The sequence below is a fragment of the Scyliorhinus torazame genome, chromosome 5, assembly GCF_047496885.1.
Source record: "Scyliorhinus torazame isolate Kashiwa2021f chromosome 5, sScyTor2.1, whole genome shotgun sequence".
Taxonomy (NCBI): domain Eukaryota; kingdom Metazoa; phylum Chordata; class Chondrichthyes; order Carcharhiniformes; family Scyliorhinidae; genus Scyliorhinus; species Scyliorhinus torazame.
The window spans coordinates 137,589,647-137,657,438 of record NC_092711.1 but is presented as its reverse complement, the minus strand read 5'-3'; the positions used below and the strand labels follow the sequence as shown (position 1 = coordinate 137,657,438).

General features: G+C 54.3%; 2 long non-coding RNA genes across 2 annotated transcripts; both read right to left on the bottom strand.

The window, feature by feature from the left end:
- Positions 1-8,415: 8,415 nt before the first annotated feature.
- On the bottom strand, positions 8,416-25,564 carry LOC140422698 (uncharacterized). Its single transcript, XR_011947557.1, has 3 exons — positions 25,451-25,564; positions 9,937-9,994; positions 8,416-8,455 (listed from the first exon to the last, which is right to left on the bottom strand). It is a non-coding gene; the product is annotated as an uncharacterized lncRNA (long non-coding RNA).
- Positions 25,565-27,067: 1,503 nt separating this feature from the next.
- LOC140422697 (uncharacterized) lies at positions 27,068-52,717 on the bottom strand. The gene is made up of 3 exons (XR_011947556.1): positions 52,566-52,717; positions 29,082-29,128; positions 27,068-27,128 (listed from the first exon to the last, which is right to left on the bottom strand). It is a non-coding gene; the product is annotated as an uncharacterized lncRNA (long non-coding RNA).
- Between the last annotated feature and the right edge of the window lie 15,075 nt (positions 52,718-67,792).

Here is a 67,792-nt window from a genome sequence, read left to right as displayed (position 1 = left end):
CATTTATTCTCACCGCACTCCGCGCCGTATTCCCCCCCTCTATCCTTAATTCCACCTATCTCCCTCGCTGCCTCCCTCTTACGAAGCTGGTGTGCCAGCATCCGACTCGCCTTCTCCCCATTACTCATACATCGCCCCCTGCGCTTTCCTCCACTGTGCCTCTGCTTTGCCTGTGGTCAACAGGTCGAACTCCGTCTGGAGATTCCGTCGCTCCCTGAGTAGCCCCTCCTTGGGGGGCCTTTGCATAGCTCCTGTCCACCCTTAAAATCTCCCCATCAACCTCTCCCTCTCCCTCCCCTCTCTTCTCCCTATGGGCCCTAATGGAGATTAGCTCTCCCCTAACCACCGCCTTCAACGCCTCCCAGACTACCCCCACCCGCACCTCCCCGTTGTCGTTGGCCTCCAAATATCTTTCAATGCACCCCCGCACCCGCCCACACACCTCCTCATCCGCCAACAGTCCCACATCCAGGCGCCACAACGGGTGCTGGTCCCTCTCCTCCCCCAACTCCAGTTCCACCCAGTGCGGGGCGTGGTCTGAGATGGCTATGGCCGAATACTCCGTTCCCTCCACTTTCGGGATTCGCGCCCTGCTCAGAACAAAAAAATCTATCCGGGAATAGGCTCTATGGACGTGGGAAAAGAATGAAAATTCCCTGGCCTGGGGCCCTGACAAACCTCCATGGGTCCACTCCTCCCATCTGGTCCATAAATCCCCTCAGCACCTTGGCCGCAGCCGGCCTCTTACCCGTCCTGGACCTAGAGCGATCCAATGCTGGGTCCAGCACCGTGTTGAAATCCCCCCCATTATCAAGCTTCCTACCTCCAGGTCCGGAATCCGACCCAGCATGCGCTTCATAAATCCGGCATCATCCCAATTCGGAGCATATACTTTCACCAGTACCACCCGCACCCCCTGCAGCCTACCGCTCACCATCACATATCGACCTCCACTATCCACTACAATATTCATGGCCTCAAACGACACCCGCTTCCCTACTAGTATTGCAACCCCTCTGTTCTTCGCATCCAGTCCCGAATGGAACACCTGTCCTACCCATCCCTTTCTCAGCCTAACCTGATCTGCCACCTTCAAATGCGTCTCCTGAAGCATAACCACGTCTGCCTTCAGTCCCTTTAAGTGCCGCGAACACCCAGGCCCCCTTGACCGGCCCGTTCAGGCCCCTCACATTCCAAGTTATCAGCCGGATTGAGGGGCTGCTCGCACCCACCCCCCGCCGGCTAGCCATCTTCTTTTCTAGGCCAGTCACGTGCCTCCCGCACCCTCCAGTACCCCAGACGGCAGATCCCCGCCCCGACCACCTCTCCTACTTCCAGCTCCCCTTTGGCCAATGCAGCAGCAACCCCTATTCCCCCCCCCCTTTACCCCTCCCCGCTAGATCCACATCTAGCCCTTTTGCTCCCCTCCCATAACACTCACCGTATGTCAGCTGACTCCTGCTGACCACGGCCTCTCCCGCCATTCCATCGACCCCCTCCAGTGTGAGAATCCCCCCCCTCCCTGGCAGTCAGCATGCGCCCCCCTCCAGCACCACCCATCTCTCCCCCCCTCCCCCCCCCCCCCCCCCCCCCCCCCCCCCCCCCCCCCCTCCCCACCCCCCCGTCCTCTCTAGCGCGGGAAAAAGCCCGCGCTTTCCTGAGCCGGCCCCGCCCCCTCTGGCGCAGCTCCTTTTGCGGCCTTACCCCAATTCCCCTCCCCGGGGCCTCCACTCCCCCTCTTCCCTCGTGGGGGTCTGCCCCTCCAGTACCGACGCACACACTCTCCCACAGTCTCCCCATCAAGTCCCTTCACCCATCCCCACCCAGCACCCTAACAAAAAGAACATTCCCCAAACGTAGCAAACACAGCAAACATCCCCCCCACAACAAACCCTCAATCTGAGTCCAACTTTTCAGTCCGTATGAAGCTCCATGCCTCATCAGGCGTTTTGAAGTAGTGGTGTCGATCCTGGAACGTGACCCACAGTCGCGCTGGCTGCAGCATACCGAACTTCACCCCCTTGCGATGGAGCACCGCCTTGGCCCGATTAAAAACAAGGGCGGGATTCTCCGACCCCCCCCCGCTGGGTCGGAGAATCGCCGGAGGCTGGCGTGAATGCCGTCCCCCAACGGTTGCCGAATTCTCCGGTACCGGATATTCGGCGGGGGTGGGAATCGCGCCGCGCCGGATGGCGGGCCCCCCCCCCGGCGATTCTCCGGCCGCGATGGGCCGAAGTCCCGCTGCTGGAATGCCTGTCCCGCCGGCGAGAATCAAACCACCACTCTTAACGGCGGGACAAGGCGGCGCGGGCAGGCTCCGGGGTCCTGGGGGGGGGGGGGGGGGGGGGGGGGGGGGCGCGGGGCGATCTGGCCCCGGGGGGGTGCCCCCACGGTGGCCTGGCCCACGATCGAGGGGCCACCGATCCGCGGGCGGGGCCTGTGCTGTGGGGGCACTCTTTTCCTTCCGCCTTCGCCATGGTCTCCACTATGGCGGAGGCGGAAGAGACCCCCTCCACTGCGCATGCGCGGGGTATGCCGTGAGCGGCCACTGATGCTCCCGCGTATGCGCCGCACGGCAAAGTCAGTTTCGCGCCAGCTGGCGGGGCAGAAATCAGTCCGGCGCGGGCCTAGCCCCTCAAGGTTAGGGCTCGGCCCCTCAAGATGCGGAGGATTCCGCACATTTGGGGCGGCGCGATGCCGGACTGATTCGCGCGTTTTTGGTGCCGGTCGGCGGACATCGCGCCGATTGCGGAGAATCCCGCCCCAGCTCTTTTCTTAGCCACCTCTGCACTCCAGTCCTGGAAGATTCGATCTCCGTATTCTCCCCACCTACTGCTCCGCTCTTTCTTGGCCCATCTCAGGACACACTCTCTGTCCATAAAGCGGTGAAACCTCACCACTACAGCCCTTGGCGGCTCGTTGGCCCTGGGTCTCCTTGCTAGGACCTGGTGAGCCCCCTCTAGCTCCAGAGGCCTCGGGAAGGCTCCCGCGCCCATCAGCGAATTGAGCATCGTGCTCACATATGCCCTGACATCGGGCCCCTCCACTCCCTCAGGGAGACCCAGAATCCGAAGATTCTTCCTCCTCGACCTATTCTCCAGGTCCTCAAATCTTTCCGCCCACCTCTTGTGCAGCGCCTCGTGCGCCTCCACCTTCACTGCCAGGCCCAAGATTTTGTCCTCGTTCTGCGAGGCTCTTTGCCGCACCTCTCGAATCGCCGTCCCTTGGGCCTTCTGGGTCTCCACTAGCTTCTCAATCGCCGCCTTCATTGGCGCCAGCATTTCGGTCTTCAGCTCCTCAAAGCAGCGCCTAAGACACCCCTGCTGCTCCTGTGACTACTGCGCCCATGCTGCTTGGTCTCCACCCGCCGCCATCTTGTTTTTCCTCCCTCTCACTTTTCGCTGCTCCAAGACCACTTTTTTCATCGCTCCACTCCTGGTCCAATCCATATACTGCCGGGGGGGGGACCTTGCTGTCACCTTCCCACACTGGAAGCCGTCAAACAATTGCCGTTGGGGCTCCTCTAGAGAGCCCAAAAGTCCGTTCTCGGCGGGAGCTGCCGAACGTGCGACCTACCTAGGCATAGCCGCAACCGGAAGTCACAATTCGCAATCTTTAATATTTACAGAACAGTGAAAAAAAAAATGTCTCTGGTCATCCGGTGGGTCAGTCATAGGTTCAGCCGGTCCGGCGCCTTGATCGTCCTCTGGGATCGACGAAGTGGAGCCGGCGATGTTGGTGCTGTCGTGGTCGAAGTTGACTCCGGGAGAGTGCCAAAATCCTCTTCATCAACTGGGGCGGGCAGAGGGAGGATGGACAGTCCTAGGGGGGGTGATGGGGGCGGCGGGGGAGGGGAGGGTGGTGCCGGGGGCGGAACCTGCTGGTGCCAGGTCCCTGAGGGAGACGGTATCCTGGCGGCCGTCGGGGAACGCCACGTAGGCGTACTGTGGGTTTGCGTGGAGCAGGTGCACCCTTTCCACCAACGGGTCCGCCTTGTGGAGCCGCACATGTTTACGGAGAAGCACGGTTCCCGGAGCTGTGAGCCAAATTGGGAGTGATACCCCGGATGTGGACTTCCTGGGGAAGGCAAAAAGACGTTCATGCGGTGTACTGTTAGTAGCAGTGATGAGCGAATGGAATGTAGTGCATCAGGGAGGACCTATTGCCAGCGGGAGGCCGGGAGAGTTCTGGACCGTAGGGCCAGCTGGACGGCCCTCCATACCGTCCCATTCTCCCTTTCTACCTGTCCCATTTCCCCGGGGGTTGTAGCTTGTCGTTCTGCTGGAGGCGATACCCCTGCTGAGCAGGAACTGGCGTAGCTCATCACTCATGAATGAGGATCCCCTGGCACTGTGGATGTAGGCGGGGAAGTTGAACAGAGTGAAGATAGAATTAAGGGCTTTAATGACGGTGGCAGACGTCATGTCGGGGCATGGGATGGCGAAGGGAAACCGGGGGTATTCACCAATCACACTGAGGAAATACGTGTGTCGGTCGGAGGAGGGGAGGGGGCCTTTGAAATCCACGCTGAGGCGTTCAAAGGGGCGGGAGGCCTTCACCAGGTGCGCGCGGTCCGTCCGGTAGAAGTGCGGTTTGCACACCGCACAGACCTGGCAGTCCTTGGTGATCGTCCTTACTTCCTCGACGGAGTAGGGCATATTTTGTGCCTTAATGAAGTGGTACAACCGAGTGATCCCTGGGTGACAGTGGCTGTCGTGCAGGGTCCGGAGTCGGTCTACCTGTGCGCTGGCACATGTACCTCGGGATAGTGCGTCTGGGGGCTCGTTGAGTTTGCCAGGGCGATACTTAATCTCGTAGTTATAGGTGGAGAGCTCGATTCTCCACCGCAAGATTTTGTCATTTTTGATCTTGCCCTGCTGTGTGTTGTTGAACATGAAGGCTACCGACAGTTGGTCAGTGAGGAAAGTAAATCTCCTGCCGACCAGGTAATGCCTCCAATGTCGCACTGCGTCAACGATAGCCTGGGCCTCCTTTTCAGCGGACAAGTGCCGAATTTCAGAGGCATGGAGGGTGCAGGAAAAGAATGTCACGGGCCTGCCTGCCTGGTTGAGGGTGGCGGCAAGGGCGACGTCAGATGCGTCGCTTTCTACTTGGAAAGGAAGTGTTTTGTCTACAGCGTGCATTCCAGCTTTGGCAATATCAGCTCTGATCCGGGCGAAGGCCTGTTGGGCCTCTGCTGTCAGGGGGAAATGAGTGGACTGTATGAGTGTGCGGGCCTTGTCCGCATAGTTTGGGACCCACTGAGCGGAATACAAGAACCCCGGGCAGCGTTTGAGGGCCTTGGGGCAGTGGGGGAGGGGATACTCCATGAGGGGGCATATGCGGTCAGGATCGGGCCCCAGAACACCCTTCTGGACCACGTAACCGAGGATGGCTAAGCGGTTTGTACGGAACACACACTTCTCCTTGTTATACGTGAGGTTGAGGAGAGTGAGGGTGCGGAGAAATTTAGCGAGGTTGGCGTCGTGGTCCTGCTGATCATGGCCGTAAATGGTCACATTGTCTAGGTAAGGAAACGTGGCCCGCAAGCCGTACCGGTCGACCATTCGGTCCATCTCCCTTTGGAAGACCGAAACCCCATTGGTGACACCGAAGGGGACCCTAAGGAAGTGATATAGCCGGCCGTCTGCCTCTAAGGCGGTGTATGGCCGGTCTGATTTACGGATGGGGAGCTGGTGGTAAGTGGATTTCAGGTCCACCGTTGAGAAGACCCGGTACTGTGCAATCTGGTTAACCATGTCAGATATGCGTGGGAGGGGGTACGTGTCGAGCTGCGTGTACCTGTTGATGGTCTGGCTGTAGTCCACGACCATTCGATTTTTCTCCCCAGACTACCACTTTTGCTCTCCAGGGGCTGTTGCTGGCCTCGATGACTCCCTCCTGAAGCAACCGATGGACCTCGGACCTGATGAAGGCCTTATCCTGGGTGCTGTACCGTCTGCTTCTGGTGGCGATGGGTTTGCAATCTGGAGTTAGATTGGCAAAGAGGGAAGGAGGATCGACCTTTAGGGTCGCAAGGCCGCACACAGTGAGGGGTGGTAAGGGTCCGCCGAATTTAAGGGTCAGGCTCTGGAGGTTGCACTGAAAATCCAGGCCAAGGGTGAGTGCAGCGCAGAGGTTAGGGAGGACGTAGTGGCGAAAACCGTGGAACTCTCCGCCTTGGACTGTGAGCGTGACCATGCAGTACCCCCGGATCCCTACGCGATGGGATCCGGAGGCCAGGGAGATACTTTGATTGGTAGGGTGTACCTTAAGGGAGCAGCGCCTTACCGTATTTGGATGTACAAAGCTCTCGGTGCTCCCGGAGTCCAGTAGGCAGGAGGTCACATGGCCGTTGACTTTCACGCTGGTGGATGCGTTGGTCAGAGTGCCTGGTCTGGACTGGTCGATTACCATGGTTGCGAGTCGTGGTTGATCGTTGGGTAGTGAGGCGGCCGCTGCGTCGGGGTCCTGAAATGCCCTTGGTCTCCATGTGCTGCGGCAGGATGGACAAGATGGCGGCACCCGGAGGTCACAAAATGGCGGCGCCCATGGAACGCATGTTGCAGGGGTGGAGCAAGATGGCGGCGCCCATGAAACGCATGTGTTGTGTGGGGGAGAAGTTGGCGGCGCCCATTGCTCGCACATGGCCTGGGGAGGGGAGGATAGTGGCGCCCATTGTCCGTGACCGGGGGGGGTGGGGGGGGGGTGGCGGCAACCGCTGAGCGGGCCTGGCACACCGCTGCATAGTGGCCCTTCTTCCCGCAGGCCTTACAAAGGGCAGCGCGGGCCGGGCAGCGTTGGCGAGGGTGTCTTTGTTGGCCGCAAAAATAGCATCGGGGCCCCTCGGAGATCACTGGCTGGCGCGTAGCGCAGGCGTATTGGGTGGGTAGCGCCCCCGCTGGGGCGGCTGCCTCTGGGGCCCATGAAGCGTAGGAGGAGTGGGCCGCGTGGTTGGGGGCGTAGGACTGTACATTTCGCAGGGCGACCGTCATGGAAAGCGCTAGTGTTTTAGTCTCTGCGAGGTCGCGCTGGTCCCTCCTAGGAGCCGCTGCCTGATAACATTGGAGCCAATCCCAGTTACAAAAGCGTCCGTCATAAGGAGATCTGAGTGCTCCTTAGCTGTAACGCCCTGGCAGTCACAGTCCCGAACTAGTGGGATCAGGGCCCTCCAGAAGTCCTCGATTGACTCACCCGGTAGTTGAGTACGCGTTGCGAGCGCGTGTCTGGCGAAGAGCGTGTTCGTCTTCTGCTCATAACTCTCTTTGAGTCGAGTCATAGCATCAGCGTAATTGGGCGCATCTTGGATCAGCGGGAAGATTTTAGAGCTGAGTCTGGAGTACAAGATTTGAATCTTCTGGGCCTCTGGAACAGGGGTCGGCGCCGCGTTGATATACGCTTCAAAACAAGCTAGCCAGTGCTGAAAATCCTTTTTGGCGTCGTTTGTGTGTGGATCCAGCTGCTGTCGATCTGGTTTAATCCGGAGATCCATCTTCTGAATCAGATCCTAATAAATTGGGGCACGATCAATTTGGTTGGAGACAAAGTTGAATTCAAACTGAGGCTTTATTAGTATCTGAAGTGTGGCCTCCCACAGCAGCTGACAAAATGGCTGCGAGCTGAAGGCCACGCATATTTATAACCCGGCTCCTGGGCGGAGCTAGCTTGCAGGGGCCCAGATGAACCTGTAGTGCAGGTTCTACCGTACAACCCTTAAGACAGAAGGAGAGATGGCATGAGAGAGGTATAGAGAGATATAAAGATAGAGGGGCAGAGAGAGAGAGAGAGAGAGAGAGACAGAGGGATATAGAGAAGGATAGAGAGAGAGGGAGCGATAAGAAAGGGATAGAGGGGCGGCACAGTAGCACAGTGGGTTAGCAGTGTTGCCTCACGGCGCTAAGGACCCGGGTTCGATCCCAGCTCTGGGTCACTGTCCGTGTGGAGTTTGCACATTCTCCCCGTGTCTGCGTGGGTTTCCCCCCCACAACCCAAAAAAGATATGCAGGATAGACAGAATGGCCACGCTAAATTGCCCCTTTATTGGAAAAAAATATTGGGTACTCTAAATTTATTTAAAAAAAGAAAGGGATAGAGAGAGAGAGAGAGATAGAACGCCAGAGATCTAGAGAGATAAAGAGAGAAAGAGACAGAGAGAGAAAGAGACACAGGGGAATAGACAGGGAAAGAATTAGAGGCGCAGCAATAGAGTCAGACATCAAGAGACATATATATAGGGGGAGACAGTGAGCGAGAAAGAGACAGCGAGAGAGAGACAGTGGGGCACAGTGGCAGGGGGAGACAGTGAGCGAGAAAGAGACAGCGAGAGAGAGAGAGACAGTGGGGCACAGTGGCAGGGGGAGCAGAGCACAGAGAGAGAGACAAAGAGAGTAAAAAACAGAGCCTGCAAGCCCTCACCTGTAGGAGAAGCTGTCTCCAGATCCTATTGAAGGCGAGCCTAAACCAAAAAGATGAATTATCATTCCCACAAATGTAACTTCAGGTACTCCCCCCTCACCTCCCAGTTTTTTTCCAGAACTTCCTGTTTTTGTTATAAATTCATGCACTCTTACTACACTGTATATACTTCCCCTCACTCGCTCCTGTCGAGTCTGTTTCCCTTCTCCCGAATGACCCCCAGTCTCTCTACCCCTTCCTCAGGGATTAACTCCAGGGGCAAGATTCTCCGACCCCCCCGCCGGGTCGGAGAATCGCCGAGGGCTGGCGTGAATCCCGCCCCCGCCGGTTGCCGAATTCTCCGGCACCGGATATTCGGCGGGGGCGGGAATTGCCCCGGATGGGCCGAAGTCCCGCCGGCGTAGATTAAACCACCTCTCTTACCGGCGGGACAAGGCGGCACGGGCGGGCTCCGGGGTCCTGGGGGGGGGGCGCGGGGCGATCTGGCCCTGGGGGGGGTGCCCCCACGGTGGCCTGGCCAGCGATCGGGGCCCACCGATCCGCTGGCGGGGCTGTGCCGTGGGGGCACTCTTTCCCTTCCGCCTTCGCCACGGTCTACACCATGGCGGAGGCAGAAGAGACTCCCTCCACTGCGCATGCACGGGAATGCCGTCAGCCCGGAGATGTCATTTCCGCGCCAGCTGGCAGGGTACCAAAGGCCTTTTCCGCCAGCTGGCGGGGCGGAAATTTGTCCGGCGCCGGCCGAGCCACTCAAGGTTGGGGCTCGGCCCCCAAAGATGCGGAGCATTCCACACCTTTGGGGCGGCGCGATGCCCGACTGATTTGCGCCGTTTTGGGCGCCAGTCGGCGGACATCGCATCGATACCGGAGAATTTCACCCCAGGTCTGTGTGCCTTCCCTCAGAGAATGATCCCAGTCTGTCTCCCTCTCCCTCAGGGAATGACCCCCAGTCTGTCTCCCTCTCCCTCAGGGAATGACCCCCAGTCTGTCTCCTCTCCCTCAGGGAATGATCCCAGTCTGTCTCCTCTCCGTCAGGGAATGATCCAGTCTGCCTCCCTCTCCCTCAGGGAATGATCCCAGTCTGTCTCCTCTCCCTCAGGGAATGATCTCAGTCTGTCTCCCTCTCCCTCAGGGAATGATCCCAGTCTGTCTCCCTCTCCCTCAGGGAATGATCCCCAGTCTCCCTCCCTCAGGGAATGACCGCCAGTCTGTCTCCCTCAGGGAATGATCCCCAGTCTGTCTCCCTCTCCCTCAGAGAATGACACCAATCTGTCTCGCAATGCCCCCCCACCCCAAGGAATGATCCACAGATTGCCTCCTCTTCCCATCCCCCAGTGAATGACCACCAGTGAACTCCCCCCCCCTCCTCCCGCACTCTCACTCACAGGGAATGACAACCAGTCTAACTCCTCTCTCCTACCGCAGCCACTCTCCCTCTCCCTCCCAGGAGCCCCACCCCCCCCTCCCCGCCCACCCCGCCCTCCTCCTTTCCGACTCTGTCTCTACAGGCGGTTCACTCACCCACAAATGTGTCTCTGGGTGTGCTCCTACCGGACGTAATGGAGCTCCCTGTGGGCGTCTGCGAACCAGAGGGCAGAAGAGGTCACCGTGCAGGCAGAACGTGACATTCACTGACTGATCTGAACATTTAGCAATACATTTTCTTCTCTGACATAAGAAAAGCAGCGCCTACGCCACCCCTGCTACGGCCCACAGCCCCATCCCGAATCTGCTGGTTTCACAAGGCCACCACCAGCTTCCTCACTCAAGAACCTCACCTCAGCCCCGGGAAGCGATTGGGCGTCAGAGGGAGAAGGCAGCATTTGGGGGAGGTGGGGTTAGGATTTGTGCCTCGAATACCCCAGCGCAATGAGAAAGGGAGAGAGAGAAAGGGGGTGGATCTAACTGAAAAGTTTCTAAGTGGCATTTCAGAAATAAATTGTAGGCTTCAATGAAGTTACTGTGAAAAGCCCCTAGTCGCCACATTCCGCCGCCTGATCGGGGAGGCTGGAACGGGAATTGAACCCGCGCTGCTGGCCTTGTTCTGCATGACAAGCCAGCTGTTTAGCCCACTGTGCTAAACCAGCCCCAGGCAGGTTTGGCTGGGAGTTTCTCCCCGGCTCTTTCGCCGAGTTCCTCACAGCTATCTAATCACACTTAGGGCACGATTCTCCGGCCTCGTTGCCCACTCGTTTGAGTGAAACATGGCCGGTGGATAGCAGGAGAGGCGGAAAACGAGAACCGTGCCGGGCCAAACCATTTACTAGGCAACCGGCCCGCTCACGTAGGCAAAATCGAGATCTCGCCATAGTGTGGCGAGAAACCAATTATCACCACTTAAGCCCTATTTTCATACTATTAGCGGGAGCCACCCCATATCCAAAGGCCTCCAGTGATTCAGTTCCACCCCCCAGCAAGTGGTCACGCTAGCGCCAATTAGAACTCCTTTATAAAAATGTGAACCTGGCGGATGGACTACTGCAGGGAGCCAATGAGTGTGTACAGCCATCTTCGCTCACAGACCATGAGCCCGGGGTACTGGGCATGCTGCCACTGTTCTCGGAGGAAGAGGGGGGGCAATCAGGGCGTTCAGCCCTGGTTGGGGGGGGGCTGCAGCCATTGGGGGCTGGGGGTATCAGGGCTGAGGGGGAGCGGGCCCTGTGGGCAGTAGGGGTAGGGGGGGTAGGCATCTGCCATGCCAACCCCTGAACTGCGTGTTGCCTTACCGGCGGCAACTCTAGCCCCTGCCTGTCTGCCCCCCCAAACCACCCATACCGCCTACTGACCGCGGAGGCCTCTGGCCTTGTGGTTGCAGGTCATTGCTAATAGGGAATTGGCAATCGTGGTTAAGTGCGCACTTCACACATCCCAAGTGGATCCCCGTGGGCGGGCAGCCATGTAGCATGTGGGGCTCATTGCCCAGCATCCCAATCACACCTTGATGCATGGACACTGTGCTTGAACACTGCGGTGGCAGCACCACAGACCAACCTTCAATCACCCAGGAGATGGGCCAGTTCATCGGGCAGGCGGGCATGTCTGGGGGGATGGGGCATGGGATTGGTAGTCGGCCCGCATCGCGGAATAAAGAGGCAGAGGCGTCATACTGTTTGTTTTGAGGGTAATTTTTAAAAATAAATTTAGAGCACCCAATTCATTTTTTTCCAATTAAGGGGCAATTTGTCGTGGCCAATCCACCTACCCTGCACATCTTTGGGGTGTGGGGGCGAAACCCACGCAGACACGGGGAGAATGTGCAAACTCCACACGGACACTGACCCAGAGCCGGGATCGAACCTGGGACCTCGGCGCCGTGAGACAGCAGTGCTAACCACTGCGCCACTTTGCTGCCCCGTGTTGAGAGTATTTTAATGTTCCTCATCCAAGTGTACACCAGTGCCCCACTATCCCAATAGTGCTGCTCCACTATCCTCACCCTCCCTCAAAATCCTCTCCCATTCCAACGCAAACTCCACTCCTTACCTCCACCGACCCTCGCCCCTTCCCCCCACCCCCAGTGCCCTCAGTGATCCTCTATGTGCTTGGCCTTCCTTGCTCTACCGCTACGTCTAGGTGTGACCCCAGGCTGCACATCAAAGGTGGGGGCAGCCAACTGCTTTCCTCGTCCCATGGACTTCGATGTCCCTGGCGGGCATCCTCTGGGGGTTCTGAGGCTGGAGGGCACCAGCGCACTTGTCGGCAGCACATGCACAGCCGCACCGTCCTGTTCCCGGCGCTGGCTGCGAGACGCGGCCTCATCAGTGGGTGGAACAGGGCAGAACGGTAGCGCAGTGGTAGCACAGCAGCCTCACGGTGCCGAGGTCCCAGGTTCGAACCCGGCTCTGGATCCCTGTCCGTGTGGAGTTTGCACATTCTCCCCGTGTTTGCGTGGGTTTCACCCCCACAACCCAAAAATCCTGAATCTGGGGCTGGTTGTCTCGGTGCCATGGCTGAGGGGTTTGGCTGTGCAAGTGCTGTTTAAGTGCTGCTTGACCTTGTTAGCGAGTGGGGCTGGCGAGTGCGGTCCTGGTGAATCGGCTGGTGACCCTTCATTCGCGGCGTAAAGCCCCATGGGCCTCGTTAATTGGACTAATTAACGTTGAATAGCGTTGCCAGGCTCGAGCGCCGGGAAGCTCGCAGTTGTTCCCGCTCGCTTCCATACTCAGAAATGTTTCCGGAGAAGCGCGGCCTTCGTTACTTTTTCGGGCCCTGGGGAGTTTCTCCCCGGTCAAGCCCACACTTCAAATTTTTTCCCTTACTGGGGAGCTGAACTCGCTTGTCAGATCGACGGCTCAGAGATCGGGCTGGCATTTTAGAGTCATAAAGTCATACAGCATAGAAAAGGCCCTTCGGCCCACCTATCAGCGCCGCTCAGAAACAACGACGTAACGATACCAATCCCATTTTCCAGCATTTCTTCCAAATTTTAATAGTGCCCCGATCTCTAAGGGTCCCCCACACCCCCACCTACAGGCAATGTTGCTTCTCACACACATTGGCACTACTCCACACCCCCCAAATGAGGACACCTCGCTATGGGTCGCTGAGGGCACCCCTTTTCAGGCCTTTCCACACCCCCTTTTGCCCCCCCCCCCTCCTTTCAGGACCCCCCACATGTCACCTCCTAACCTTTCGGAGGCCGCGTCATACCCGCCCTTCACTGCCCCACTCCACCCTTCATAACCCCCGCCTCATCCCTCCTTTCATTGGCAGGTTCCCCTCAGTCTCTGACCATTTAGGGTAGGTCATGCCTCACAAACCTTATTGAGTTCTTTGAGAAGGTGACTGAACAGGTAGACGAGGGTAGAGCAGTTGATGTGGTGTATATGGATTTCAGCAAAGCGTTTGATAAGGTTCCCCACGGTAGGCTATTGCAAAAAATACGGAGGCTGGGGATTGAGGGTGATTTAGAGATGTGGATCAGAAATTGGCTAGCTGAAAGAAGACAGAGGGTGGTGGTTGATGGGAAATGTTCAAAATGGAGTACAGTCACAAGTGGAGTACCACAAGGATCTGTTCTGGGGCCGTTGCTGTTTGTCATTTTTATCAATGACCTAGAGGAAGGCGCAGAAGGGTGGGTGAGTAAATTTGCAGACGATACTAAAGTCGGTGGTGTTGTCGATAGTGTGGAAGGATGTAGCAGGTTACAGAGGGATATAGATAAGCTGCAGAGCTGGGCTGAGAGGTGGCAAATGGAGTTTAATGTAGAGAAGTGTGAGGTGATTCACTTTGGAAGGAATAACAGGAATGCGGAATATTTGGCTAATGGTAAAGTTCTTGAAAGTGTGGATGAGCAGAGGGATCTAGGTGTCCATGTACATAGATCCCTGAAAGTTGCGACCCAGGTTGATAGGGTTGTGAAGAAGGCCTATGGAGTGTTGGCCTTTATTGGTAGAGGGATTGAGTTCCGGAGTCGGGAGGTCATGTTGCAGCTGTACAGAACTCTGGTACGGCCGCATTTGGAGTATTGCGTACAGTTCTGGTCACCGCATTATAGGAAGGACGTGGAGGCTTTGGAGCGGGTGCAGAGGAGATTTACCAGGATGTTGCCTGGTATGGAGGGAAAATCTTATGAGGAAAGGCTGATGGACTTGAGGTTGTTTTCGTTGGAGAGAAGAAGGTTAAGAGGAGACTTAATAGAGGCATACAAAATGATCAGGGGGTTGGATAGGGTGGACAGTGAGAGCCTTCTCCCGCGGATGGATATGGCTGGCACGAGGGGACATAACTTTAAACTGAGGGGTAATAGATATAGGACAGAGGTCAGAGGTAGGTTCTTTACGCAAAGAGTAGTGAGGCCGTGGAATGCCCTACCTGCTACAGTAGTGAACTCGCCAACATTGAGGGCATTTAAAAGTTTATTGGATAAACATGTGGATGATAATGGCATAGTGTAGGTTAGATGGCTTTTGTTTCGGTGCAACATCGTGGGCCGAAGGGCCTGTACTGCGCTGTATTGTTCTATGTTCTATGTTCTATTGGCACCACCACCCTGGGAGTGCTCCTGTTGGCTTTTTAGTGCCACCCGGGCACAGTAGCAGATGCCAGCCTGGCAGTGCCAAGGTGTCAGAAGGAGAGCCAGGGTGACATCCTGCCCTGCCTCTGACAAGCCAGAGGTCTCCAATGACCTGGTAGACACAACAGGTGCTGTGATACCTGGTCCACGTTTGTGTGGACCAGCACTAATCGAGGCCTGAGGGGCCAGCACTGAGGGGGCAGTTAGATCACGAGAGGCCATTAGATCGGGCTTCCATCTTGCTATTGAGACGGCGATTACCCTTAATTGGCCTCAATTAGCTTTGTGCCACGTCTAGGCGGATCCAGATACCGCCAACGGGAGCGGGCTGGTTAGATCGTAAACCACTCAGCACCTGCTGCAGTTCTGATTTAGGTCTCTCCCACGATCTAACCGACCCGCATGGATCTTCGCCGGAGCACAACGTGGCATTTAAATCGCACCCAGGGTGCGTTTCAGAACCCTACTGCAACACAAAAATACAGGATAGGCGGAGGGTCCAACCCACTGGACCCATGGTGGGAAACGTTCCCAGCTAAGGGCACGGGGCTTGTTTGCGGCCGGGGTAACAAGGGCCAGAGGAGAACAGTTGGAGCTCAGGGTTTGTCCATCCTCCACTGCTGGGCCTGGTGTCTCCAGGAACTGACGACCAATCTCCAGGAAGCCACAGTGGGAACCTGGAGAAAAGTTGTCAGGACTTTTTAAAAATCCATACGTTTTTGCAACATTTTGATTACCAAGCTGTAAAAATATTGAAAATGATGGGCAGGGGAGGCCGTTTGGCTGTCGGCAGAGCATCTTCCATCGGGCAATGAGTCCTTTTTGCTTTCCAGTGAGTGTATGTGAGGTTGTGCGTCACAAGGATGGGTTCATTGGCTGACTAATGGCCGGAGCGTGGGTGTGAATCTTGCGATGGAACCTCCAGGGATACATTCAAGCACGAAACAAAAAAAAAATGCTTGCGGATCCTGGGAAACTGGAACAGAAAATGCTGGAAATACATAAAAGGTCTGGCAGCATCTGTGGAGAGAGAGAGAGAGAGAGCGAGGGTGAGTTGAAGAACAGTCATACGGGCTCGAAACGTTAACTCAGTTTCTTTCTTTCACCACAGATGCTTCCAGAACTGCAGGGCCGGGATTGTGGGCGGTAACAGAAAATTTGGAGAGGCAGCCAAAAAAGTCCACTAATCTTCGGTGGAACAGGAAAATCCCAGCTGTGGGAAGACTGGAAAATTCCGCTCGCAGGATAGCTATTTGGGTCTGCTTTGTGTTGTGTATTTCAGTACGTGTGTCTGTATTTGTGTATTTGTATGAGTGTGTACTTGAGTGTGCATGCATGTGTATCTGTGTATGTGTCCACACTGTGTATGTATATGTCTGTGCATTTGTGTGTGTCTGTATTTGTGTTTGTGTATCTGTATGTGTGCCTATATTTGCGTCTGTGTATTTGTGTGTGCCTGTATGAGTGTATCTGTGCATTTCTGAGTATTTGCATTGCACGCATATCTGTGCTCGTGTATTTGCGTGTCTGTGTATTTGTGTGTGCATGTGTCTGTGTATTTGTGTGTGTTTGCATGCGTGTAGGCCGATATATGTGTATTTGTGTATTTCTGTATTTGTGTGTATCTGTACAATTGTGTGTACCTGTGTATTTGCATGCGTGTGCATGTGTGTATTTGTGTGGCTGCGTGGGTCTGTGTATGTGTGTGTGTATATGCATGCATCTATGTGTGTGCCTGTCTGTCTGTGTGTGTGGCTATGTACGTGTGTGTGTTTGTGTACGACAACGCTGCCAGGCACGGAACGCTACTTGTAAAGGCTGTGGGAAGAAGGGCCACTTCGCAAAAGCCTGCCAGGCCCGACCCCCCCCATAATCTTCTAGGCCCAGCAGCTGCCATGCCACCCGCCATGGGCGACCCGTGGGCACCGCCATCTTTAATCTCAGCCGCCACGTGCGACCTACGAGGGTCGCCATCTTGGACGCCATCTCGCACCTCGCCCGCCACATGCGACTCATGGGGGCCGCCATCTTGGGACCCCTCCGCTGCCTCCCGCGAACCCAGCTCGCCTGACCATACTCTGGCCGCTGTTACCGCCGACCGGTCCGCCGACCGTCTTCCGACACTCGCCTCCGTCACACTGGACCAGTCCCGGCCGCACAACCTCGCGACGTCCACAATGACCGTCCGGATCAAAGGGCTCGAGACGGCCTGCCTTTTCGACTCCGGGAGCATAGGCAGCTTCATACACCCAGATACGGTAAGGCGCTGCTCCCTCCCCATCCAACCGTGACCCAGAAAATCTCCCTGGCTTCCGGATCCCACGCAGTGGAGATCCAGGGGTACTGTGTCGCGACCCTCACTGTGCAAGGCGTAGAGTACACCAACATTAGGCTCTACATCCTCCCCCATCTCTGCGCTGCCCTATTACTGGGGCTCGATTTCCAGCACCACCTCCAGAGCCTTACCCTAAAGTTCAACATACCACTCCCCCCCCCACCGTCTGTGCCTCGCGACCCTTAAGATCGCCCCACCCTCCCGCTTCGCAAACCTCACCCCGGACTGTAAGCCTGTCGCTACCAGAAGCAGACGCTACAGTGCCCAGGACAGGGCCTTCATCAGGTCAGAGGTCCAGCGACTCCTGCGAGAGGGGATCATTGAGGCGAGTACCAGCCCCTGGAGAGCCCAAGTGGTGGTCGTCAAGACTGGGGAGGAGCACAGGATGGTCATCGATTATAGCCAGACCATCAACCGGTACACGCAGCTCGATGCGTACCCCCTCCCCCCCATATCTGACATGGTCAATCAGATTGCGCAGGATCGAGTCTTCTCTACAGTTGACTTGAAGTTTGCGTACCACCAGCTCCCTATCCGCCCAGAGGACCGCCAATACACTGCCTTCGAGGCAGACGGCCACCTCTATCACTTCCTCAGGGTTCCCTTTGGTGTCACCAACGGGATATCGGTCTTCCAAAGGGAAATGGACCGAACGGTTGACAAGTACGGGCTGCGGGCCACATTCCCGTACCTAGACAACATCACCATCTGCAGCCGTGACCAGCAGGACCATGACGAGAACCTCCGGCACTTCCTCCACACCGCGAAACTCCTGAACCTCACTTATAATAGAGAGAAATTTGTCTTTCGCACAACCCGCCTGGCTATCCTCGGCTACGTCGTGGAACACGGAGTCCTAGGGCCCGACCCCGACCGCATGCGCCCCCTCCTGGAACTCCCCCTTCCCCACTGCCCCAAGGCCCTGAAGAGATGCCTGGGGTTCTTCTCTTACTGTGCCCAGTGGGTTCCCAACTACGCGGACAAGACTCACCCACTGATCAAGTCCACCACATTTCCCCTGGCGACTGAGGCCCGACTGGCCTTCGATCGCATCAAAGCAGACATTGCCAAAGCCACGATGCACGCTGTGGACGAGTCCATCCCTTTCCAAGTGGAGAGCGATGCGTCGGACTTTGCTCTGGCCGCTACACTCAACCAGGCGGGCAGGCCCGTGGCTTTCTTCTCCCGTACCCTCCATGTCTCCAAAATTCGACACTCCTCCGTCGAAAAAGAGGCCCAAGCCATAGTAGAAGCTGTGAGACATTGGAGGCATTACCTGGCCAGCAGGCGATTCACTCTCCTCACGGACCAACGGTTGGTTGCCTTCATGTTTAACAATACACAGCGGCTCAAAATCAAGAACGACAAGATCCTGACGTGGAGGATCGAGCTCTCCACCTACAGCTATGACATCTTGTATCGGCCCGGGAAGCTCAATGTGCCCCCAGATGCCCTCTCCCGCGGTACATGTGCCAGCGCACAAGTAGACCCACTCAGGGCTCTCCACAACGACCTGTCACCCGGGGGTCACCGCTTTTTCCACTTTATCAAGGCTCGCAACCTGCCCTACTCCATCGAGGAGGTCAGTTCCGTGACCAGGAACTGCCAGGTCTGCGCGGAGTGAAAACCGCACTTCTATCGGCCAGACAGAGCACATCTGGTAAAGGCCTCCCGCCCTTTTGAGCGCCTCAGCATGGACTTCAAAAGGCCCCTCCCCTCCACTGACCGTAACGTGTACTTCCTCAACATCGTTGATGAGTACTCCAGATTCCCCTTCGCCATCCCCTGCTCTGATCTCTGCCTCCGTTATCAAGGCCCTGCACAGCCTTTTCACCCTGTTCGGGTTCCCCGCCTATATCCACAGTGATTGGGGCTCCTCCTTTATGAGCGATGAGTTGCGTCAGTTCCTGCTCAGCAAAGGCATCGCCTCCAGCAGGACGATCAGTTATAACCCCCGGGGAAACGGACTGGTGGTGAGGGAGAACACGATGGTCTGGAAGGCCGTCCTCCTGGCCCTACGGTCTAGAGGTCTCCCTGTCTCCCGCTGGCAGGAGGTCCTCCCCGATGGGCTGAACTTCATCCAGTCGCTTCTATGTACGGTCACTAACCAGACTCCTCATGAGCATATGTTTGCCTTCCCCAGGAAGTCCACCTCCGGGGTCTCGCTCCCATCCTGGCTGACGGTCCCAGGGTTCATTCTTTTCCGCAAGCATGCGAGGAGCCATAAAACCGACCCCCTCATCGAGAAGGTCCTGCTGCTCCATGCGAACCCCCAATATGCCTACGTGACACACCAGGACGGGCGGCAGGACACGGTCTCCCTTCGGGATTTGGCTCCTGCAGGCTCCCTGGCGAAAACCACCACCACACCCCACCCTACACCGTCTCCCCTCACCCCGCCCACCTCCCTCACGAACTAACTCCCACAGGCCCACCGAGGACAAGCACCATCACCCCCGCCCATACACCGCACCCCCCTTCGCCGACTCAACATCTGGGTGAAGAAGATGACAACACGCTCCCGGACGCGCAGGTCTCGACGACGGCGCCAACACCACAGCCGGGACTGAGGCGGTCACAGCGGAAGGTCAAGGCCCCTGACAGACTTGACCTTTAACACCACTTCACCCCCGCCGGACTTTTTTTAAACAGGGGGTGAATGTGGTAAACCATGGGCGAAAGTCTCCTACCCGCCCCGCCACATTTCTGCGCCGACCGGCCGGCGGGAGTCTCCGTAACACCGGCCGGTCAATGGGGTTTCCCATTGTGGGGCAGCCCCACGCCGTCGGGAAACCCCCAGGCGCCGGCAGAACGGAGACTCCCGCCGGCGGAGAATGACGCCCCTAGTTATTGTGTTTATTGTATTAAATTCACTGTGCTGTGTTGTACATTCCTGGGCTTGTCCAGGCTGGCTCTGCCTGTGGCTCCTCCCCCGGGGCTTCTGTATAAAAGTGGCAAGTCTCCGCCTCCGGACCCAGTTCGGTCCAAAGGCTGGAGGCTTGCTGTTTAGTGTACTAAAGCCTCAGTTACGTTTATCACTCGTCGTATATTATTGATGGTGTATCAGCAGACACACTGTAGACACAGAGGGAGGTGGGAGCAGACGCACTGTAGACATAGTGGGTGCTGAGAGCAGACACGCTGGAGACACAGAGGGAGGTGGGAGCAGACACACTGGAGACACAGTGAGAGGTGGGAGCAGACACACTGTAGACACAGTGGGAGGTGGGAACAGACACACTGTAGAGACAGAGGGAGGTGAGAGCAGACACACTGTCGACACAGTGGGAGGTGGGAGCAGACACACTGTAGACACTGTGGGAGGTGGGAGCAGACACACTGTAGACCCAGAGGGAGGTGGGAGCAGACACACTGTAAACACAGTGGGAGGTGGGAGCAGACACACTGTAGACACTGTGGGAGGTGGGAGCAGACACACTGTAGACACAGAGGGAGGTGAGAGCAGACACAGTGGGAGGTGGGAGCAGACACACTGTAGACACAGAGGGAGGTTTAGAGCAGACACACTGTAGAGACAGAGGGAGGTTTAGAGCAGACACACTGTAGACACAGAGGGAGGTTTAGAGCAGACACACTGTAGAGACAGAGGGAGGTGGGAGCAGACACACTGTAGACACAGAGGGAGGTTTAGAGCAGACACACTGTAGACACAGAAGCAGGTGAGAGCAGACACACTGTAGACACAGTGGGTGCTAAGAGCAAACACACTGGGCGTCATTCTCCGACCCCCCGCCGGGTCGGAGAATGGCCGTTGGCCGCCGTGAATCCCGCCCCCGCCCCCGCCGAAGTCTCCGCTCCCGGAGATTGGGCGGGGGCGGGAGCCGGCCGCGCCGGTTGGCGGGACCCCCCGCTGGATTCTCCGGCCCGGATGGGCCGAAGTCCCGCCCAGGAATTGCCTGTCCCGCCGGCGTAAATCAAACCTGGTATTTACCGGCGGGACCAGGCGGCGTGGGCGGGCTCCAGGGTCCTGGGGGGGGCGATCTGACCCCGGGGGGTGCCCCCACGGTGGCCTGGCCCGCGATCGGGGCCCACCGATCCGCGGGCGGGCCTGTGCCGAGGGGGCACTCTTTCCCTTCCGCCTCCACCACGGCCTCCACCATGGCGGAGGCGGAAGTGACTCTCCCCACTGCGCATGCGCGGGAAACTGACAGCGGCCGCTGACGCTCCCGCGCATGCGCCGCATTTCCGCGCCAGCTGGCGGGGCAACAAACGCCATTTCCGCCAGCTGGCGGGGCGGAAATCCCTCCGGCGTCGGCCTAGCCCCTCAATGTTGGGGCTAGGCCGCCAAAGATGCGGAGACTTCCGCACCTTTTTGCCGGCGCGATGCCCGTCTGATTTGCGCCGGCTTTGGCGCCAGTCGGCGGGCATCCCGCCGTTGGGGGAGAATTTCGCCCACTGTGTCTCCAAGATGGCTCTGGAGCGTAGAAATTATCTGCAAGCTCGCCCCCAAAGATCCTCTTTCTACATCTATTGTACCCGTACTAACCTTTTAACACCTAATTCTAACACTAATATTATCTCTAACAATGCTCTTTTATGTTTACTCACAGGTCTGGCGACTCTCCGACATCCGTGGACCAGCCCACATGACCCGACACAACCCGACCCGGCAGGACTCCACCAGAGATCCGACCATTACCTCCACCTGGAAATGGAAGAGGCCCGACGCGGAGTCCTAACCCTGACCTTGCTAGGAATCGACCCGGCTCCTGAAGCGCCCGACCCGGCCTAGGAACGCCCCCGGCCCATGACCCAGAACGCCTGTCCAAGCCTCCGGACACGAGACTTGACCCAAACTTGAGAGGCCTGCCCAGAGCCCCGACTTACTGGAAGATGGAGAAGAGGAGAATCGACATGGAGGCCCGATCTCAGGAACGCCCAACCCGCCACCAACCCTGGAACCGACCACGTGACCCAGCCCACCCTGACCCAGGAAGACCTTGCCAGTGACCCAACCCCAGACTAAACACTCCCAAAACAGTGAAGACCCGAAGCGAGAATCCAAACACGCCGAAAGGTAGACACATCCTTGTGTAATCTCAGGGCCTGACCAGATCACTAACAAGTCCCCCTTGGCGGCTCCGAAATCGCAACTAGCGCCTGGAACCCCACCAGATTCAAACACTTATCTTCCACAAGTTTAGACTTCTCCCATTGCATCTCAGGACTATCCAGAAGCAGCCGTCGAACCAGGAAACGAGGGAAACATGCTGGGCTGCAGGTGACACTAAAACAACGCGGTTTCAAGTCTGCCCTCCCCAGCATAACCTGGCAGACGTCCAAGCGATCGAAAACAAGCTGGACGACCTTAACGCTAGACTTACCTCTCAGCGGGGAATTAAGAGACTGCTGTGTGCTCTGTTTCACAGAGACTTGCCTCACCCCCGCCTTACCGGACTGTGCCATACAACCTTACGGCTTAATTCACCGGACGGACCGTACCGCATCATCAGGCAAAGCGAAGCGTGGAGGGGTTTCCTCCTCATCAACCCCTCCTGGTGCTCGGATGCGGCGACCCTGGCGAACTACTGCTCCCCGGACCTGGAATACCTGACTGTGAAGTGCCGTCCATACTACCTTTCATGGGAATTCTCTTCTGCCATCAACACGGCGGTCTTCATGGGCAGCTCGGTGGCGCAGTGGTTAGCACTGCTGCCTCACAGCGCCGAGATCCCAGGTTCGATCCCGGCTCTGGGTCACTATCCGTGTGGAGTTTGCACATTCTCCCCGTGTTTGCGTGGGTTTCGCCCCCACAACCCAAAGATGTGCAGGGTAGGTGGATTGGTCACGCTAAATTGCCCCTTAATTGGAAAAAAATTGGGTACTCTATATTTATTTTAAAAAACACGGTGGTCTACATCCCACCCCAGGCGGAAGTGAAGAAGGTGCTTGATGAATTGTACACCCATATAAATAAAAGTGAAACAGAACACTCGGAGGCCTTGTTTATCATGGCTGGGATCATCAACCAAGCCAACACCAAGACTGTACTGCCAAAATTCCACCAACACATCTCCTGACCCGATAGGGACCCCAACATCGTTGGCCACTGCTAACAAACATCAAGGGCGTCTACCGATCCATCCCCCAAACGCAGTTCGGAAAATTGGACCAATAAACGGTGATCCTTCTCCCAGCATATAAGCAGAAACTTAAGCAGGAGAATCCAGTTAAGAAGGTCGTGCAATGCTGGTCCGAGGCAACGGAAGAGCTCCTACATGACTGCTTGGAGTCAGTGGACTGGTCCATATTCTAGAACTCAGTAGCCAACCTAAACGAGTATGACAGCACCATCACAGACTTCATCAGCAAGTGTGTAGAAGATTGTGTGTCAATGAAGGTAGTACGTGTGTTTCCCAACCAGAAACCATGGTTTAACCAGGAGATTCACGCTCTACTGAAGGCCACGTCTGAGGCGTTCAAGTCAGGTGACCCTGACCTATGCAAGAAATCTAGGTATGACCTCTGCAAAGCCATCAGGGATGCCAAGAGACAATTCCAGACCAAGCTAGAGTCACAGACTACCAACACGGACTCTCGTCGTTTGTGGCAAGTCTTAAACAATATAACGGGATACAAAGCAAAACCGAGTAGAATCTCTAGCAACAGAGCACCCCTCCCCGATAAACTCAATACATTCTATGCTCGTTTTAAGCAGGAAACAAACAAACCATTGCCAGCTGCCCCTACAGCCTTGGATCACCCAGACCTCCCATCATAGTCTCCGAAGTCAGATTGACCTTCTTGAACGTGAACCCATGGAAAGCAATGGGTCCTGACAGAGTCCCTGGTCATGCACTCAGATCCTGCGTGGACCATCTGGCGGCTGTGTTCATGGACATCTTCAACCTATACTTACTCCGATCCAGGGTACTACCTGACTGAAGAAGACCTTCATCACACCGGTACCAAAGAAAAACCAGGTAATTTGCCTCAACGACTACCGTCCTGTGGCCTTGACATTGATCGTTATCAAGGGCTTCGAGAGGTTGGTCATGAGGCACATCAACTCCATACTCCCAGAATGCCTAGATTCACTGCAATTCGCATACCGTCACAATGGGTCCACAGCAGACACCATCTCCCTGGCCCTACACTCATCCCTGGAGCATCTTGACAACAAGGACTTCTACGTCAGACTCCTATTCATTGACTACATCTCCGCCTTCAACACCATAATCCCAGCCAAGCTCATATCAAAACTCCAAAATCAGGGCAGCACGGTGGTGCAGTGGGTTAGCCCTGCTGCCTCACGGCGCCGAGGTCCCAGGTTTGATCCTGGCTCTGGGTCACTGTCCGGTGGCGTTTCCACATTCTCTCCGTGTCTGCGTGGGTTTCTCCCCCACAACCCAAAGATGTCCAGGGTAGGTGGATTGGCCACGCTAAATTGCCCCTTAATTGGAAAAAATGAATTGGGTGCTCTAAATTTATATTAAAAATCTCCAAAACCTCGGACTTGGCTCCTCCCTCTGTAACTTGATCCTCGACTTCCTGACCCATAGACCACAATCAGTAAGGATAAAGAATGACACCTCCATCCACGATAGTCCTCAATACTGGGGCCCCGCAAGGCTGCGTGCTTAGCCCCCGACCATACTCCCTGTACACACATGACTGTGTGGCAAAATTTGGCTCCAACTCCATCTACAAGTTTGCTGATGACTCGACCATTGTGGGTCGGATCTCAAACAACAATGGGTCAGAGTACAGGAGGGAGATAAAGAACCTAGTGGTGTGGTGCAACAATAACAATCTCGCCCTCAATGTCAGCAAAACTAAGGAGCTGGTCATTGACTTCAGGAAGCGAAGTGTAGGTACCTCTGTCTGCACCAATGGTGCCGAGGTGGAGATGGTTGACAGCTTCAAAATCCTAGGTGTGCTGATCATCAACTATCCGTCCTGGTCCACCCATGTTGGTGCTACGACCAAAAAAGCTCAAGAGCCCTATACTTCCTCAGGAAACTAAGGAAATTTGGCATGTCCACATTGACTCTTACTAATTTTTACAGATGTACTATAGAAAGCATCCTATCTGGCTGCATGACAGCCTGGTATGGCAACTGCTTGGCTCAAGACTGTAAGAAACTACAGAGAGTCGTGAACACAGCCCAGTCCATCATGTGAACCCGCCTCCCATCCATTGACTCTGTTTATGCTTCCCACTGCCTTGGCAAAGCAGGCAGCATAATCAAAGACCCCTCCCAACTGGGTTATTTTCTCTTCCAACCTCTTGCATCGGGCAGGCGATACAAAAGTCTGAGAACACGCACTAACAGATTCAAAATCAGCTTCTTCCCCACTGTTACAAGACTCCTGAATTACCCTCTTATGGACTGAACTGATCTCTCCTCCCATCTTCTCTACTGTGTAGAACGACACTCTGTATGCTTCACTCGATGTCTATGTCTATGTATTTACATTGTGTATTTATTGTATGTCCTATCTTTTCCATGTATGGAACGATCTGCCTGGAATGTACACAGAACAATAATTTTCACTGTACTTTGGTACACATGACAATATCTAAATCGGTAAGACACAGAGGGCGGTGAGAGCAGACACACTACAGACACAGAGGGAGGTGAGAGCACTCACACTGTAAAGACACAGAGGGAGGTGAGAGCAGTCATGCTATATGTTGACTGTTGAATAATGGTACTTACCAGCAGACCACCTGATCGGGATATACTGTTCCAAGTCAGCCGTCCCACTGAACCTGGCCTGCTATTTGAAGGGATGTGAGAGAGAGGGAGAGAGAGAATAATTCTACATTCAGCTCAGGACCTGCAGTAATTCCTTCAATAGTCTGGCTCCACTAGATGCTGTCTGAATCCCCGTCGACATCACACAGGAGTTGGGCAGGGATGAAGTAACTCAGCAGAGGGGGCCTGGGAGATGTGGATGGAGCCTGACTTCCTGTAGCTTTGTGCAGGGCTCTGTACCGTTCACGGTCTCTCCCCTACCGAGGCCGCCGGGACTAGGGGCGGGGGGAGGAAGCCTCACCCCTTGCTGCCAATGCCGAGGAAGCCCCGCGCTATCAGACATACCGGGCTTTGGATGAGGCACTAAGCAGAGGATCCCATCAGCTGCCATTCCAGAGGAGCGCCGGGAGTTCCACGGTTATGTCGGCAGACTGGAGAAGTTGCAGCTGCAGGCGGGGCTTGAATATCTCACCCGTCGGGCACACGCATTGGGTGGCTGCCAAATGTGCTTCCGGCTGCAATTGGGCCCGGAACCCCGTTTCACGCAATTTAACGGGGCAGCCAGCGGGAAATGCGTGCTGTGGGAAAGGCTCAGAGCTGTCCAAGAGTGACGGGAAGAGAAGACATGCACTGAGAAGAGGGAGGGTGCGGGGTTGACGTTTCTAACGTGCTCCCTCAGGGGAAGAGAAGGGGGTGTGGGCAGCCACTTGCGGAGCTGTCTCAGGGACCTGCTGACCCGTGAAAAATAAATAGCGACGGGAAAAGCTACGCAAAGAGTGTTGAGGTGCCGCATTGAAACACAGACCTCAGGCCCCGGACACATTTGTTAATTTTATTTCAGTCCAGACAGTTCATCCCTCCCTGGATCGAGGTTCAAGTTAAAACATTAAAGGCAAGCTGGACAATTGCCTCCCCCCCGGCCAACCGTGACAGCAGACAGGCCCCAGACAATTGCTTTCAATTGGCGCCTTAGAATAGAATTCCAATAGTGCAGGAAGAGGCCATTCGGCCCATCGATTCTGTACTGACTCTCTGAAAGAGCACCCTACCTAGGCCCACTCACCCCCTCCATCCCCGTAATCCCATCTAACCTGTACATCTTTGGACACTAAAGGGCAATTTTATCATGGCCAAATCACCTAACCCGCACATCTTTGGACTTTGGGAGGAAACCCACGCAGACACTGGGAGAATGTGCAAATTCCACACAGTCACCCAAGGCTGGAGTTGAACCCGGGACCCTGGCGCTGTGAGGCAGCAGTGCTAACCAGTGTGCCACCGTGCCGCCCTTATGTGCATAATGGGATAATTTGCCTTCTTGACCGTCGACGGGCATGTGACCGACTCTTGCGAGCACCTGACGACTGAAATATTGCTCGAATGCATGGCAACATATTTTCTGGCCCATGTTTTCCTGGAGAAAGTCGAGAGATGTCCCGACATCGTAAAGGGATCCAGACAGAATCAATGGTGGCGGGGTTACATTTCCGGCACGGAGAGAACAAGAATGACAGGGACGTAGATTTAAGCTGACTGGCAAAAAACAATCAAGCAACCGAACATTCCGGCAGCACCTACCTGCTCGAAGCTGTGTTCCCGCTGTACGATCCGACACTCTGTGGCGTATGTTTCGGTGTGACTGGCATAGGGGGACACAAACAGAAGGCCAAGATTTGCTGACATCGAAGGACCCTGTTTTTTTTCCTGCCGATCCCCAGAGAAACTCAATTCCCACCCCTCCCTCGGCACCCAGCTTGCATGCTGGACCCGCCTGTCCATCGGTGTAGTGGGTGGGTGGCGGTGGGGGGGGGGGGGGGGGGGGGGGGGGGGGACGGGACGGGACATTGTACGTGCATTCATCTCTTGCTCATCCTACAGTGGTCCTGACAGGACAAGATGGTCACATGGGAACAGGAGGGCAGCACAGTGGCAAGCACGGTTGCCTCACAGCGCCGAGGTCCCAGGTTCGATCCCGGCTCTGGGTCGCTGTCCGTGTGGAGTTTGCACATTCTCCCCGTGTTTGCGTGGGTTTCGCTCCCACAACCCAAAGTTGTGCAGGGTAGGTGGGTTGGCCACACTAAATTGCTCCTTAATCGGAAAAACTGAATTGGATACTCTAAATTTAAAAAACAAAATATGGGAACAGGAGGAGGCCCATTCAGCCCTTTCTCCAGCCTGTGACACAGGAACAGGGGTAGGCCCATTCAGCCCCTTCTCCAGCCTGTTACACAGGAACATGAGGAGGCTCATTCAGCCCTTTCTCCAGCCTGTTACACAGGAACAGGAGGAGGCCCATTCAGCCCCTTCTCCAGCCTGTTACATGGTAACAGGAGGAGGCCCATTCAGCCCTTTCTCCAGCCTGTTACACAGGAACATGAGGAGGCTCATTCAGCCCCTTCTCCAGACTGTTTCAAAGGAACAGGAGAAGGCCCATTCAGCCCCTTTGCCAGCCTGTTACACAGGGACAGGAGGAGGCCCATTCTGCCCCTTCTCCAGCCTGTTACGCAGGAACTGGAGGCGGCCCATTCAGCCCCTTCTCCAGCCTGTTACACAGGAACAGGAGGAGGCCCATTCAGCCCCTTCTCCAGCCTGTTACACAGGAACAGGAGGAGGCCCATTCAGCACCTTCTCCAGCCTGTTACACAGCAACAGGAGGAGGCCCATTCAGCCCCTTCTCCAGCCTGTTACACAGGAACAGGAGGAGGCCCATCCAGCCCCTTCTCCAGCCTGTTACACGGGAACAGGAGGAGGCCCATTCAGCCCCTTCTCCAGCCTGTTACACGGGGAACAGGAGGAGGCCCATTCAGCCCCTTCTCCAGCCTGTTACACAGGAACAGGAGGAGGCCCATTCAGCCCCTTCGCCAGCCTGTTACACAGGGACAGGAGAAGGCCCATTCAGCCCCTTCTCCAGCCTGTTACACAGGAACAGGAGGATGCCCATTCAGCCCCTTCTCCAGCCTGTTACACAGGAACAGGAGGAGGCCCATTCAGCCCCTTCGCCAGCCTGTCACACAGGGACAGGAGGATGCCCATTCAGCCCCTTCTCCAGCCTGTTACACAGGAACAGGAGGAGGCCCATTCAGCCCCTTCGCCAGCCTGTCACACAGGACAAGGAGGAGGCCCACTTCGCCCCTTCTCCAGCCTGTTACACAGGAACAGGAGGAGGCCCATTCAGGCCCTTCTCCAGCCTGTTACACAGGAACGGGAGGAGGTCCATTCAGCCCCTTCTCCAGCCTGTTACACAGGAACAGGAGGAGGCCCATTCAGCCCCTTCTCCAGCCTGTTACACAGGGACAGGAGGAGGCCCACTCAGCCCCTTCTCCAGCCTGTTACTCAGGAACAGGAGGAGGTCCATTCAGACTCTTCTCCAGCCTGTTACACAGGAGCAGGAGGAGGCCCATTCAGCCACTTGGACATGTCGCATTGGAAATGGAAATGGACATTCACCCTGCCCTGCGTGCATTTTGTTCATCTTTGTTACTGGGAGCTGGTCTCTGCCTCACACATCCCGTGACCGGGTAGAAAGGGAACATGCGAGATGGGAATCAACCACAACAAGACATCTCCGAACCTAGGCTTTGGCGGCACTTACCTCTGCTTGAGGGAGAGGTGATGGCAATCGGACGAGGGGTACTGGACCTGCGAGGTGTGGGGGAAAGAAAGAGAAAACAGTGATGTGCAATGAATTCTGCGGTTCGACCAAATTAATTTGCGCAATTGTGCCCAGTGTATACAAGCAAAGATTCTGTCTACTTCAACAGGAGCAGGGGGAGGCCCACTCAGCCTCTTCTCCAGCGTGTTACACAGGAACAGGAGGAGGCCCATTCAGCTCCTTCTCCAGCCTGTTACACAGGAACAGGAGGAGGCCTATTCAGCCCCTTCTCCAGCCTGTTACACTTGAACAGGAGGAGGCCCATTCAGGTCCTTCTCCAGCATGTTACACAGGAACAGGAGGAGGCCCATTCAGCCCCTTCTCCAGCCTGTTACACTTGAACAGGAGGAGGCCCATTCAGCCCCTTCTCCAGCCTGTTACACAGGAACAGGAGGAGGCCCATCAGCCCCTTCTCCAGCCTGTTACACAGGAACAGGAGGAGGCCCATTCAGCCCCTTCTCCAGCCTGTTACACAGGGAACAGGAGGATGCCCATTCAGCCCCTTCTCCAGCTAGTTACACAGGAACAGGAGGCCCATTCAGCCCCTTCTCCAGCCTGTTACACGGGAACAGGAGGCCCATTCAGCCCCTTCTCCAGCCTGTTACACAGGAACAGGAGGAGGCCCATTCAGCACCTTCTCCAGCCTGTTACACAGGAACAGGAGGAGGCCCATTCAGCCCCTTGTCCAGCCTGTTACACAGGAACAGGAGGAGGCCCATTCAGCACCTTCTCCAGCCTGTTACACAGCAACAGGAGGCCCATTCAGCCCCTTCACCAGTCTGTTACACGGGAACAGGAGGAGGCCCATTCAGCCCCTCCTCCAGCCTGTTACACGGGAACAGGAGGAGGCCCATTCAGCCCCTTGTCCAGTCTGTTACACAGGAACAGGAGGAGGCCCATTCAGCCCCTTCTCCAGCCTGTTAAACAGGAACAGGAGGAGGCCCATTCAGCCCCTTCTCCAACCTGTTACACAGAGGACTGGAGGAGTCCCATTCAACCCCTTCTCCAGCCTGTTAAACAGGAACAGGAGGAGACCCATTCAACCCCTTCTCCAGTCTGTTACACAGGAACAGGAGGAGGCCCATTCAGCCCCTTCTCCGGACAGTTACACAGGAACAGGAGGGGGCCCATTCAGCCCCTTCGCCAGCCTGTTACACAGGAACGGGAGGAGGCCCATTCAGCCCCTTCGCCAGCCTGTTACACAGGAACGGGAGGAGGCCCATTCAGCCCCTTCTCCAGCCTGTTACACAGGAACAGGAGGAGGCCCATTCAGCCCCTTCTCCAGCCTGTTACACAGGAACAGGAGGAGGCCCATTCAGCCCCTTCTCCAGCCTGTTACACAGGAACAGGAGGAGGTCCGTTCAGCCCCTTCTCCAGACTGTTGCACAGGAACAGGAGGAGGCCCATTCAGCCCCTTCTCCAGCCTGTTACACAGGAACAGGAGGAGGCCCATTAAGCCCCCTCTCCAGTCTGTTACACAGGAACAGGAGGAGCCCATTCACCCCCTACTCCAGCCTGTTACACAGGAACAGGAAGAGGCCCATTCAGCCCCTTCTCCAGCCTGTTACACAGGAACAGGAGGAGGCCCATTAAGCCCCCTCTCCAGTCTGTTACACAGGAACAGGTGGAGCCCATTCACCCCCTACTCCAGCCTGTTACACAGGAACAGGAAGAGGCCCATTCAGCCCCTTCTCCAGCCTGTTACACAGGAACAGGAGGAGGCCCATTCAGCCCCCTCTCCAGCATGTTACACAGGAACAGGAGGAGGCTCATTCAGACTCTTCTCCAGCCTGTTGCACATTGTAGCGCACAAAGACTCCCGAGAGACGAATAGAGGTGAAGTCGATGAGGCTTTATTAAGCGTGACTCGTTCCCCGCAGTTCAGCAACAGACTGGAGCTGCGGGGAGAATTCCTGGTTCTTATACTCCACCTTCAGGGCGGAGCTAGAGATCAACAGCCAACCAGGACCCGGGATCTGTCAGCCAATGACATCACGGCTTCACAGTCCCACATGACCCCTAATGCATATTACCACATTCACCCCTTGTTAAAAATGAACCCGGCGGGGTGGTGCTTCGCATGGTGGTAGGGGTTTACAAGGCTGGTCCTGGGAGGAAAAAACTTTTGCATGTCATTACAGTGCCCTACACTGGGCTATGTACAGGGTTTTTTTGTTTTGAACTATTTACAGTATTCGTAAGAGGGAAAAGGAAAAAAAAAACATTCTCGTTAAAGTCCACAACATTCTAGTGTTACACCGATGCCACGAGTCGGGCGGGCGGTCTGGTCGTCCTTTTCGATCGCCTCAGCCCCGGTGGTGGTGGTGCTTGTTCCAGTGTTGTCGCCTCCGGGAGCTTTACGGTTTCTGCTTCAGCTTCACTTCTGGTCGGACCTGGGAGGAGGACCGATCCTCCCGGGAAGGGGGCTGTCGCGGGGTGCGCCGGTGGCAGGGAGGGGGTGATTGGTGTCGAGGGGGTGTGTGTGTTGCCGGCGGGCGCCAGATCTCGCAGGGAGACCGTGTCCTGTCGGCCGTCGGGGTACTCCACGTAGGCGTACTGCGGATTTGCGTGGAGGAGGTGAACCCTCTCGACCAACGGGTCCGACTTGTGCGCCCGCACATGTTTCCAGAGCAAGATGGGTCCTGGGGCCCCCTGCCAGGTCGGCAGCGACGTTCCAGAGGAGGACTTCCTGGGGAAGACAAGGAGGCGCTCATGAGGCGTTTGGTTAGTGGTGGTACACAGTAGCGACCGGATGGAGTGGAGGGCGTCCGGGAGGACCTCCTGCCACCGTGAAACTGGGAAATCCCTGGACCGTAGGGCCAGTAGGACGGTCTTCCAGACCGTGCCGTTCTCCCTCTCTACTTGCCCGTTCCCCCGGGGGTTGTAGCTGGTCGTCCTGCTCGAGGCTATACCCTTGCTGAGCAGGAACTGGCGCAGCTCGTCACTCATGAAGGAGGACCCCCTGATGCTATGGACGTATGCGGGGCAACCAACAGTGTGAATATGGTGCTAAGGGCTTTAATGACTGTGGCCGCTGTCATGTCAGGGCAGGGGATGGCGAAGGGGAAACGGGAGTACTCGTCCATCATGTTCAGGAAGTATGTGTTGCGGTCGGTGGAGGGGAGGGGCCCTTTGAAATCCAGACTGAGGCGTTCAAAGGGACGGGAAGCCTTGATCAGGTGCGCACTATCCGGCCTGAAAAAATGCGGTTTGCACTCTACGCAGATGTGGCAGTTCCTTGTGACTGTACGGACCTCCTCCACGGAGTAGGGGAGGTTGCGGGACTTTATAAAATGGTAGAACCGAGTGACCCCCGGGTGGCAGAGGTCCTCGTGGAGGGTTTGGAGACGGTTAATTTGTGCGTTGGCACATGTGCCGCGGGATAGGGCATCGGACGGCTCGTTCAGCTTTCCGGGACGGTACAAGATCTCATAGTTGAAGGTGGAGAGCTCGATCCTCCACCTTAAGATCTTGTCATTTTTAATTTTGCCCCGCTGTGCATTATCGAACATGAAAGCTACCGACCGTTGGTCAGTGAGGAGAGTGAATCTCCTGCCGGCCAGGTAATGCCTCCAATGTCGCACAGCTTCCACTATGGCTTGGGCTTCCTTTTCCACTGAGGAGTGGCGGATTTCTGAGGCATGGAGGGTTCGGGAGAAAAAGGCCACGGGTCTGCCCGCTTGGTTAAGGGTGGCCGCTAGAGCTACATCGGAGGCGTCGCTCTCGACCTGGAAGGGGAGGGACTCGTCGATGGCGCGCATCGTGGCCTTTGCGATATCCGCTTTGATGCGGCTGAAGGCCTGGCAAGCCTCTGTCGACAGAGGGAAGGTCGTGGTCTGTATTAGGGGGCGGGCCTTGTCTGCGTACTGGGGGACCCACTGGGCGTAATATGAAAAGAACCCCAGGCAGCGTTTTAGGGCTTTTGAGCAGTGAGGGAGGGGAAATTCCATGAGGGGGCGCATACGTTCGGGGTCGGGGCCTATTATCCCATTGCGCACTACATATCCCAAGATGGCTAGCCGGTTTGTGCTAAAAACGCACTTGTCCTCGTTGTATGTGAGGTTCAAGGCTTTAGCGGTCTGGAGGAATTTTTGGAGATTGGCGTCGTGGTCCTGCTGATCGTGGCCGCAGATGGTTACGTTGTCGAGATACGGGAACGTGGCCTGCAACCCGTGTTGATCAACCATTCGGTCCATCTCCCATTGGAAGACCGAGACCCCGTTTGTGACGCCAAATGGGACCCTTAGGAAGTGGTATAATCGCCCGTCTGCCTCGAAGGCTGTGTACTTGCGGTCACTTGGGCGGATGGGGAGCTGATAGTAGGCAGACTTGAGGTCCACGGTGGAGAAGACCTTATATTGGGCAATCCGATTGACCATGTCGGATATGCGGGGGAGAGGGTACGCATCTAGCTGTGTGTACCTGTTGATGGTCTGGCTATAGTCTATGACCATCCTTTGCTTCTCCCCTGTCTTTACTACTACCACCTGTGCTCTCCAGGGACTATTGCTGGCCTGGATTATGCCTTCCTTCGGTAGCCGCTGGGCTTCGGACCGAATAAATGTCCCGTCCTGGGCGCTGTACTGTCTGCTCCTAGTGGCGACGGGTTTGCAATCCGGGGTGAGGTTTGCAAACAAGGATGGGGGCTCAACCTTGAGGGTTGTGAGGCCGCAGATAGTGAGTGGGGGTATTGGGCCGCCGAATTGGAAAGTTAGGCTCTGCAGATTGCACTAGAAGTCTAATCCCAGTAATGTGGGTGCGCAGAGTTGGGAAGGACGTAGAGCCTGTAGTTTTTAAACTCCCTCCCTTGCACCGTTAGGGTCACTATGCAGAAGCCTTTGATCTGTACGGAGTGGGATCCTGCAGCTAGGGAAATCTTTTGCGCACTGGGACGGATGGTCAAAAAACAGCGTCTTACCGTGTCGGGGTTGGTGAAGCTTTCTGTGCTCCCGGAGTCGACCAGGCATGGTGTCTCGTGCCCGTTGATCAGCACCGTTGTTGTCGTCGTCTGGAGCGTCCGGGGCCGTGCTTGGTCCAGCGTCATTGAGGCCAGACGTGGTCGTAGTGCTTCAGCGTCTTCCTCGAACCCCGTGGAGCCGTCGATGCTGGGGTCCACTGTTGCCGTCCAAGATGGCGGCGGGGGTGAACAAAATGGCCGCCCCCATGCATCGCACATGGCTGGGGGGGTCACAAGATGGCGGTGGGGGTGGACAAAATGGCCGCCCCCATGCGTCGCGCAGGGCTGGGGGGTCCCAAGATGGCGGCGCCCCTCCTCCCCTCGTGGTGGTCGGGACCCAAAATGGCGGCGCCTGCGGGTCGCACATGGGGCGCTGGGGGGGGTTGGGGAGCGTTTGGAACGCGCAGGACTCCTTCTTCTCCGGGGACAGCGGCGACCCCCCGGGACCGGCACACAGCCGCGAAATGGCCCTTTTTCCCGCAGCTCTTGCAAATCGCTGCGCGGGCCGGGCAGCGCTGCCGGGGGTGTTTCGCCTGGCCGCAGAAATAGCAGCGGGCTCCCCCGGGACGACTTGGCGTCTGAACCGCGCAAGCCTGTGGGGGGGGGGGGGGGTTTGTGGACGGGGGTCCACGGAGCCCAAGGGGCTGCCGCGCGGTCGGGGCCGTAGGCGCGGGCGTTTCGCGCGGCAACATCTAGTGAAGCTGCAAGGGCCCGTGCCTCTGAGAGTCCTAGCAACTCTTTTTCTAAAAGTCTTTGGCGGATTTGGGGAGAGTTCATACCAGCCACAAACGCATCGCAAATTAACATGTCCGTGTGTTCAATCGCGTTTACCGGCGGGCAGCTGCAGGCCCGTCCCAAAATTAGCAGCGCGGCGTAGAATTCGTCTAGCGATTCTCCGGGACTTTGCCGTCTCGTTGCGAGTTGGTAGCGTGCGTAGATCTGGTTCACTGGGCGAACATAGATGTTCTTTAGTGCTGCGAACGCCGTCTGGAAATCCTCTGCGTCTTCTATGAGAGGGTAAATTTCCGGGCTTACCCTCGAGTGCAGGACCTGTAGTTTCTGGTCTTCTGTCACCCGGCCGGAGGTCGTTCGGAGGTAGGCTTCGAAACAAGTCTGCCAGTGTTTAAAAACTGCTGCTGAATTCACTGCGTGGGTGCTGATCCTCAGGCATTCCGGGACGATCCTGAGCTCCATAGTCCTTTAAGCACGCTTAATAAATTGTAGCGCACAAAGACTCCCGAGAGACGAATAGAGGTGAAGTCGATGAGGCTTTATTAAGCGTGACTCGTTCTCCGCAGTTCAGCAACAGACTGGAGCTGCGGGGAGAATTCCTGGTTCTTATACTCCACCTTCAGGGCGGAGCTAGAGATCAACAGCCAACCAGGACCCGGGATCTGTCAGCCAATGACATCACGGCTTCAGTCCCACATGACCCCTAATGCATATTACCACACACAGAAACAGGAGGAGGCCCGGGTTTGAACTCGGGTCCTCAGTGCCGAGGCAGCAGTGCTAACCACTGCACCACCGTGCCGTCCCAGGAATGTAAGAGTTAAGGTGACAATCAGACCAGCCATGATCTTAATGAATGGCTTGAGTCCCAGAGGCCGATTACTCCTGCTCCTGATTTGTGCGTTCGTGATATGAGAAATCATCCGTTATTGGAGCTGAATATAGAAAAAGGAAATATTGCCATTGCCAATGGCCTCTATTTCCAATCAGAAAACTTCTTCTACCTTTAATTTGTAATGTGTGTTGAATGTAGCAATTTCAGATATAGTGTATTATATGTATTTGGTGTGGTAAGGGTTAAAACCCGGGGTTAATGTGTGTATGACTGCTGCAGTAGTGTTTTAAAAATCCTGGTTTGCAAGACCACTCGGTTATTAGGGAGCCAGAGGTGCAATTAAAGCATTGTAAAAGTTTTGGGCGGACAGGTTTTTATCTCTATTAGCAGGGTTCCCTGCGGAGCAGTTAATTAGAGACAGTGGGCGGGATTCTCAGGTCTCCGACGCCGGAATCACGTTCGGCCGGAGAATCCCCATTTGCGACAAAATCGGGGGAAGTGGGATGCCATTTCCATGATGCTCCACCCCCTCCAAAGCGGTCGCAAGCCGTATTGACGGCCTCAGGACATTACCTGAGGCCCACCCCCTGATGCAACGCCCCCGACTGGCCGAGTTCCAGACGGCATCGGATGTGTGTGCTATTATTTGTCGGGAACTCGCGTGGTGGCTGTGGACTCAGTCCAGCGCCGCCACACTCAGGGGAGGGCCAATTCACGGCAGGAAAGACTTTGGCAGAGGCTGGGGCATTATTTGGCAGGCCGGGTCCGCACGCGGCCGGCGTCCTGTTGCACGGTGCGGCCATGGACTCAGCATTTCTCCGCTCCAGTCATATTGCCCCCTGCCCCCAACTCTTCCAACCTTTCCAAACGTCTCCCCAGGAATAGGTCTTTTCATACCCTGATCCCCCTCTCCTCCCATCTCCAAAACCTCCCATCCAACCTCCCTGGCTCGAACCTGTGATTCCCCCTAATCGGCATCTCCCTCCCTCTCTGCAGGAACACCTTCCTGACCCTGGCTACCTTCCCCACCCAGATACACGAGGTGACCAACTTGTCCACTTCGTTGAAGAATGCCTTCGGTAAAAAGACCGGCAGGGACTGAAATAAAAACAAAAATTGCAGCAGAATTCATTGAAATCGCCTGCTCTAGGCCCACCAATGACAGAGGGAGGTTTTCCCACCTTGCCAAGTCCACTTTCACCCTCCCCACCAAACTAGAAAATTGTAGCTACGGAGCCCCTCCTAATCCCACGCCATCTGCAACCACAAGTACCTGAAGTGGGTTGCTATCCTGCGAAATGGCAGCCCCACACTCCCACCCCCACTCCTGGATGGGGCACCACAAAATACTCACTCTTCTCCAAATTTAATTTATATCCTGAAAACCACACAAAGTTTTGAAGAAGTCACATTATGATCCCCACCAACGCACTCACCCCCTCCCCCGCCCGCACTATCCCCTTCCACAGTCCCGAGCTCCTTAAAAGTGATGGCCAATGGCTCTATCGGTAATGCAAATAGCAGGGGGACATAGGACACCCCTGCCTGGTACCCCGGTGCACAGTAAAGTACCCCAAGCTCATATTATTTGTGCGGACGCTCGTCATCGGTTCCCTATATAGTTGCCGCACCCATTCCGTAAATCTCGGCCCAATCCCGAATCTCTCCAGGACCGTCATCAAACACCCCCATTCTACTCGATCAAATGCCTTTTACGCATCTGGCACCACCACCACCATCATCTCCTTTCCCTCAGCCTGCCTCATGATCACATTTGGTACTATTTGAGAATAGCTGCCTTCCTTTCACAAACCCTGTCTGGTCTTCCCTTGTAACTTTCGGGAGTCATCCCTCCAACCTGGCCCCCAGTACCTTTCCAAACGTCTCCCCAGGAATAGGTCTTTTCATACCCTGATCCCCCTCTCCTCCCATCTCCAAAACCTCCCATCCAACCTCCCTGGCTCGAACCTGTGATTCCCCCTAATCGGCATCTCCCTCCCTCTCTGCAGGAACACCCAGTACCTTGGCATCTGCATTCAGTAACAATATGGGTCTATACGACCCACACTCCGTCGGGGCCCTATCTTTCTTTAGCAATAGGGAGATTGAAGCCTGTTCCAAAGTTTGTGGTAGCACCCCCTTCCCTATCGCCTCCTCGAACATTCCCACCATCAGCAGCGCCAATTTGTCTTTGAACCTCTTGTAATACTCCACTGGGAATCCATCTGCCCCTGCCGCCTTCCCCAATTGCATCCTCCCACGAGCCTCCTTTACCTCATGTTCCCCCACCTACCCCTCCAATCTGGCCCTATCCTCCTCCAGCCTCGGATTCTCCAACTCGTCCAGGAACTTCCTCATCCCTTGTTCCTCTCCTGGTGGCCCCGACCTACACAGCTTTTCATAGGACTCCTCAAGCACTCTATTAATCTGCTCCGGAGCCACCACCAATTTCCCAGCCCTGGGCTATCCCCCTCGTCACTGCCTCCCTCTGAAGTTGGCCTGCCAGCATACGCCCTGCTTTCTCCCCGTATTCATAAACTGCCCCCTCGCCTGCCTCAGTTGGCGTACCGCCTTCCCCGTAGACATGTCAAAACTAGCCTGAAGCTCCCTCCTTCTGTCCAAAAGGGCCGGATCTACACTCCTCTCTACCTCCAACATCTCCTCTCGCAGCCTTTGACGCACTTCCCTCTCCTCTTTATCTACCTTTGGGCAGCATGGTAGCATTGTGGATAGCACAATTGCTTCACAGCTCCAGGGTCCCAGGTTCGATTCCGGCTTGAGTCACTGTCTGTGCGGAGTCTGCACATCCTCACCGTGTGTGCGTGGGTTTCCTCCGGGTGCTCCGGTTTCCTCCCACAGTCCAAAGATGTGCAGGTTAGGTGGATTGGCCATGATAAATTGCCCTTAGTGTCCAAAATTGCCCTTAGTGTTGGGTGGGGTTACTGGGTTCTGGGGATAGGGCGGATGTGTTGACCTTGGGTAGGGTGCTCTTTCCAAGTGCCGGTGCAGACTCGATGGGCCAAATGGCCTCCTTCTGAACTGTAAATTCTATGATAACCTTGGCCTTAAATGATATCACCTCCCCCTCACTACCGCTTTCAGGGCCTCCCATACCACCGCCTGTGACACTTCCCCTGTACAGTTAAATCCTACGTACTCCTCAATCACTTTCCCGAGCTTCTCACAGAAGCTTTGGTCCCCCAACAACCCCGCATTCATTCTCCACCCGGGCCTCTGAGCTACCCCCTCTCCAGGACCACGTCCACCCAGTGCGCGCATGGTCTGAAATCACTATCATTGAGTACTCTGATCCCCTAATCCCAGCCAACAACCCCTTCCCTACCACAAAAAAATCTATCCTCGAATATACCTTGTGTCATGTCAGAGTACCTTTAAGAAATGGATGTTTAAGCAATGTACCTTAAAGAAAACAGTGATGTCAGAGAGTGGGTGGGGCTGAGCTCAGTTCAGCCATTTTGAAGTTTCAGTTTTGAGGAAAAGAGCTTGGGTGTGTCTGTGTTTGCAGTGAGCTGGATCTGCTGTGTCTCTGCCATGAAATACTATCTCTGGATCATTTGGGTGATTTAAACTCATAATAGTAAAGCCTTTAACCTGATGTGTTTCTGTTTAAAGGTGTTAAGCCTCATGGATGTTGAAAGGGATGACTGAAGGATTATTTAATGTTGGAATATTTTCGGGGTTATCTTTGAAGGGGTGTTAAGAGATCCAATGTTTATTCAAGAGGTTAAGTTGAGTTCATGGAATAAACATTGTTTTGTGTTTAACGACGCACATGTCCATAATTGTAATATCACGCCTGGAGAACAAGCCGCGTGATTCAAAAGCAACAATCCATTAAAGGGAGAGGTTGGTTCAACTCCATGATACATTTTGGGGTTTTGAAAACGCCTCCCCCATAACACTTGTGAACCGAGGAGAATAATGAGTACTCCCGCTCCCTGGGGTGCAAGAACCTCCAGGGGTCCATCACTCCCATCACCCTCATGAGCCCGGTTAGCGCCTTCGCCGCCCCCCCCCCCCCCCCCCCCGTTCCGGACTGGGTAAGCGAGCACGGCTGCGACCTGTCCATCCTCGGTTCTTGCACCATTTTCCAATCCCCTCCCACTATTAGCTCGTGTGAGGCCTAGTCCGGGATGGCCCTCGCACCTTCATCACAATTCCTGCATCATCCCAGTTAATAATTAATAATAATCTTTATTACACACTTGCCAATGCCACCACCCTCCCTTGCAACGCCCCTGTTGTTATTCCATATCTACCCCCTGGTCCGCTGCCATCTTCTCCATCAGGAAGCTCACCCTCTTATCCACCAACATCGCTGCCCCCTGAGCCCTACTGTCAAACTATGAATGCAATACTTGACTCACCCAGCCCTTCCTGAGCCTCACCTGGTCTTTCACCTTCAGGAGGGTCTCTTACAACATGGTAACATCGGCCTTTATGCTTTTTAGATGCACAAACACCCATGATTTCTTCATTGCCCCCCCCCCCCTCCACTCCCCAAACCCCTCACGTTCTATTCTGACCGAGGGCCTCTCAACCCCCGCCCCTCCTATCCTAACCCGGGGCCCTGCCCACTGGATCTGGCTCGCCTCGTCCCTTTGTTGCCATCGAACCCCTCCCCTCCCTCCCAGAATCCCTTCCATCCACTTCCTCTCAAAAACACCTCCCCACTTTTCACACCTCCCAGGCCTCGAAACCTGTTCGACCAGGCCTCGATGACTGCAGCCCCTACCCCCATCATACTCCTGTTTACAAGCCAATTTAAGCTTGCTAGTGTGGGGGCCCCTGCCCATCCCCCACTCTCCCGCAATCCACTCCCCCCTGCCCAGTCCCAGAAAACAAAGAAATTCCCTTCAAACAAACAAACCCAGTGCAAATTGTTGCTCTTATTAGCCTTAGTTTTATTAGCTCTAATTCTGTCACCTTTGCTCACGAGTCGCCAGGTATCTTTCTGATACCGCCACGTGGTTCAAGCTCGAGTTATGATTAATAATGCAGCACACCGCTTAGTAAATGTTAAATCAACGATCATTTATTATATACAGCAATAAATACTTATACAATAATCCTACTTCTAGACTATTACCAACCACTAAAGGCCAATACTTAACTTTGGTGATGGCCCACCAGGTCAGGGAAACGAATGGTCTATCGAATTGGGTCTGGCCTGCGGGATTCAAAAAGGCTGGTACGAGTCGATAGTCTGGAACACCTCTCTGGTAGCGATCGCTGGAGTAACACTTACTTGTTTCTTCGTCGAAGGGTCTCGAAGGTTGCGAGTAGGAGAAGAAGGATCGATCTGAACTTGGCCCCTATTTTTATAGTCCCTAGGGGCTTCCCGCCTCTCGGGGCGGACCTTAAACCTGGTTCCAAGTGATTGGACTTGGTCCCAATCACTGGGTTCGATATGCTCCAATAATGGGGCGATTCCTTGATCGGGGGGGGGGGGGGGTGTTCGTCCACATTTCTTTGTCTCAGCCACTGCTGGCGCCGAGAGGTCTGGATCGGCTTTCAATTGCTAATTTGTAGCAATTGTTCCCGGGGATGGCTGCTTAGTATGCAGATGGCTGGGTTGATGTGCTGTTAATGGTTGCAGGTATCAGTCTGGCCCGACTTCCCCAGAGCCAAATACACTGTTCTGCCTGCAGCTGTCCGTTTTGAGTCCTGTTGGCTGATTTTCCCATCAGCCTTTTTAGTTCGCCATTTTAGATCGGGGTTTGGCCAAATACTCGGGAATCAGCCATTTTAGGTGGCTACATTCCCTCCTTGTGAACCTAACACGAAGCGTGAAGGATCACATAAATTTGTTCTTTCCATTCCCTGACCGGGGGGGGGCGGGGGGGCACACCTCCTACATGTCCACTGATCTGACCCTAGCTATGCACAATTTTTTTTAACCTAAACAATTCTAAGGGCGCTATGTCAGGCAGGGGCATGCATTTACAAAATAAAAAATTTGGAACCTCTAATTTTACCGAAATACACTGTACTCACTAAACATTGCATTATCCTATCTTCCTAAAACATACAACAACAATCACAACATTTAATATACTCTTTCCTGGCTTGGCAGTCAAGCTCAGGATCATACATTTTTTTGTTCATGAAAAGTTTTGTACATCTTTTTATTTACAGTAAAAACGCAAGTGCTTGTTCTTTATTATTGTGTTATAGGTCGCGGGGGTCTGGTCATAACCGAATATAGGGGATCGGATCCGATATACCGGGGTTCGAGCGCGGTACGCTCTCCTTCTCCATTTGCGCATAGTCTGCACTACACAGCAGAGTATCGCCAACGCTAACAGTGCTTCAATCACGGAGGACAGGGAGTACCAGGTTATGAACCTGGCACACCAGGAAGATGCAGTGTCGCTGGTGACTGGGCTTTGGGTACTGCGGGGCAGTGAAACATTAACGGCTGGGAGGTTTGGAGTAATGGGGTCCGCGTTCCCGCGCACCAAATGTTCATCAAAAGTGTGTTGAACACGATGAAAGAAGTCCCCATGGCTGTCCTGGCTGTCCACTTTCCTTTCCCTTCTTGTGTCCTTTTGTTTTCTCTGGTCCCGGAGCCTCTGGAGTTCTGTGAAAACAAGCATAGTATCTGTAACTACCTTGGTTTAATATTCGGTGTGTTAGTGTGTCTGTCCTTTTGGGGCCAATTATACCCTTATAATTGATCACTATGTGTGACTCCCTCATTTTTTTCTCAAAACAAATTTTAGGACACGGCACACTTCCCAATGACGGACCAGTGCTGATTCACTATCCAAATGTTCCAGGATGTAAATAGCATATGGCAGCAACCTAAAGGTCGCCTAAACAAATAAAAACTTTTTGAAATGAAAAATGCCAAATGAGGTGCGTATGGGCCGTGACGGGTAAGGTTTGGATGGAGTCCCCGGGTAGGACGGCTACCAATGCCGTATCTTCCCTACCCGAGCGTGTTTGACCAACGGGGGTGTCCCCAGGCAGGGCGGGTCTCACGCCGTTTCTCCACTGCCTGAGCAACCAACAAGAACGGGCAAAAATGTAGTCATCGTGGTGTGGTTGCTACAGTGATTCTCTCCCTTGAATCAGAAGAGCAGTTACGATCAGGTCTGGTACCCGACCGGTATCAGCTGAAGTGTCTGCAGACAAGCTAGTTCCACTGAACAAGCGTCTGGTCTGTTGACCAGGTATCTGCAGATAAGTTGGTACCGCTGAACAAGCGTCTGGCCGCGTGGTGGGTCTCTGAGGGCAAGTGCTCAGAAGTTTCAGGTGAATAGGTGTGTGACAGTGAGGAAAAATTCTCCTCTCGGACGAACAACACAAAACAAACGTACGAACAACATAAAACATCCTGCAGGTTCCATCAGCAAGGACAACACTTCTCCCAAGTGTTTCCTTTAAACATCATGTGGACACCTCAGTTCTCTGTTGCGAACAGGGTCGCAAAGGGGTTGGCAGTTTGAGAGTCAGACTCGAGGTCGTCCCCTTCTCCCGGGTGCCAAACTCTGGAGTGAATTAGGGTTGAAAGGGCTGCTTGGTGTGAGTTGGGGTTGCTTTCGTCGTTGCGGACAAGTCTGTAGGAGTTGTCGCGGTGCCAATGAGTTGTGTCGAGTTGTGTGGGGACAAAGTCGGGATCGTCCGTGTGGTTCGGTGGTCGGTGGTGGGATTTGTTTAGAAAAGTGATCATGAAGGGATCACTGGAGTCAAAATCGGAGTCGCTGGGTGTGGGTCTGGTTGCATGGGGATAGTAGGGAGGCGTGCTGTCGCTATCGTCCGAGTCACAGTCGCTGTCTCTGCTGCTGCAGTCTGTGGGCGTCCCGGGGCAGAGTGTAAATTTTGAGGGTGGAGTCGGGGGCGAGTCCGTGTCTGGGCTGGACGTGGAGGGGGTTGGTCTGGCGACGTTGGCTGTGGGCGGGGTGTGGTGTGCTGCGTCAAGCATGACGTGGTGGGCGTGGTTTGACTGTGCTCCATAAGCCTTTAACTGGTTGATATGAAACCACGCAGTCTTACCATTTGGGTATTTTATTTTATATACCGATGGGCTTACTTTATCCGTAATGGAGTACGGACCCGAGTATTTTGGAGACAGGAATGTGCTGGGGTTATATACAGACAACATCACTTGCTGTCCTATATCATACTCCATTGCATGCACTGCCTTCTCAAAACAGGCCTTGCTCTGTTTCTTTTTGGTGCCCAATTTAACTGCGGCTGCTAACTGAGCCGTTTTTACATTAGCAACTAATTGCTCAACGGCTTTCTCGTGGGTGAGGGCCGTAACTTCAGGGCTGGTCAGGTCTAAACCTAACAAGTACTCTGTCCCTTTCATGGGGCGTCCGGTCATAAGAGTGTGTGGGGTGTAATCTGTGGAGGTGGAAACAGTGTTACGCAAAAACATCAGCGCAAAAGGGAGGACTGAGTCCCAAGTGGTGTTGTTCTGCTGGACCATTTTTCGGAGTGTGGTTTTTAGGGTCCGATTCAAGCGCTCCACTATACCACTCGACTGTGGGTGGTACGCAATGTGGAATTTTTGGGTGATGCCAAATATTGTGAGGACGTTCTGCATGACCCGTCCCGTAAAGTGAGAACCTTGGTCCGACTCAATACTGCGGGGGAGTCCCCATCTTTTAAAGATGTGGTGGGTTAGAATCTTGGCAGTGGTTTTCGCGATGTTGGTGCGGGCTGGAAATGCTTCCACTCACTTTGTAAAAGTGTCTATGACCACCAGAACATATTTATAGCCATTCCTGCAAGGGGGCAATGGACCTATAAAATCAATCTGGAGGTTAGTCCAGGGGCCGTTAACGGGTCGGGTGTGGCTGAGTTGGGCGTTTTTGGCATATCTATCGGGGTTGTTCTGCGCACAGATAAGGCAATTCTCAATGGAATGGCTTACATCTTCCTTGTTTGAGGAAGCTGTTTGAGGTGGGCTGTGGTGGGATCTATTCCCTGGTGTCCATGACCATCATGGAATAAACAAATTAATTGGTTCCTATCCTGCTCAGGAACTACATAAAGGGTGTCCTTTAACACCACACCATCATGTGTGGTCAGCGTATTTCTGAACCTCTCGTAGGAGGCTGGAAACTTCCCTTTCACGATCTCAGTGAGAGCTATCCTGCTTCTGGGCCTCTACTAGATCCTCGATCCTAGTCTGCGCGACCTGAACTGCACTCACTGGCGCGCTTTCGGGGGGTTTCCAAAAGTACCCATGTCTGGATCCTGCTTTAGCCAGTGCGTCGGCTTTTACATTTCCAGGGGGGGAGGAACGATGGTGGCTGCGGACTTTTATGATCCCAAACGTCCTGTCCTGGGCTTTTTGTAAAATATGGCGGAGTAATGGTGCTGAGGGGAGGGGTTTCCCACCCGCAGAAACAAATCCTCTTGTTTCCCACAGGGTCAGAAATTCTGTGAGGCTGTTGCAGACATATAGGCTGTCTGAGTATATGTCTGCTGGGCTGGGGAAGGAATCTGGGTGCTCTACAATGTACGCGATGGCCGCAAGCTCTGCTGCCTGCGCGCCTATGCGCGCCTAAGTGTCCGGGGAGTTTTAATGCTATCTCCTCGAGGGCACATCCCTGCGCGTCCTCAACATAAATCCCGCAACCTGTTATGCGTTGCCCATCTAAGACTGTGGAAGATCCATCCACATAAATCTTAATGGGGTCACACGTGTCCGGGTGAGGGGGGCTCTGAGATGGATTTGATAATTTTCTGGGGGGTGTTTTAGCTATAAAGGGGCCTGTATTATGGTGTGGAGAGATGATTTCACACTCATGGGGGGTTCCGGGGTACTGTAAATTGTCCGCTAAGTATGTGTGGGTCTTTGTCCGTTTGACTGTGATGTCCCGTCCTTGCAAGAGAAGGGTCCACCTAGCTGTGCGTATTTGGCTGACGGTACCGTCCTTAGGTCGTCCGTCCAGTAAAAGTTGGGTGGGGGTGTGCTCGGTCAGAATGGTGATGGGGTTCAGTCCGGTAATATAGGAAAAGTACTGGACTGCCCAGAAAACTGCGAGCAGGTGCCTCTCACAGGCTGAAAATCCCTGCTCCACAGCATCTAAAATTCGGGAGGCATAAGCCACGGGTCTTAACTGGTCGTGCCGTTCCTGCAGGAGCACGGCTGAAAGGGTGAGGTCTGTGGTCGCTACCTCTATGGCGTAAGGGGAAAGCGGGTCTGGAACTTGTAGTGCGGGGGCGGCTATGAGCGCCTGTTTTAATGATTCCACAGCATCCGTATGCTGCGGAAGCCACTCCCAGGGGGCTCCTTTCTTTAGGAGGTCTGAGAGGGGCGCTGCCTTGCTGGCGAAACCGTCGATGTGGTTTCGGCAGTAGCCAACCAGTCCTAAAAACGACCGGAGGGCTGAAACGTTCTGGGGAAGGGGCAATTTAGCGATCGAGTCAATTCTTTTATGCTCGATCTCACGTTTGCCGTGTGTGATAATTGTACCCAAATATACCACTTTTTCTTCCAAAATCTGGGCCTTTTTGGGGTTTACTTTACAGCCAATGGAATGTAGTAATTCCAGGAGTTCGGACAGAAGCTCAATGTGTTCTTCGTTTGTGTCTGTCTGCAGTAGTAGGTTGTCTACATACTGTACCAGACATTCGGGGCGAGAACATTTTGCTAGTCCATTTGCCAGCTGTCGGTGGAAAATGGAGGGGGAGTTGTGGAAGCCTTGTGGCAGGCATGTCCATGTGTACTGCTGCGCTTTAAAAGTGAAGGCAAATTTATACTGGCACGCCTTTGCCAATGGAATGGACCAGAATCCATGACTGACGTCCAAAACCGTGAAATATCGGGAATTGAGTCCCTGTTTGAGCATGGTCTCGGGACTTGTTGCTACGGTGGGGGCTGCTGCGAGGGTTACTTTATTGAGTTCCCGATAATCAATGGTCAAGCGCCATGATCCGTCGGGCTTTCTCACTGGCCAAATCGGGGCATTATTAGTAGAGGCTACCGGTCTTAGTACGCCCTGCTCTAATAAGCTCTCTATAACTTTTAGGATTTCTCCCTCTGCTTCTAGGGGGAATCCGTACTGTTTAAGGGGTCTAGGGTCCGGTCCTGTTACTTGTACGGAGCCAGTCATCCGTCCACAGTCGTGCTTGTGGGTCGTGAATGCTGCCCTGTTCTTTTGCAGGACTGTCCTAACCTGCCGGTCCGTGCTGAGTGTGGTGGGGTTGAACCAAAACTCGCCTACTGCGCTAATTTTGTTCATATAGTCCCCAATGTTGAGCGTTGCGGGGGCTCTAGCGGATTTCACCATCTTCCAGACACACTGGTTGACTGGATCGAAGGATAGGTGGTGGGAATTCATAAAGTCGATTCCCAGAATGTGTTCTGCTGTGTGGGGCAGGTCTACTAAAACTACGGGGTGTTTTGTGGTTATGTTTCCTCTTTGAATGGGTACAGGGGCTGTGATGTGTCCCTGCTGTGAGTGGCCTGTAAAGCCGCTGAGGGTGATAGTGACTGTAGTGGGCCACGTGTCCTGACACAGGGTGGAGGAATTTATGGTGGTGCGGGACCCTCCTGTGTCCCAAAGAAACTCGATAGGCTGTCCCCGAATTTTCGCTGCGACTACGGGTCGTCCTGACCTATCCCAAAGGGTATCGCAGACCCAACTGGGGGAGCCCGTACACCGTCAATCCATTCCGGTCAAGTCCGTCTGATCCGAATGGGCGCTAACGCTATGGATGGGCTCTGCCTTTTTCTTACTCAGAGTGCCTGTCTGTTGGGCTCTCGGTGGCTTTTTAGGGGCATTGCACTCTTTGGCAAAATGTCCCAAATGTCCGCAATTGTAACATTCTTGTGATTTTGTTGGGGGGGCTGTTCTTTCCCTCATTTACCCAGGCGGGGATGTGAGGTGTGGCTTTTACTGCCTGCATGTCTGCGGCGGCTTGCTTTTCCTCTGTGGTTTTAGCGGCGGGTCTATTGTGAACAGACTGCTCCCAAACATGGGACAATCTTTTAACCACCCACTTCTCGTTATGAGCCTCCTCCGAGGGATCATAACTACTACAGGCATTCTGTCCTGCCTCGGTGGCATGGGAGATAAGGGTGCAGGTCCATTTGGCCATATTGTGTGGGGACAAATGGGCACGGTCTACGTCTCCAAAAACGGCTTTGAAGTGAATCCACAGGCGTCCTGCGAACGCTGTGGGGTGTTCAGACTTCTTCTGCCTACACTTATTTAGGCCATCTATGGGGTCACCCCGGTTATACCCGATCGCATGCAGGATCGCGGTATGCATTTCTGCAAGGGTGCCTCCTCCTACGTTCTGTGGGTCGGGAAGGGCTGCTGCTACCGATGGATTTAAACTTAGAACCATGAGCTTTACATGCTCTCTCTCATCCAGGCCGTACATGGTCGCCTGATGTTTGACGGTGGCAAGGAAGTGGTGTGGGTCTGAAGCGGGGAGGAACGGTGTGATTTTTGCACACGCGTCCCGTAATTGGGTCACTGTGAGGGGGGTGGAATATAGGAATTATACTGATGTGGCTCTGCGGTGGGTTGTTACAGGGTTCATCGGCGCCTGAACTACCTGCTGTGTGGGGGTGGGGGTGCTTTTCTCCTTTGGGGCTTTCCCTGCGCACATGCTCCCTGAACATATCTCTGCGCTGTTTCCTGTAATTCTTCCCAATCAGGGCCGTCTTCCTGTTCTAATTTTTCCCCCAAGGTTTCTTGGCATCCCTTTTGGACAGAAAGCAGTGATTGCAGGTCTGCAATTTGCTTCCGGCACTTCGCACGGTCTATGGTGCTCTGCCTTTGTTCCGTGGTTGCAGCATGGAGCACTCTCAAGGCTGCCTTGAGATCACTACATTGTTTCTGTAGCGTCTCCACCTGCTTCTCTGTCTCTTTCTTTACCAGGACTGCACGCTGCGTGTCCTGATAAGCCTTTTCGTACTGGGACTGGAAACTACTCAAATGCGCCAGACAAGACTAGTGACCCCGTTTGGCGTCAGCCACCTCTTCGTCCTTTGCTGCTAATTTCCGCCTTAATTCCAGATTCTCTTTCTCCACCTCGCATACATAGACTTTACTCATACGGTGTATGCCCTCTACTTCTTTGCGGAGCGTCCTGACGACCTCCTCTGTGCCTCGCAATTGTGCCAGACAGGACACAATTGCCATCGGCTTGCGAGCATTTGCTAAGTTATTTTTGTAGATTTCACTCATGTTCTCCAACCAAGTATGCCCTATACTTCCGGGACCTGAGTCGTCATTGTTACAGAAATCATTCCACATGGGCCATCCTTTGCCCTTGAGGTATTTCCGAATTTCCTCTTCCCAAGTGGGGCACTGTCCCACTCTAGTGCTGTTGGTCGCTGCGACCGCAAATTCCTCGGGGTTCATGAGGCGTTGCATTGCCTGCATGGCCATCTCTCTTATCTGCTTGCTTCGGTTAAATTTGGAACAGGGGGCTAAGGTGGTGTCGTAGATGCGGGTACGGCTTGCGCTAATTTCCGAAAATACAGACTTCCGACAGTTTTGACGCAACAAAAATCTATCAGTTTTACCTTATAGCCCTGTTAGTTTCGCATGCATACACACACTTCCGAATTGTGAATTATTAATCAGAACCGCTTGAACACTTGTGGTTGTTTTGTTTCCAATTGGACTGTAATTCAAAATTTCTTGGGTTCTCCCGGAGTGGTTTTCCACTTCTAGATCGGGTCCCATCAGGATGTCGCCAAAATGTTGCTCTTATTAGCCTTAGTTTTATTAGCTCTAATTCTGTCACCTTTGCTCACGAGTCGCCAGGTATCCTTCTGATACCGCCACATGGTTCAAGCTCAAGTAATGATTAATAATGCAGCACACCGCTTAGTAAATGTTAAATCAACGATCATTTATTATATACAGCAATAAATACTGAGACAATAATCCTACTTCTAGACTATTACCTACCACTAAAGGCCAATACTTAACTTTGGTGATGGCCCACCAGGTCAGGGAAACGAATGGTCTATCGAATTGGGTCTGGCCTGCGGGATTCAAAAAGGCTGGTACGAGTCGATAGTCTGGAACACCTATCTGGTAGCGATCGCTGGAGTAATACTTACTTGTTTCTTCGTCGAAGGGTCTCGAAGGTTGCGAGTAGGAGAAGAAGGGTCGATCTGAACTTGGCCCCTATTTTTATAGTCCCTAGGGGCTTCCCGCCTCTCGGGACGGACCTTGACCCTGGTCCCAAGTGATTGGACTTGGTCCCAATCACTGGGTTCGATATGCTCCAATAATGGGCCGATTCCTTGATCGGGGGGTGTTCGTCCACATTTCTTTGTCTCAGCCACTGCTGGCGCCAAGAGGTCTGGATCGGCTTTCAATTGCTAATTTGTAGCAATTGTTCCCGGGGATGGCCGATTAAAATGCAGATGGCTGGGTTGATGTGCTGTTAATGGTTGCAGGTATCGGTCTGGGCCGACGTCCCCAGAGCCGAATACACTTCTGCCTGCAGCTGTCCGTTTTGAGTCCTGTTGGCTGATTTTCCCATCAGCCTTTTTAGTTCGCCATTTTAGATCGGGGTTTGGTCAAATACTCGGGAATCATCCATTTTAGGTGGCTACAAAATAAATCCCAGAAAACCGCCAGCGCAAAAAAATCCCAACTCCTACCCTACCCAAACAGGCATCATTTCCTTCCTAATCCCCTCCATGTGTTTACCACATTGTTTTTCGAATTTCACGGCCATCGCCTTGGTCATCTTCTCTACTGTGAAGGGCGCAGCCGCACCCAGCGACCCAGCCTCCGCCACCTTTCCTGCTGCCGGGCTTACCCTTTAGCTTGACGGCGAACCTTAACTGGTCCCCTTGTTCCCAGAGGCTTTCTTCTGAGTTTTAGACATCCCCCTCCCTCCTTATATCTTCCTGCACCTGTTTGTTTAAAAATTGCCCCAGGGACCAGGCATTAAGTTCCCAAAAATTGAGCCTCGGGCAGGAACTACCCAACGTGCAACTTCCTCCAACATGCCGCCAAAGCAAGTCCCGGGTTTGTGATAAACGCTGCTCTCTTTCTCTCTCTCCCTCTTCCCCTTTGCTTCCATTAGAAGCCATTTGGCCCCTTGAGCCGGCTCTGCCACACAGAAACGGCCCTCCCGACTGTGGCGGCGCTGGACTGAGTCTGCAGCCGCTACACCGAGTTCCCGACGGATGAGACCATGAGAGACGCACACCGGCAGGAACTCCTGAGGCGGTCGATACGTGGCGCTGCGTACTCTGGGAGGGGGCCATTGGAGGGAACAGAGCAACGCGAACGTGGCGCCACCCTCGATTTTGCCGTAAACATTTGATTCTCCGGCCGATCGCCAAACGCGGTATTGGCGTCGCCGACCGGAGAATCCAGCCCAAGATTTTATTTCTCTCAAGAGGGTGGATGAGTCTCTGGAACTTTCTTTCTCTAAAGGTGGTGGAAGCAGAGTCTTTGGATATTTTTTAAGCTGGAACTGGGTAGATTCTTTTTTAATATCAATTTAGAGTACCCAATTCATTTTTTCCAATTAAGTGGCAATTTCGCGTGGCCAATCCACCTCCCCTGCACATCTTTGGGTTGTGGGGGCGAAACCCATGCAAACACGGGGAGAATGTGCAAACTCCACACAGACAGTGACCCAGAGCCGGGATCAAACCTGGGACCTCGGCGCCGTGAGGCAGCAGCGCTAACCACTGCGTCACCGTGCTGCCCGTGAACTAGACAGATTCTTGATTAACAAGTGGGGGGGTGAAAGGTTATCAGGGGGTTGGCAGGAATGTGAGGTTGAGGTCATCATCAGACCAGCCGTGATCTTATTGAATGGCGGAGCAGGTTCAAGGGGCCGAGTGGCCTCTAGCCTGCTCCTAATTTGGATATATGTTTTGTCATGTGAGAGTACCCTTTAAGAAATGGGTTTAAGAAATGTACCTTTAAGAAATGGAGCTGCTCATGTTACTGGAGTGATGTCAGAGTGTGGGGGGAGCTGAGCTCCACTTCTGCTTTTTTAGTTTCAGTTTGAGAAAGCTTGAGTGTGTCTGCGAGCTGCACTGCTGTTGATCTCTATCATCCAAAAAACTATCTATGGATCATTTGGTGAATTCAGAAGTATAACTGTTTTCAGTCTTGAATGTAAACCCTGATGTGCTCCTGTTTGGAGGTTTGTTCAGTCTTTTGGATGTTAAAAGGACAGCATACTTAGTGTTGTATTCTTTGGGGGTTGTATTTGAATTAATGGTTGCTAAGATGTTCACTGTATGTTTTAAAAAGGTTAACTTGAGTTCATTGAATAAACATTGTTTTGCTTTAAAAAATACTTTTCCATTTCTGCTGTACCACCCCTGTAGAGTGGGCCGTGTGCTCCCCATACCACAATCTAGTAAAAGCTGTGGATCAGGTGAACTCCATGAGACACTTTGGGGTTCTCTAAACCCTGGCCCATAACAGTTTGTTTGTATTGATGCAATGATGGGGATTTAAAATCGAGGTCGGCGAGCACAGGCTGTGATGGGTGAACGGGACATGAACGAGCTAGGCCGTGGGCAGCAGAGGTTTGCACAAACTCACGTTTGAGGACGGTGGAAGATGGAAGAGCAGCCAACAGAGTGAGAGAGAAAGAGAGAGAGGGGGAAAGAAAGAGAGGAGGCGGGGTGCACGATGTCACATCCATCCCCCCGTCAGAGAGAGGGAGAGAGGGGGGAGGGTGGAAAGAGTGGTGCCTGGTGCGAGGTCACACCCATTCCCCACCCCCACATCAGAGAGAGGGAAAGAGAGTAAAAGGTCAGCTCTGGGTTCACTTTCTTCTCCAGAAAACAGAAGGACAGACACAATACACTGACCATTCTAGTACGATCAAAGATACATGTACATCTAAATCAGTTCAGGCGGCAAGCGCTTGCCAGCGAGATTGCATGCGAAATGCTGACCTTTGAAGCTGGATTACACTCGGTGAGGCCTGTATGGGGAACAGAGAGAAAGAACGTCTTGAAATTTATCAATCCAGACTGAGAACTGACACAAGGTCGGTCAAAAAGGCAAAGGAGTTATTAAAGAGACGGAAGGCAGGGGGTTCAAGGGGTCAGAAGGTAGGAGACAGACACAATGACTAATAACGGGACCAAAGGCTGGAGTGCAACAGGGATCGGGGGGTAGGGTAGAAAACACAGAGGATGGTGAGAGGAAGGGGAATGAGGAGGGGCGGGTGAGGGGGAGAGGATGTTAAGGGGGAGTGATACACCATCAATAATACATGAGTGATAAACGTAACTGAGGCTTTAATACACTAAACAGCAAGCCTCCTGCCTCTGGACCCGAACTGGGGCTGGAGGCGGAGACTTGCCACTTTTATACAGAAACCACGAGGGGAGGCGCTACAGGCGGAGCCAGCCTGGACAAGCCCAGGCATGCACGATACAGCACAATGCATATAATACAATAACGTGGTTTACCACAGGGAGTCAGGAGGGGAGGTTGAGGGGGAAGGAGGGGTGAGGAGGTGAAGGGTAGGGAGGAGGGGAAAGTGAGGTTGGTGAGGAGGGGAGTGTGAGGGATGGGGAAGTGAGGAGGAAGGGGGAGTGAGGTGAGGGGGAAGGGACGTGAGGGGAGAGTGAGGGGAAGGGTGAGTGAGGCGCAACACAGAAAATAGAAGCAGGAGGAGGCCATTTGACCCTTTGAGCCTGCTCAGCCATTCATTATGATTATGGCTGATCATCAAGTTCAATACCTGATCCCGCCTTCCCCCCATATCCCATGGTCCCTTTAGCCCCAAGAGCTATATCTAATTCCTTCTTGAAGTAAGAGAGTGTGGGGGGGAAAAGTGAGGGTGAGGGAAAATGAGGAGGGGAGGGTGAGAGGGAAGGGGGAGTGAGGTGGGGAGGGTGAGGGGAAGGGGGAGTGAGGAGAGCAGGGTGGGTGGTTATGGGCTGGAATGAGAGAGGCAAGAGGTAGATTGATTCGGGACCACAGAGGAAGGCATGGGGAGGGCGGTGAGGGGAAGAAGGGCCAACGGGAGGGGCAGTGAAGAACTCCTGGTGGGAGGGGTTGGATGAGGGGGAGGGTCAGTCACAGCCAAGTCAGGTGGCCTGCTGTCCTCTTGGATATTCGGAGTGTGAGGCGGGTTCGCTCAATTAGAGGAAGAGTCTCACCTTAGCAGCAGCGAGCAGTTTCTTCATGTCGTTAACTTGGCTCTTCAGTGCTTCTAACTCCCTGGTGGTGGAGAAGGGTGGAACCAGAAATAAGTAAAGATAAACTCTGATTTAGTTTTATTCATTCACGGGATGTGGGGGTCGGTGACTAGGCCCAATATCCCTAATTGCCCCTTGAGAAAGTGGTGGGTGAGCCGCCTTCTTGAACCCGCTGCAGTCCCTGTGTGGTGTGGGTGTGGTGAATGTATTACGGCAACCATTCACCACTGTATTACATTACATTGCATTGTATTATGTTGATGCCCTTGTGGGCTCCGCCCCTGACTCCAGCCCCTCGGGGGAGGTATATAGATCTGCTACCCTGCAGGCGGTACTCAGTACAGAGCAGTCGCAGGCAGGCACAGTTCTATCTGATTAAAACCACTGTTCACTTCAACTCTCCGTCTCGTGTGGATTGATGGTCGCATCAATTTAATCAGCTACAACATCACGATGGAAGCAGCCCTCAAACCTGATCGACTGGAACTCGACCCACAGGCCGCTGATGCCAAAGGGATTTTTTCGCACTGGCTCCGCTGTTTTGAGGCCTACCTTGCCTCCTCCTCCTCGCCCTCCGTCACCGAGGAACAGAAACTGAGCCTCCTCCACGCCCGGGTGAGCCATAGAATCTCAGTGCAGATCGAGGAAGCGACCACGTACGCAGACGCAGTCCCGATCCTGAAACTGCAATACGTGAGGCCGGTGAACGAAGTGTTCGCGCGGCATCTCCTCACCGCCAACGCCCCAGGGAATTGCTGGAGGATTACCTACGCGACCTGTAAGTACTCGCGCAAAATTGCAACTACCAGGAAGTCACAGCACATGAAACTCGCCGTCCGGGACGCCTATGTGGCTGGAGTCCGGTCCAACTGTCAGACAGCGCCTGCTCGAAAAGGACGCCCTTGACCTAGAAGAGACGGTAAAACTATCCACCTCCTTAGAAGGAGCTTTTCAGAGCCTCAACGCTTTCCCCTCCGACCACGCGACTCCCTCGTGGACACCCGACCAGAGGGTGCCCCAGGCCTGTGCCGCACGGCTGTCCGCCCAACCCGGGAGGCTGCCCTACTATTTTTGCGGCCAGCACCAGCACCCCAGGCTGCGTTGACCGTCTCGGAACACGACCTGTAGCGACTGCGGCAAGAAAGGACACTTTGCCAAAGTTTGCCTGGCCAGATCCAAAATCTCTAAATCACAGGCCCGACTTTCAGACTCTCAGGCCTGAAGACCCCGCAGCGTGGCTGTGTGCCTACCGGCACCGCCTCCTCTGGACGTGTCATCTGCCTCGTGCTGTCCGTGGGGGCAGCCACCTTGAAATGAAATGAAAAAATGAAAATCGCTTATTGTCAAAAGTAGGCTTCAATGAAGTTACTGTGAAAAGCCCCTAGTCGCCACATTCCGGCGCCTGTTTGGGAAGACTCTACCCAACACGTGCGACCGACGGGGGCAGCCACCTTGGGACCACCCCACCACCTCCGACCACGCCGGCTACCCGCAACTCGGCGCGGTCACCCTCGATCAGTCACGCCCCAGGCGCCTCAGGAACTCGATGATGACCGTCCGGGTCAATGGGCACGAAACGCCCTGCCTGTTTGACTCCGGGAGCACGGAGAGCTTCGTACATCCAGACACGGTAAGGCGCTGTTCTCTCCAAATTTCCCCCGCATCCCAAACAATCTCTCTCGTGTCCGGATCGCATTCACTGCAGATCCGGGGGTACTGTGTCGCGAACCTCGCGATACAAGGCGCCGAGTACGCCAATTTTAAACTATATGTCCTCCCCGACCTCTGCGCTCCTCTCCTGTTGGGACTGGACTTCAGGAGCCTGACCCTGAAGTTGGCGGGCCCCTACCCCCTCTCACCGTATGTAGCCTCGCGACCCTAAAGGTCGACCCGCCCCCACTCTACGCGAACCTCACCGCCGGCTGTAAACCCGTCGCCACCAGGAGCAGGCGGTACAGTATCCAGGACAGGACTTTTATCAAGTCCGAGGTCCAGCGGCTCTTGAGGGAGGGGGTCATCGAGGCCAGTAATAGCCCCTGGAGAGCCCAGGTGGTGGTCGTCAGAATTGGGGAAAAGAACCGGATGGTTGTAGACTACAGCCAAACCATAAACCGGTACACGCACCTCGATGCGTACCCCCTTCCCCGGATAGCGGACATCGTGAATCAGATTGCACACTACCGGGTGTTCTCCACGGTAGATCTGAAGTCCGCATACCACCAGCTCCCAATCCGCCCGGAAGATCACCACTACACGGCCTTTGAGGCAGACGGCCGCCTCTTCCACTTCCTCCAGGTCCCCTTCGGGGTCACCAACGGGGTCTCGGTCTTCCAAAGAATGATGGACCGAATGGTGGACCAGTACGGGCTGCGGGCCACATTCCCGTACTTGGACAACGTCACCATCTGCGGCCACGATCAGCAGGACCACGACGCCAAACTTCAGAAGTTTCTCCACACCGGCCAAGCCCTCAACCTCACTTATAACAAGGAGAAATGCATTTTCCGCACAACCCAATTGGCCATCCTTGGCTATGTAGTGGAAAACGGAGTCCTAGGGCCCGACCGTATGCGCCCCTCTTGCAACTCCCCCACCCCCACTGCCCCAAGGCCCTGAAAAGATGCCTCAGGTTCTTTTCGTATTATACCCAGTGGGTCCCCAACTATGCGGACAAAGCCCACCCACTGATCAAAGCCACCATCTTCCCACTGATGACTGAGGCCCGCCTGGCCTTCAGCCGCATCAAGGCAGATATTGCCAAAGCCGCGATGCGTGCGGTGGACGAGTCCATCCCCTTCCAGGTGGAGAGCAACGCGTCAGAGGTCGCCCTCGTCGCGACCTTTAATCAGGCAGGCAGGCCCGTAGCCTTTTTCTCCCGTACCCTCGACGCCTCCGAGATTCGACACTCCTCAGTCGAAAAAGAAGCTCAAGCCGTTGTGGAAGCTGTGCGGCATTGGAGGCAGGTAGGAGGTTCGCTGGTAGGAGGTTCACCCTCGTCACCGACCAATGGTCGGTAGCCTTCATGTTCGACAATACACAGCGGGGCAAGATCAAGAATGATAAAATCTTGAGGTGGAGGATCGAACTCTCCACCTATCATTACGATATCGTATATCGTCCTGGGAAGCTCAACGAGACCCGAGATGCCCTGTCCCACGGCGTACCTCTAGTGATCATGTGGTGCTACTGATTACACATTAACCCCTTGTGTACATGCACATACAGAGATCACTACACCTTCCAAACCCACCGCCTCTACCATCTAGAAGGACCAGGGGCAGCAGACACATGGGGAACTCCACCACCTGCAAGTTCCCCTCCGAGCCCACACTCCCCGTTCTGACTTGGAAAGCTCAACGAGACATACAGATCATGCGCTAGCGCGCAAGATGACCGACTTCGGGCCATCCACAACGACCTCTGCCACCCGGGGGTCACCCGGCTCATCCACTACATCAAGGCCCGCAACCTGCCCTACTCTACCGAGGAGGTCAGGGCATTGACCAGGGACTGTCAATCTGCGCGGAGTGCAAGCCGCACTTCTATCGACCAGACAAGGCCCACCGGTTAAGGCATCCCGGCTCTTTGAGCGCCTCAGCATTGACTTCAAAGGGCCCATCCCCCCTGCCGACTGCAACGCGTATTTTCTCAATGTCGTTGACGAGTACTCCCGCTTCCCCTTTGCCATCCCTTGCCCCGACATGACCGCGGCCACTGTCATTAAGGCCTTGCATAGTATCTTCACCTTGTTCGGTTTCCCCACTTACGTCCACAGTGACCAGGGCTCCTCGTTGATGAGCGACGAACTGCGTCAGTACCTGCTCGGTAAGGGCATCGCCTCAAACGGGACGACCAGTTACAACCCCCGGGGAAACAGACAGATGGAGAGGGAGAACGCAACGATATGGAAGGCCGTCCTTCTGGCCCTACGGTCTAGGAGTCTCCCAGTTTCCCGCTGGCAGGAAGTCCTCCCCGACGCGCTCCACTCCATTAGGTCACTCCTTTGCACAGCCACGAATGAGACCCCACATGGCCGCCTATTTGTTTTCCCTAGGAAATCCACCTCCGGGGTCTCTCTTCCGTCCTGCCTGATGACACCGGGGCCTGTACTGCTTCGAAAACACGTGAGGAGCCATACGTCCGACCCCCTGGTCGAGAGGGTCCAGCTCCTACACGCCAACCCCCAGTATGCCTACAGTATGCACCACGACGGCCGACAAGATACAGTCTCCCTCCGGGACCTGGCACCCGCAGGTTCCCCTACGACCATCACCTACTCCCCCCACCCTACACCGAACAGCGCTCCCGCCCCTGCATGGCCTACACCCCCCCTCCTACACCCCCTCCCCAAATTGGCGACCGACAGGGTTGAAGCTCCAGAAGACACGCTCCCGGAGTCAACACCCGTGTCTGCAGCGACGAGTTCAACACCCGTGCCCGCAGCGAAACCGGAGCTCAGGCAATCGCAGCGCACGATCAAGGCGCCAGACAGACTCAACCTGTGAGCCACTTCACCCCCGCTGGCCTTCAATTTTTTAACAGGGGGTGAATGTGGTGAATGTATTACGGCAACCATTCACCACTGTATTACATTACATTACATTGTACTTTGTTGATGCCCTTGTGGGCTCCACCTATGGACCATTGTATAACATTACATTGCATTGTATCATGTTGGTGCCCTTGTAGGCTCTGCCTCTGGCTCCGTCCCCTCCGGGGAGGTATATAGATCTGCTGCCCTGAAGGCGGCTCTCAGTACAGAGCAGTCGCAGGCAGGCACAGTTCTAGCTGATTAAAACCACTGTTCACTTCAACTCTCCGTCTCGTGTGAATTGATGGTCGCATCAGTGGGGATCACCCACTGTGCTGTCAGGGAGGGAGTTCCAGGATTTTGACCCAGCGACAGTGATGGAACGGCAAATATATTTCCAAGTCAGAACGGGGAGTGTGGGCTCGGAGGGGAACTTGCAGGTGGTGGAGTTCCCCATGTGTCTGCTGCCCCTGGTCCTTCTAGATGGTAGAGGTGGTGGGTTTGGAAGGTGTAGTGATCTCTGTATGTGCATGTACACAAGGGGTTAATGTGTAATCAGTAGCACCACATGATCACTAGAGGGCCGGACCAACAGGGGTATAAAAAGCAACCACATTGGGTCTCTCCCTCTCTCTTGGATGCACTGTGACCAGGGCAGTATCAGATTAGTTCAGATGGTTAGTGGAGTTACGTATAGTTACTGTAGTTAGATCTTGTTAACCTTATCACTAGTATCAATGTTAAAGTAAGAAACTCATGCAATTATTGTTATAGTTACTCAATAAACCTTTTGTTACTACTGGACGAGTTCGAGTCTTCTTCATCGAGATTCAGAAGACCTCTTCATTAGCCAAGGATTGAGTAGCACATGTTACCTACCGCACAGGTAACAAAACAGAAGGTGCTATCGAAGGAGCCTTGGTGAGTCGCTGCGGTGCATCTTGTAGATGGTACACACACTGCTGTCGCTGTGCGTCGGTGGTGGAGGGAGTGGATGTTCGTGGATGGGGTACCGATCAAAGCGGGGCTGCATTGTCCTGGATGGTGTCGAGCTTCTCGAGTGTGTCGGAGCCGCACTCATCCAGGCAAGTGGAGAGTATCCGATCACATTCCTGACTTGTGCCTTGTAGATGGTGGACAGGCTTTTGGGAGGAGTCAGGAGGTGAGTTACTCACCGCAGGATTCCCAGTCTCTGACTTGCCCTTGTTGCCACAGTATTTATGTGGCTGGTGCAGTTCAATTTCTGGTGAATGGTAACCACCAGGATGCCGCCGGATCCCCGGCGTGGCATTGAACTGTCAAACGGTCTCCGCTCCACCAAGGGCAACGCACCCCTTGCGCTCATGAAACCGCCCCTCCTCCCCACCATCACTTATCCTGTGACCCCAAATGGGAGGTTTGGGGGGTGCAACCCGTTGTTTGGAACCCCCGGATTACAGGGAATATTGTCCACACCAACCAGTGTCCGGGGAGGGGGGTAAACACAGTATTTAATTAACCTAATATCATTAAGGAAGCAAACTATTCATGTCGCAGGAATACTGATGAAAAGGCGATAGCAGAGTATTAAAGAGGGGGTCACGCTGCCGAGAACCCAGGTTCGATACCGGCTCTGGGTCACTGTCCGTGTGGAGTTTGCACATTCTCCCCGTGTCTGCTTGGGTCTCGTTCCCACAGCCCAAAGATGTGCAGGGTGGGTGGATTGGCCACGCTAAATTGCTCCTTTTTTAAAAGTACCCAATTATTTTTTTCCAATTGAGGGGCAATTTCGCGTGGCCAATCCACCCACCCTGCACATCTTTGGGTTGTGGGGGTGAAACCCACGCAGACACGGGGAGAATGTGCAAACTCCACACGGACAGTGACCTGGGGCCGGGATCGAACCCAGGTCCTCAGCGCCATAGTCCCAGTGCGAACCACTGTGCCACCGTGCTGCCCTGCTATATTGCTCCTTAATTGGAATTTTTTTTTAATTAAAAAAATTAAGAGGGGGGATCACTGTTAAAAGTGAAAGCGTTGGAATCAGAGGAATACAGTGCGAAGAAGGAGTGTTCAGTTCGGTCGACAGAGGTGCCTACACTTACTTGTCCTGGGATATTATTTTGCATTGTGCCTGTTGCATGGCAGCCTCCATTTTAGAAATCCTGAACTTATAGTAGGTCAGGTGTAGCTCGGTCTGCTTCCTCTGGAATTTAGTCACCTGTGAAGAAGCAGGGAGACGTATTAGGGAGCAGCCACCTTAAACCCGGGGACATATGTACAGCACAGTCCAAGGGTTGTTCAGACCTTAAACCCGGGGATGTACGTATAGCACAGTCCCAGGCTTGTCGAGACCTTTTTATTTAAATTTTTCCCATTAAGGGGAAATTTAGCGTCGCCGACCCACCTACACTGCACATCTTTGGGCTGTGGGCTTGAGACCCAAGCAGACACGGGGAGAATGTGCAAACTCCACACAGGCAGTGACCCGGGCCGGCCAGGATCGAACCCGGGTCCTTGCGCCGTGAGGGGCTTCTGAAGACCTTAAAAGTGGGGATGTATGTACAGCATAGTCCCAGGGAACGGACACCTAAACCCGGGGATGTACATTGTCAAGATGTGGGAGATATTAGGAACTTGCGTCCAGGAATGGGGTCCCAGTTGTAGCAGTCAATTTAGGGGTTAAAGGACTGCTAGCAGCAGACTCAGAGGGATACGCTCACACCTGCTGAGTCACATGGTCCCTTTCTCGTTAGGGAATGCAAGAGAGAAAGAGAGAAAAAAGATGCAGTGAGAAGGGTTCTGAACGAATTTCCCTAATCGAAGAAACATTGCTTCCTAAATGCAAGTGTTGCCTTTGCCTGTATGTGTAAGTGGAACGAAAGCTGTATTTTCATGAAAAATGTTGATTGGTGGGAACTAGTGTTAAGGTAAGAAACTGCATGTAATCTGTTAGTGTTAGTTGAAATTTTAAAAGTTTAAATATTGTTTTCTTTTCTTTTGTTTTAATAAAATTTGTTGAGAAAATAACCAAGTCTTATTTCTTATATGATCATTCACGAACGAATCGATCTTTCGGCACTGTCTTGAAACTTTAAAAGGTTATCCGCCTGGTTCAATCTCTTAGCCATTGTTGAGGGCTGACCAGGCATCCGTAACAACATACAGCACAGGCCCAGGGAACAAACACCTTCAACCCGGAGACGTACATACAGCACAGACCCAGGGAACAGACACATGAAACCCAGGGATGTGCTTACAGCACAGGCCCAGGGAACAGACACCTTAACCTCGGGGATATACGTACAGCACAGGCCCAGGGAACAGACATCTGGGGCGCGATTCTCCGCTCCCGCGACTAAGTGCCCACGCCGCCGTGAACGCCATCGAGTTTCACGACGGCGCGAAATGGCCCCGATCGTGATCGATTCAAAGCCCGAAAATGGGCTAGGAGTGGGGCCGCGAGGAACTCAGGGGCGAGTCACGAAAGCAGCATCGTCAGCACGTGCCGGGCATTGGCGCCGTGTAAAAGCGGCACCGCATATATGACGCGGCCGGTGCCGGGTAACTGGCATCACCTGCGCATGCGCGGGTTGGCCGGCGCCTACCCACGCACGCGTGGTTGCCGTCCTCCCTGAGGCCGCCCCGCAAGAAGATGTCGGATGGATCTTGCGGGGCGCGGAGGAAAGGAGGTCCTCCTTCAGGGAGGCCAGCCCGCCGATCGGTGGGCATTGATGGCGGGCCAGACCCCATTTGAGGCCCCCCCCCCTGGTGCAGGAACCCCCCCCCAGGCCTTCCCCCCCCAGCGTTCCCGCGCTGTTCCCGCCGGCAGTGGCCAGGTGTGGATGGCGCCGGTGGGAACCCGTCGTATTGGGCGGGCCGCTCGGCCCATCTGGGCCGGAGAATAGCGGGGATAGCGGAGAATCGCCATTTTGGGTGTCTCGGGCGATTCTTCGGCCTGGGCCGCGCAGAACACGACGGGGCCGTTCTCGCCACTTGGGTGAATCGCGGGAGGGCGTCGGACCGGCGTCGCGTGGAAAAATGGCGTGCCAGGTGATTCTCCCAACCGGCGCGGGAGCGGAGAATCGCGCCCCTGAAACCCAGGGATGTATGTACCGCACAGGCCCAAGGAACAAACTGAAACCTGGGGATGTATGTATGTACAGCATAGTCCCAGGGAACAAATAATTGACACCGTAGGCACATTCAAACCTAATACCAAGGGGAGACGATGGCATAGTGGCAATGTCGCTGGGCCAGGCTAATGCTTTGGGAAACACAGATTCAAATCCCACCAAAATCAGCTGAATTTAAATTCAATTCATAAAATCTGGAATATAATGGTCACCATGACAATTATCGTCGATTGACAAAGACATTTGGTTCATAAATGGAAGGGAAATCTGCCGTCCTTACCCTTTCTATGTTTGATTTCTGACCCCCCACCTCCCCCAATTCACACTGTAGAGACACAGCAGGTTAGAGGCTGGGAATCCAGTGGCGATTAACTCACCTCCTGACTCCCCGCCCCCCCCCCCCACCAAGCCTGTTCACCATTTACAAGGCACAAGTCAGGAGTGTGATGGGATACTCTCCACTTGCCTGGGTGAGTGCGGCTCCAACAATACTCGAGAAGCTCAACACTATCCAGGACAAAGCAGCCCCGCTTTGATTGGCACCCCATCCACAAACATTCACTCCCTCCACCACTGACGCACAGTGACAGCAGCGTGTGTACCATCTACAAGATGCACCGCAGCGACTCACCAAGGCTCCTTTGACAGCACCTTCCAAACCCACCATCTCTACCATCTAGAAGGACAAGGGGCAGCAGACAGATGGGGAACTGCACCACCTGCAAGTTCCCCTCTGAGACCCACACTCACCATCCTGACTTGGAAATATATCGGCCGTTCCTGCACTGTCGTTGGGTCAAAATCCTGGAAGACCCTCCCTGACAGCACTGTGGGTGTTACCCACACCACGCTGACAGCAGCAGGTTCCAGAAGGCAGTTCACCCACCACCACCACCTTCATGAGGAGCAATTAGGGACAGGCAATAAATGATGGACCCAGGCAGCGACGCCCACATTCCTCCCGCGGATGAAAATATAAACAAAGTATCATCAGAAATCTGCCACTTGACACTGAAAATCGACACATGCATCGCAAAAGCTTCAGCTGTGATGTCCAAAATGAGTAAGAGTGTGTGGGACGACAGCTGAGAGCACCACACTGAGAGTCTACCAAACCCTGCATCCCGCAGTGGGTGAGACTGGATAATATAAACCCAGAAGGAGGAAAGTCTGAAGTTTCCCATCCGCTCTGTCTCAGATTTAATCCTCAGTATCTCTCGGCAGCACACAGTCACCGGGACTCAAGAGGGTCTGGAGCGTACCAATTGGGTGGGCCTACACTCACTGCTCAGCCAAGGATGTCTCCGCTTGCTTGGGCCGCTTTTGTCAGATGGACGACGGCCATTAGATCGAGACCCTGCAATGAGCAGGTTGTCTGACAAGGAAAGGTTGGACAGGCTGGGCTTGGTTCCACTGGAATTCGGAAGAGTTGGGGTGTGGGACGTGATTGAAGTGAATGTTTTGTTACCTGTCAGGCAGGTAATCTGTGCTACTCAACTCAGTTACAGTAGAGGCTTTGGAAGAAGGCTCAAAGTCGTCCAGAAGTTTTACAGAAGGTTTATTGAGCAACACAACTTAAATAACTGCGTGAGTTCTTACTTTAAGAACTGTACTAGTAGAAAGGTTACAACTTTTCTATACACTACAACTAGGCCTGACCACACCAGCAGCCCTGAGCTAAATCTCTGCCTCTGTTCTCCTCACGGTCTAATCCACCCAACAGCCCAGAGGGCTGCTTGCTTCCCCTTTTATACACGCCAGTGCTCCCCCTAGTGGTCTTTCCATTATTCATCAGCCCCTTCTGTACATATCCAAGTAAAAATCACTACAGTGAATAAGATCCTGAGCAGGGGGTGGGGCAAACGGCATACCACTGCTCCTATTTCACACCTTCGCATTTACTCAAAGATCTCCTGTAGGGTGAACTGGCCGCTGGGCCACGACCTCCTGGGCATGCACACCTGCAAGAGAGATAGGGAGACGGTGGACAGAGACACTGACAGGAGCAGGGAAACAGCCATCCACCCCCATGACGGCCGTGACCTCTGGAAGGCCACAACAGTATGGAGAGGCTTCGGGAGAGGTGAGCAGAAACGGAAGGCACAGCTGGCTTGGTAGAGAGCCCAGATGAAACGGACGACAGTGAATTGCGCACCTAAATTTCTGGCCCCACTGCCTTCCTCTGCAGCAAATACGCAGAGACGGCCGTGCCAGAATGGGGGCTCCTGAGCCACTTCAGGCAGGGCTTAACTGAAGGGGGCAGCAGCGAAATGGTATTGTCGCAAGGCTGGCAATCCAGAGACCCAGGATCGAAACCCACCACGGCAGCTGGTGGAATTTGAATCCATCAGGACCGATGAGACGGCTCGTGTTAAAAAAATCCCCCATCTGGTTCACTGATATCCTGCTTTAGGGAAGGGGAAACCTGCATGACTCCACATCCCCCACAGCATTATGGTTGACTCGTAACTGCTGTCCTCTGAAATGACCTAGCGAACTCACTCAGCTGTGACAAAATTGCGAAAAAAAGGAATGAAACCAGACGGGGGACCACTCGGCATCAGGAGCGACAGTGGCAAACCCAGGCCTGTCGACCCTGCAAAGTTCTCCTTACCAACATCTGGGGGCTTGTGCGTTGGGAGAGCTGTTTCACAGAATAGTCAAGCTACAGCATGACATAGTCATACTCACAGAATCATACCTTACAGACGATGTCCCAGACACCACTATCACCAGCAGAGGTGGCGGCACAGTGGTTTACATTCGGGAGGGAGTTGCCCTGGGGGGTCCTCAACATCCACTCTGGACCCCATGAAGTCTCATAGATACAGGTCAAAACATGGGCAAACAAATCTCTTGCTGATTACCACACACAGGCCCTCTTCAGCTGATGAATCAGTACTCCTTCATGTTGAGCGTCACCCGGAGCAAGCATTGAGGGTGGCAAGGTACAGGCTGTATTCTGGGTGGGATGGGGGTGGGGGGAACTGGGGGGCTTCAACATCCATCACCAATAGTGGCTTGATAGTACCACCACAGACTGAGCTGGTCGAGTCCTGACGGGCATAGCTGCTAGACTTCACCTCATCCTCACCACAGGTGGACCATAGGTTGCTTTCCCCTTTGAGGGGAAGAGCTGACTGGTGGTGATTTAACCTGAAGGTCACCACAACTCAGGAAAGGAGCAAAGGTCGAGAAGGCGGATCCTTCATGAATTTTTAAGAAAATGTTTTTATTAAGGCATTTGTATATATATACATCAAACACAACCAAAAAGAGAGCAAACAAGATCATAGCAAATAAATCTCTAACACTCAATCGTGCACCCTCCCTGCCGCTACACTCCACCTCCCACAGCTCCTTTTTTTAAACACCAGTCCCGACTTCTTAACTATTCTTGAAGTAGTCGACAGTTTCCCTCTCCGGGCTAACCTCTCCACAGTCCCTCTCACGGAGGACTTGATCTTATCCAACCTGAGGAATTCCACCAGGTTTCGGCGGCCTCAGGTCCCTCCATTCCAGCAAGATCTGTCTCCGGGCTACCAGAGAGACAAAGGCCAGCACATCGGCCTCTCTCCCTCCCTGGAATCCCGGGTCTTCCGACGCTCCAAAGATCGCCACTTCTGGACTCGGGACCACCTTCACCTTCGACACCTCGGACATAACGTCCGCAAACCCTTGCCAGAATTCCTGCAGCTTCAGACAAGCCCAAAGGAAGTTTACATAGTCCGCAGGCCCTCCCGTGCATCGCCCACACCTATCCTCCACCTCCTCACAAAACCTATGTGGGCAGCACGGTAGCATTGTGGATAGCACAATTGCTTCACAGCTCCAGGATCCTAGGTTCGATTCCGGCTTGGGTCACTGTCTGTGCGGAGTCTGCACATCCTCCCCGTGTGTGCGTGGGTTTCCTCCGGGTGTTCCGGTTTCCTCTCGCAGTCCAAAGATGTGCAGGTTAGGTGGATTGGCCATGATAAATTGCCCTTAATGTCCCAAATTGCCCTTAGTGTTGGGTGGGGTTAGTGGGTTATGGGGGTAGGGTGGAGGTGTTGACCTTGAGTAGGGTGCTCTTTCATCCATGAAGACCAGACGGGGTTTGTGAAGGGGAGACAGTTGAACGCGAATGTGCGGAGGCTTTTGAACGTTATCATGATGCCGCTGAGGGAGGGGGAGGCGGAGATAGTGGTGGCGATGGACGCTGAGAAAGTTTTCGATAGGGTAGAGTGGGGGTACCTGTGGGAGGTGCTGAAGAGGTTCGGGTTTGGGGAGGGGTTTGTCAGGTGGGTTAGGCTGTTGTACGAGGTCCCGATGGCGAGTGTGGCCACAAATAGGAGGTCCGAGTACGTTCGGTTGCACCGAGGGACGAGACGGGGTGTCCCCTGTCCCCCCTGCTCTTCGCACTGGCGATTGAACCCCTGGCTATGGCACTGAGTCGAGGAACTGGAGGGGGTTGGTGCGGGGTGGGGAGGAGCACAGGGTGTCGCTTTATGCGGACGACCTGCTGCTGTATGTGGCGGACCCGGTGGGAGGAATGCCAGAGGTAATGAGGATGCTTAGGGAATTCCTATACGGGGCCCCGGTGGCAAGTGTAGTCACAAATCGGCAAAGATCGGAGTATTTTCGGTTACATCGGGGAACAAGGCAGGGGTGCCCCCTGTCCCCATTACTATTCGCGTTGGCAATTGAACCACTGGCCATAGCGTTGAGAGACTCTAAGAAATGGAGGGGGGTGGTTAGAGGGGGAGAGGAACATTGAGTGTCACTCTACGCAGATGACCTACTGTTATATGTGGCGGATCCTGTAGAGAGGATGACAGAGGTTATGCAGATATTGAGGGAGTTTGGAGATTTTTCGGGATATAGGCTTAATATGGGGAAGAGTGAGCTTTTCATAGTACACCCTGGGGATCAGGGAAGAGGGATAGACGCCCTGCTGTTAAGGAGAGTGGAAAGGAGCTTCCGATATTTGGGGATTCAGGTAGCCAGGAGCTGGGGAACTCTACACAAACTCAAACTGATGCGGCTGGTGGAGCAGATGGAGGAGGATTTCAAGAGGTGGGATATGCTGCCGCTCTCACTGGCGGGCAGAGTGCAGGCGGTAAAAATGATGGTCCTCCCAAGGTTTCTTTTTGTGTTTCAATGTCTCCCCATTCTGATCACTAAGGCCTTTTTCAAGAAAATAGATAGGAGTGTTATGAGTTTTGTGTGGGCAGGGAAGACCCCGAGGGTAAGGAGGGGGTTCCTGCAGCGCAGCAGGGACAGAGGGGGACTGGCATTGCCGAATCTGGACGACTACTACTGGGCCGCCAATGTGGCGATGGTTT